The 60,538-nt window shown below is 33.3% G+C and overlaps 4 protein-coding genes, 1 long non-coding RNA gene and 1 pseudogene across 6 annotated transcripts; 2 read left to right on the top strand and 4 right to left on the bottom strand.

Moving 5' to 3' along the window:
• Window positions 1-8,328: 8,328 nt before the first annotated feature.
• Window positions 8,329-10,612, bottom strand: LOC108325356 (CRIB domain-containing protein RIC1). Its single transcript, XM_017558419.2, has 4 exons — window positions 9,738-10,612; window positions 9,318-9,415; window positions 9,159-9,219; window positions 8,329-8,873 (listed from the first exon to the last, which is right to left on the bottom strand). The coding sequence occupies exons 1-4, from the start codon at window positions 9,793-9,795 to the stop codon at window positions 8,473-8,475; spliced, it is 618 nt and encodes a 205-aa protein (XP_017413908.1). The 5' UTR covers window positions 9,796-10,612; the 3' UTR covers window positions 8,329-8,472.
• A 1,064-nt stretch (window positions 10,613-11,676) lies between these two features.
• Window positions 11,677-17,792, bottom strand: LOC108324285 (glycolipid transfer protein 1). The gene is made up of 7 exons (XM_017557195.2): window positions 17,642-17,792; window positions 16,516-16,645; window positions 15,923-15,978; window positions 15,498-15,628; window positions 13,029-13,164; window positions 12,280-12,411; window positions 11,677-11,993 (listed from the first exon to the last, which is right to left on the bottom strand). The coding sequence occupies exons 2-7, from the start codon at window positions 16,631-16,633 to the stop codon at window positions 11,958-11,960; spliced, it is 609 nt and encodes a 202-aa protein (XP_017412684.1). The 5' UTR covers window positions 16,634-16,645; window positions 17,642-17,792; the 3' UTR covers window positions 11,677-11,957.
• Window positions 17,793-19,175: 1,383 nt separating this feature from the next.
• On the top strand, window positions 19,176-23,112 carry LOC128196022 (uncharacterized). Its single transcript, XR_008248085.1, has 2 exons — window positions 19,176-19,501; window positions 22,910-23,112. It is a non-coding gene; the product is annotated as an uncharacterized LOC128196022 (long non-coding RNA).
• Window positions 23,113-28,616: 5,504 nt separating this feature from the next.
• Window positions 28,617-29,463, bottom strand: LOC108324374 (albumin-2-like; annotated as a pseudogene).
• A 2,472-nt stretch (window positions 29,464-31,935) lies between these two features.
• Window positions 31,936-32,909, bottom strand: LOC108325315 (albumin-2). Its single transcript, XM_017558373.2, has one exon. The coding sequence runs from the start codon at window positions 32,866-32,868 to the stop codon at window positions 32,179-32,181; it is 690 nt and encodes a 229-aa protein (XP_017413862.1). The 5' UTR covers window positions 32,869-32,909; the 3' UTR covers window positions 31,936-32,178.
• Window positions 32,910-51,422: 18,513 nt separating this feature from the next.
• LOC128193333 (albumin-2-like) lies at window positions 51,423-52,788 on the top strand. 2 transcript variants are annotated; one of them, XM_052875489.1, is made up of 2 exons: window positions 51,423-52,147; window positions 52,238-52,788. In XM_052875489.1, exons 1-2 carry the CDS (start codon window positions 51,874-51,876, stop codon window positions 52,561-52,563), a joined length of 600 nt encoding a protein of 199 aa, XP_052731449.1. In that variant the 5' UTR covers window positions 51,423-51,873; the 3' UTR covers window positions 52,564-52,788. The 2 variants fall into 2 exon arrangements, with proteins under 2 accessions (XP_052731449.1, XP_052731448.1); XM_052875488.1 differs by having other exon boundaries at window positions 51,425-52,788.
• Window positions 52,789-60,538: the final 7,750 nt, after the last annotated feature.

The raw sequence follows: 60,538 nt of genomic DNA, 5'->3' as shown, positions 1-60,538 counted from the left end.
TTTTTGCTATATTTATGTTGTATTTGGCAGGTGAAAAATTAAAAAAAAAAAACATGGATAACATAAGTTGGCACCTTCAGAGTAGAAGAAATTGGGTGAAAATAATTATAAAAATGGAGAAATCTAAATAATTATTCATCACTTATTTCCGTACGTCGTTGTATATTGTCCATTTTCTATTTTTCTTTAATCAAATACATTTATCTTTCATTTTATTTATTATTATTTTCTATATACTCTCGTATTTATTTAGTTTTTTTTCTATTTTCGAAAATTAATCTTCTTATATATTTTTTTTAAATGTATAGAGAAATACTTGACTTTAGCTTATTATATCATAAGTAATAATGACTTGTATCTATTAATTAATTAATTAATTCAGGTTATAATCTATTTAATATTGCTTTAAATATAGAATAAACTATATTAAAAGAATATATATATATATATATATATATATATATATATATATATATATATATATTAAGTTAAAGTGTTTTGGCCAAGATTGAAATAGTCACTTGTATCAAAAAATCATTTGTTTTTTTTTTTGTTATGATTGTTGGTCATGCAATTAAAAACATTTTAATTGATTTTGGATTTAATCACGTCTATCTTGTATGATATTTAAAATGTTTGAAAAGTATCTATTTATTTAGCTTTTAAGAAAACATTATGATTAATGTATAAAGTTAGTAGGATTGATGTTTAATTTTTATTTTTAATATGTTGATTACATTTTGTTTGAAATTAATTATAGTAGTATGTTATAGGAAGTGAAATAATTTCTTTATAACAATTTGAATATAAAGAATATTAGTTGTAAAACCCTAGAAGATGGTATTTTTAGAAGTGGTGGTAGTCTAAGTGAGACTCGATTATTTTAATATTAAACGATTTTATTATAAATAGTTTTGTTATAAATGAGTTTCGTTATTTTAAAACGTATCATCTCTCTAAAAACCACTTTTCTAGAATTCTCTACCTTCTCTCTAAAAGTTCTAACTCCCGAGTCATCTCTTTGATGATCAGGAGGTACCTAATCGACCACGACAACGAGGTCTACGTTTCTACCCGATCAATTTCTTTAATAGAGTAAGTAAGTTTCGACTCTTTTTCCCCTTCCGTTTCCAAATCTGTTTTAGAGGAATTTAATATTGTTGCATGTGTAATCACATCTCTCTTACTCATTCTTGGTTCATCTAGAGTTCTAAGGACTCTGTCCGTTTACAATTTAGTGTTTCATAGGTTCGTCTAGGTATTCTTTGCGGTTCAAGTAATCGGCTGACCGTTTTTAGAGTTGGGCAATTTCTTTGAGAGGTAAGGGAAGCTAGAACTTGTCTTAGTTGTGTTTATATTATAAATTTGGTGTCTCTATGAGTTATAGTTTATTTTCAGAAAATTGGTATGATTGGGTGTGTAAGATCCTTGAAAATATTTGTAAGTCAGATACTAGATTAAAAAAAAAAAAAGTAAAAAGTGAATAGTAAAAAAAAAATATTTTTGGAAGGGATAAGTATTCCATGTAGCTTTGAGTCATAAGAGATCAGAATTCATCAAATTGTAAATAAAAAATTATTTTTGTAATAGTAAAATGAATAAAAAAATGAATAGTTAAAATGAATAGTAAAAATGAATAGTAAATTTTTTTGCTATAAATAGCCAAGGGGGGAGGCTGAAAATTTACACCAAAAAACTTAGAAAAATTTTGAGAGAAGAGAGTTGGAAAAATTTCTAGTTGCAAAGGGGATATTCTGGAAGTTTTCAGAGAACGAGGAGATTAAGTCTGTAATAGAGGTAAGGGGAGCTAACCTTGAGTATTTCGTTTTGTATTATCTTGAGTCTTGAATATGCAATATTTTGCTCTTGTCTGATCTTCAATCTTGAATATGAAGTATCTTGTTTCTGTATGATCTTGAATTTTGAATGAGAACATGCTTCTGCGTTTAGATCCAAGTGTGATAGTTGTAAAATATGATGTTGATTATGTTATGCCATTTGTATGTTATTAGTTGTTTATTTTTGTATTTTTGGATGGATTAGAAGTTGTCTAACCGGCTCTGCCAGATTCAACTTCTTGTTTCCCCATACTTTTTATTGTTTTCCTTATTCGTTTTATTTTTAGAAGGATTAGAAGTTGTCTAACCGGCTCTGCCAGATTCAACTTCTTATTTCCCCAGACCTGTTATTGTTCTTATTATTTAATTACATTGTATTTTTGGAAGGATTAGAAGTTGTCTAACCGGTTCTGCCAGATTCAACTTCTTATTTCCCCATACTTTTTATTTCTTATTTATATTGTATTTTTGGAAGGATGAGAAGTTCTCTAACCGGCTCTGCCAGATTCAACTTCTTGTTTCCCCAGAAATTTTATTGTTTTATCCATTTTTTTATTGCTCCTTTCTGGAAGGATGAGAAGTTGTCTAACCGGCTCTGCCAGATTCAACTTCTTGTTTCCCCTGAATTTTATATTAAGATTAATTTGATGGTAAAGGGGAGCTAATTATTTTTGTATGAATTTATTTTATAAAAATATATGCATGTGAATGTTGAACTGGTGTGCTCTTGTGAAACTGTTTTATGACTTTTATTATATTGGATGTTATAACTAAAACTGTAAAATAGTACATGTTGTGATGTGATGAATTTAATCTATTTTGAATGAGTTTGTTGGCTGAAATTGATCTTGTTGGAAGGTCTGGAGTAAGGGTTCTGTAATAGCTTGTATATAGGTATTAAATAGATGTATAGATACTGTTTGAGGTTGCTGTGAGAGGAAGTGAAAATATTAAAATTTGGCATTTCAGATTTAGAGCATAAGAGAACATGGTAGATAATTTAAATAAATCAATTGTTAATTATTGAGGGCCTTTCTTTGTTGGTAGGATAGAGGAACCTTAAAAACCTGAGTTGGCACATCCCTGATCATAGAGCAGCCCTGGCCTGGTCCAGTCAGTTGTGACTAGTCATATGTGCTGGCGTCGAAGGTGAGTTTGATGCGTTCAGACATCTGGGTCCTCTCCGGTGACCAATTGGGGTAAAGAAAGATCTCTACTAGGATGAAAATAAAATAAAACAAGTTGATTGTAGATGCATAAAGTTATCATGGTAAAAACTTCATATATATTTACCGCTACATTGAGCCCAAATTTTAATATGTAGTTCCTAAGACATGTTGATGTATTTTGGCTGATCTATGACCTTTGATTGGTGAAAATATGTTGAGTTATACTTGTTAAAAAAAATGAGTTTATAATATGAAGTATGATATCTGGCAATAGGTTTACTTTATTTTGGGTATTGACATCAAAATGGGTTATTGTCAATTTATAATTAAAGAATGAACATGATTGAGTTAGGTGGATAAGAGGGTATGATTTGTTAATTTTATGAAATGTTGGATTGGATATGAGAAATCATTACTTATGAAATGATGTTTACTACTCGGAGTAGTATGTTCGGTTTATACCATGAGAGCTGGATATGAACAAAGTAACACCTGAGGTTTATGAAAGCAGGCAGAAAGTGGTCTGACCATAAGGCTTTGACATAAATATATGGTTCATAAGTTTTATAGAAGCAGGCAGAGAGAGGTCTGACCATAAGGCTTCAGAAAGTAAGACATAGTATACAGGTGAGGCTTAAGGAAATAGGCAGAGAGCGGTCTGACCATAAGGCTTCGTGAGTAAGCATGGTACACTTGTAAGGTTTATGAAAATGAGAAAGATGATTTTGATAATGATGAATTAATGACATCGGGATAATGATATTTTATCAATTGCAGAAATACATGATTGAAATATTTTTATTACAAGTTTAATGATTTTATGATATGGTTGGCTTACCCTTATTTGTTTGTACTATGATCATATAACTCATGTTATATGTGAATAGATAATGTTGCAGATGCGGTTGAAAAAGCTTAGAGATGAGAGAGATGCGGGGAAAAAAACTTTCAGGGATTTTTGTAAAAAAAAAGAGAATAAATTTGTATTGGGAAAATTATGTTGTGTAAGATTTATAAGTTGAAATTTCAAATTTATGTTAAGTGGTGAAGACTATATTGTTTAAAGTGTGTAAGTTCGGTATTGTACTTTGGAGGAATTGAAATAAAGTTTGATTGTTTATATGAGATATCAAATTAATTTAGTCTCTACTATCAGTAATACCCTTTAAAATATTTGGGTGTTACAGGGTGTATAAAATGTATGTTTGATTGGTAATTTTGATAATGTGATGTTGAATATAAGTGGTGTAGTGTGATTGTGATGATTAATACTATTATAATTGAGTATGATGATGATATTGAAATGTTTGAAATTGAATTCAAGTGGTTGTGTGAAATATTGGTCAAGTTACTTGAGTTTCAAGCTTAAAAGAGAGGTTTTGGTAAGTGAAATTGAGAATTTGGTATTGGGGTGTGACGGCAACTGGTCTAGCACTGTTATGTGGTTAATTGGGACTTGTTAGAAGAGTTAGATGGTTGAAAACAGATATGGAGCAAAGATTAGGGTCATTGTTCAAGTTTTGAAGTGTTTTAGTGGAAAAGGGACAGTTGGGAGTGTGTTATGAGACCCATTAGGACTTGTCTAGGCTGTTAAATGAGAAAAATCTGGTATAAGACAGTTGGTGTCATCTTAGGATGGGTTCTTAGAGGTTTTTGGCCCAAATTTGAGGTTTTGAATGATGAGATCTTGAAACAGAGGGACTGTGAGCAATCTAAGGTGTTGGGGTGTACTAGCAAGTGTATTTGGACCTGGTTATGCAGTTGAGAATCTGATATAGGGGTTAAAAAGTGTACATTTGAGTTTGGATAGCTTATAGGAGTGAATTTTGGTTTTCATAGGTCAATTTGGGATTTGGAGTGGTCAATTGAAGTTAGGGGTCTATTTTTAAATGTTTCTCAGTTCCTAAGAGTGTCTAGGAATCATTTAAACTTGTATAGAGGATCATCAAAGTCCAAATAGGTGGATTTTAGAACCTGGTGCAGTGCTATGAGCCATCTAAGGGGCCCTTGGGCGTTTTTGCGAGAAGAATTCGCTTAGGTGCCCCTTGAGCGCCTCTGTTCCAAGGGTCTGGCGCGCCGGGCGCCCCTTTTTGGGGCACTGAGCACAACAAAGCAGATTTTGGTTTTTTTCAGTTTTCGGGATCTCAAATTTGGTGTTCTAGTTATCAGTTTTTGACGTTCTTTAGGTCGTTTTGGACCCTTTCGGAGCTGTTGGTGAATGTTTCATAGCTGTTTTCTTTACCTAAATATGATTATCAGTATGTCATGAATAAATTGTGTTATAGGGTGATTTCTAATAACTTGTAATTGTGTTTCTATTTCTTTAATGGATGATCAATAGTCTCAAGTATTGGTGTACTATGTGAATGTGAATTAATAGCAATGGTTTCAAAGGTATGGAAGAGAGTTCCAATGAGGAACTTCTCAGTGGTAGTTTAAAGTGTTGTAAGTATGAATATGGGAAGCTTAGTCTTAGAGTTCATCCTATTCTCAAGTAGAGAGGGGTGAGGCATGTCGTGAGAATAGCAGGAAGTCTTAGCCTAGGAGCTTTACCTTGGCCTAAGGTGAGTGACAACGGACTAACCTTGTGTGGTAGCTTGCGGTGGGCCAACTGTTTCACCACAACAAGTACACGAACTATCATAGCTACATATTCATACTAATCTGAATGGTCAAGTGAAAAGGGTCGTCATGAATAACAAGTGGTTGTTTGGTTTGATGTACTAGGATTATTGCGTGAATGTTACCATCGTGTTAATATATATCATAAATTGTTGTATTCTAGCTTACCATTGCTTTTTTGTTGTCTGTCTTTGTATGTTGTTTCTCTTTTACGATGATCGCCTAATGGTGTGAGCTTAAGGATTCACCTTTTCAGTTGTTCCAACTAGAGGTGAGGGAGAAGCAGATGAGTTGTTGGATAGATCTACAGAAGTAGATCTCTTCTTTGAGGGATGTTTGTTTTACCTAATTGTTCTTTTAACATTTATGTAACGTTTCATTTTGGTAGTTTTATACTATTAAAATGGGATGTTACATTAGTCAAACATGTTAAATCATAAAATTAATAAAAAAGAAATTTTTAAAGTATTTTAGGTTTGTTAAAGAGGCATATATGTATTGAAAATTTAAATATAAACTTACATTTTATAGAAATAAGAAAGTTAAACAATGTGTAAATAATATGACTCATTGAACCATTGTTTCGATATTTTCGGTTGAATGTGGGGTTAGTCTTTTGTATGAATTTGACTTGGTCTTATTGTTGTTGAATCTTCTTATTGAATTTCCTCTTGAAATATCATTTAGCGATATTAGAATCGAAAGTTTATCTTAGTGAACAACTTAAATGAGTACACTATGATATTTGTATAAAAAGTATTTCTAACAAAAATTAAGAAAAAAAGGAATAATCATGGATTGAAATGTTTCTGCTCGAGGGGATATACCAATGTGAAGTTACTGACACTTAAAATGAGAGATTGTTAGGAGTCAAAATACGAGTCTATATGTTCTATATTGAATATAAATGAAAAAGTTTAACAATATATAATAATAAAAATCATAAATACATTGTTTTAAAATTTTGTATTAAAGGTGGTATCATCTTTTTATGTAGGTTTGTCTTAGGTTTCATTTTTGTTGAATTTCTTCTAAAACTTGAAACATATGAATATGAAAAACAAAATGTTTTAAGGAGCTTTAACATGAAAATTTGTTTATGGAAGTATATGATGTGATTCCTAATAATGAAAAATTGATGTTACAAGAAGATTAAAGGAGATTCTAGAAAATTATTCAAATGGACTTAACTTCACAAGGTTATGTTTCTTATAATGTCCAAACAAGTTGAGGCTACATGCGTTGTTGTGAGTCAAACTAGATTATCATTAAATCCAGTTTAATCACAACATGATCAATTAGAAATAGTTATGATGCAAACTAGACCAATTTTTAAATATACATGTGTTGAAAGTGTTAAAATTGTCGCATTAATAATGTAATAGATTATGTTAAGTCTAGAGAATGAACTTTAGTTTTAGAATCATATTAATCGATAGATTAAAGACATAATTGATTGATCTTGTCAGAAAACTATTTTTGTGTAAAACTCAACTTTTTTACTCATTTGAGGGAACGATTTTAGAAATAAAAAATGTAGAGAAAGAGATATTTAAGAGTTATTAGAGAGATTAGTGTGAATTTTCAAGTTTTTATCAAGATTAAAAAAGATTGAATTGACTCTAAGGTTCTCTTGCTTAACTTAGGATTGAGATGTAAAATTTGCATATCTTACTCGTTTCATATTCTTTTGTAGTTTTTTTTTCTTCATTGTGTAAGTGATAGGATAAGACAATTGTGTGTAGTATTTTATTGTGTAAAATTCTTGAAAGATATTTGAAGTTTATTATATTGTAGAATTTAGGATTATTAATGTGTATTTGTGATATTGTAAATTCTTGTTAAAAACTTAGATTGCTAGAAACTAGTGCATTTTTAAAGAATTACATCAGTATAAAATTTGGTGTCTCTTGTTCTTTCGTTCATCATCTTCTTATATCTTAACAACTGTAAAGGTTCTAAAACTAAACATTCTACATACACTTTGTTAATTGATTAAACTAATTTGTAAAATTGTTTTTCAAAACTAAAAATAATCAAATTTTTAGAAAAATAATTTATCTTCCCTTTTCGAAAATATTAATTGCATTTATTTTAATAGTATTCAAACTTAAATTTATATATTTTATACAATTAATCCCTATTTTTAAATTAGTCCCTATTAAAATTCAATTAATCCCTATTTGTTTTTTATGCGTGATATAAGTTTTTAAAGAGGTCTATGATAAGATACTTTTATTAATAAAATTGATTATTGAAATACAAGTGAATTAGCTATTATAAACATGAATTCTTGAGATTAAATTTTCAATTTAAATTGATGGAGTTCTCTTAAAGTATTATGATTATTGCTAAGTTTTATTTGTGTTAACGGATTTCGTATACGTGTTTTTGGCTATTTTATATATTGCATCCCACATCATTCATACATGGTATTTAGAGTAGAAAAATAACATGTTTTGCATACAAGATTTAGTTCCCATTCATGCTTATGTTACATATACACATTATATTCTTGCTTCAATGCTAATTTTTTTATTAAATTATTTATTTTACAACTTTAACAATTTAATTTTTCTTTTAATTCACATTAAATTGTGACAGTGACTAAATGAAACATAATACATTAATTTCAGTCATAAATTAAAAAAGAAAAGAGGAAATCATGAAAATAAAAGGAATTGAAGTTGAAATCACACTTCAATAAAAGAATTGCATAAAAACCTGAAATAATAATTTACAATTTGCAAAACAGCATATCAATCTTCTCTTTTCTCTCTCTCCCTCCCTCCCTAAACTCTTTCTTCACATATTATATTACTCTCTCTTTCACTCAGCCCAATTTAAACCCTAATGGGCTCAAGAGGCCCACTTTCAGAACCAGACCCAAAATCTGAAATCGAAATGTCACTCAGAGAGTCTCCTTTCGACGATCTTGCCGACGATTTCTTAACGGAACCGTCCTCTAAGTTCTTCGATTTCCGCCGGCTGCTTCTCGGCGGCATATCCTGGGCGGATGGCGATTCACCGCCTGGGTTTGACCCGCGCCGGTGTCTCCGGTGGCGGGAGCCGCCGGTGGAAGAGTCTTGGTTTGTGGTCTCTGAGGAGGGGTCGGAGGACCGATGGCTGCGGCGCGTGCTCTTCGGTCTAGGCGCGTTGTTCTCCGTCTCCATGGATTGGTGACGGGACTTGGGAATCAGGTGGTGGCGGGACTTCGAATTTCTCGAACTTTTCTCGCGTTCACCTGAATTTGAATGAGTAAGAAACCAAATGAATAAATTGTAGAAAAGATTTTAGGTCAAAATTAATTTTATCTAAACAGCATTATAAAGGGATTTAGTTTTTGTTTCTCTCCCTTTCTTGCACATGTAATATATCTTCTGCACTATAGATTTTAAATGCTCACATTGTTTTCATTAAAGTTATGTTTTTTATTTTCAAATATTAAGAGTGGAGAATGAAAATTTTCATTATTAGAAGAAAGTGTCGACAAACATGTAAAATACTAATTAGAGAGATATGTTCTAACCTTCTGGATTAGGGTTCATCACTGATGAGGTTTCTTTAGTTCCTCCTTTGAATTCTGTCATCTGCATAAGATTTTAAATTGCACACAGACTAATGTTTCTTAATTAAGGAAGAGTTATCACCTAAACAGAAACTGTTAAGTAGAGAAAGAGAATAGTACCCAGGTTGGTGCATTTGCTGATGGATCATCTGATCCAATATGTGCCACATGTTTTACATCAGTTGGTAATCCAATTTGAAACTGTTCTTCTTTCTCGTCTGCAAAATAGGTATCACCATAATTTGTAGTTTTAAATTTTCAAATTCTGAGCATAATTTTTCTGCTTTCTTATCATCAAGCAAAAAGATGCAACAAAACTAAACAAGTTTGAGAAAAATAAAGCATTTTTATGTGCATAAAACCCTCTAAAGAAAGCATTTCTGTTCTATAAGTTTTCTGCCTTCCCTGCTTTGGAAATGCATGTGTGTGTTCTTCTCTTTATGTATATATATTCTTAAAGAGAAATGTTTTATAAAATTCACTGAGAAAAATGTAGTTTTGATTTTAATTTCTGTGTGGGAATGGAGAACGGACACTTACCAAATATTTGGGAAATGTATTTAAATCCTTTAAGGAAGCCTTTCACCTTGGTCGACATTAATCAATGTAAATAAAGTTTGTTGATATCTCTACACCAAAAATCTTTCACTTAAAATATTGGTGCTGATTGTATTCAATATTCAGTGGAATAATAAGCTAAAACCCTTCTGAAAAGCAAAGAAAAGAAAAGAAAAAAGTGAGTCAACTGATCACATAATAAGAAACCTTCCCTCTAACCACTGATATAATTTTGATGACCATATTACTTGATGGTTGAGAAAGTTTTTTTCTCTGATGGTAAGAAAAGAAAAAGGTGTTATTATCAAGAAGACTTACCTGTCTACTTTGAGAAGAAAAGTTTACAAAAATCATATTATATATATGAGTTTAGATAAGGTGGTAATATTGTTGAAATCAGAAAAGCTGAAGCATGAAGAAGTGAGGAAGCATTGAGATAGAGACATGAATGCAGGTAAAGTTTGAAGGTAAGTGTCATGCAGAGAAAAAGATATGCATGGTTGGTTCGTGTTGGTGGTTGTGTGGGAGAAATAACCAACCATGAAGAGGGAGTCTTCAGGGTGGCATAATCTCAAAAGTGAAAACAAAAACAACATTGGTTTTTGATCAACCACCCTCTTCCTCAAATCAAAACCAGTAGCTCAACGCCTTTTTAGGTGAAAATCCAGCTATGTAGCACTGCATTTTTCAGGTGCAAAACCTATTTTTGGGACTCCTATCCTTTCTAAATCAAAGGTTCACAACTCATTCTATTAATAAGACAAATGTTTTATCCTTTTCAACTTTTTATGAATTGTTTATTTTTAGATCGATTATATTTTAACACTTTCATTTTCTTCTCAACTTACAATTTTATAAATTATTATTTTATTATGATATTTTATTTGTATTTATTATTTTTATTATTAATATAGTATTTTGTTATACAAAATAGTTATCAATAGTGGAGGTAAATAAAATATTGTATATGTATCATTCAACAAAATATGGTGTAAGTCTTGATGTAAACATTTCAAAACAAAAATAAGAAAATGGGGACCATCAGCTTTCTAACTCATAAATGGAGAATTTGTTTTCATAGTATTTCATACACATGTTTAAAATTTAAAAGTTTGATTTAAAAAAAAAAGAAAAAAAATTCCAAGTTACGAGAAATGTATGTGTAATGATTAACAATAAAATAAAATAAAATATTACATTTTCAAAGTGTAAAAATATTCATTCCCCATTCTAATTTGAATATAAAGTTGAAAAGAAATCAAGAATGATTATTGTCATTCTTTAAATGTGTAAATTTAATAATTATATATATTGGAAAACACCAATTAGTATAAGAATTGAAGTATAATTTTTTAAAACCTACACGTGATCAAGAAAATTAACATTTTATACAAAGTTGGTGACTGTATTCAATAAAGGCTACAAAGAGAAATTTTTTTAACAAGATAATTTTGAAAAAAATAACAATTTAATAAACTTTATCAATACAAAAAGTGTTAAAAATTTATTGTAAGAAAGTGCTGATTATATATCATCATATAAAAATAACAATTTAATAAACTTTATCAATACAAAAAGTGTTAAAAAATTATTGTAAGAAAGTGTTGATTATATATCATCATATAAAAATAAATTATTATTTATCATCATTATTATCAAAAAAATACATTTATAAAAAAATATGTCATCATTATATAATGGTATTAATTATTATTTTATGAGTAAATTATATTTGTATTCTTTGTTTTTTTTTATATTACACAATACTTTTATTTTTATTCATTTTGGTTAATGTTTTGCATTATAAACCCTTACAAAAGACACAGGGTCTAACGAGCTTTTGATTGGATAATAAGATATAAATGTAATAATTCAATCGAATCGTGACTCAAAGATATGTGCAAATCTCAAAAACCACAAATTATCTGTAATCTATTCTTCTTGTTACGAATAAAATAGTATTATGAATATCATTGTTTCCTTTATACTGTATTTCAGAAAACAAGTTCCTAAACAACCATTAACCTTAGCCTTAACCTTTGTAATAAACTAACTAATAGGGACCAACTTTGATGTCACAAACATACAGTGTAAGATCTTAATAGAGTACTTAGCAGTGAAGGATGAAAGTCAGTGCTTGTATATTGTGCAAGTAAAATTGATCAGAGCATGTAATCGAATTTCTGACCATGAATCTGTGGTTCATGATGCTTTCATGTCATCCAAGCCAAAACGAGCCTGTTCAAAAAGATAAGTTTGATGAGTTCATGGGTGAAAGGTTTAAAATGGCTAACATAGATCAGCACTGGGAATAAGATTGCTTCCCACCTCCAACCCTCAAAATTTTCTTCTCTAAAAATATAGCTTTTTGCATTGGTTTGAAAATTGTATACTAGCTTTCCAAATATAAATAATTTCACTTCAAACTTAATTTTATCCCAAATAAATTCTTCAGAATCAAGATAATCTAAAAGCAATGTCATTCTACATGCATAAAAATGATCTAATATATCTTATTTCTTACCAGAAACTTGTGATTTTCTTCGAGTAGAGGAGAAAAGGTTGTACAAAATTTTCCAATGTCAGCATTGATATCGCCGGTGCCTCCTATCACCTCCATGAACTTCTTCCTACTAGGAGCAAGCTTCATGACAACCTGTAGGTCAAACATTTAGTACACATCCCAAAACCGTATTCAGTTTCATACAACGTACAGTCAATTCCTAAGAAAAAAGAACAGTGGAAAAAGAAAAAAAATAAAACAACAGAAAAAACATAAGACAAGAAAACAACGACAGACACATAGATAAGGTAAAATTGCATGGTATTTAAATGCTTTAATCTAAATTACATTGACTAATGTAAAGTGCGAAGAAACTAGAAGATGCAAGCTCATTTATTGTTGGTGTAATGTTTTACATGATCACGACATCATTCGGCTCATTTACTTAGAATTAGAAACCTTAATGCTACATGTCTCAACACTGGAAATTAAGACAAATAAAGTAATAATATTAAAACTTATACTATTTCATACAACATGGAATATGAAGCACTGTTGTGATAAAGTGCAGAGGTGGTAGAAAATTGACAACACAATTATGCAAATAGTAAACTCAACAGCATTTTCTAGGAAGACTATTTCAATGCCCAGCCATTGACATTCCAGAGTTGCGAGATGATTTATAGACCTCTGATAAGTCAATAAGCTGTATTTTTTGTTCTATCAAAACATACAACATTATATCAACAAAGAATTAAAAATAAGATTACAGAGAAGCTTGAGCTAGCAAGCCAGCCATGCCACTTCTTCAGAGTCTTGTTATAGGAATCTGTACAAGCTTGGTACATTGTCCAATCTTCATGCTCGACTAAGTTTCGGAACAAAGCCACCAAGAAATCCATTGCCCTAAAGATTTTACCGGTTAGTGAAATAAATGTAGCATAAATAATACTGCAAGGATAAATATGGCAATGACAACTACAACTCATTAGCTAAGATCTCAGACAACCAAATAAAAATAATTATCACATTAGTATCTCAACAACTTGAGAAAGATAAGCAGAACTAGCCGAAGCTTCATAACAGTCTTAAGAAATAATAGATAAAATCTAATTGAACCAAATTTAAAGGATTCATCATAGTTTCATACAATGACAACACAAGTTGTCTCCTGATATGTTGGAGAAGACTAAATGACCATCCTTGTACTGTGAAAAAAAATCAAGCCTACACAACAGACATTTAGATCTAAATCCTTTTTATGGTTATCCCTACGATTACCTTTTTATTGTCCTCAACCTCTATTTATTGGACTTTTATTGGTCTTCATGTTATCAGCTCTTCTCACCGGAGCTTCTATTGGTCTATTTATCACATGGTCAAGCAATCTTAAGGAAAAATATCAAGCGTAATATGGGATGCAGACTATAATGAGTCAGGTCAAAAAACACAATTCAATTTATGTTACGTACCTGAGTACGTAAACTAGCCAAATACAACCTTTCACTCTCTCTCACACGGAATAGAACAATAAACGAATAATATTGGATGAATGAATCTCTTTTATTGATGGTAATATCTGAATTAACAAGGATAAACAATAATTGGGAGCATAACCTCCTTCAATTACTTTGAGAGCATAACCTCCCTCACAAGACAATAATGTCTGTCACAAAACTCAATAATCAAAAGCCTGTCCTTTAACCCTGGACTCTAACCTTATTTATATTAATTAATTCCCGCCCATCTCTTATTAAATATTCCTCTAGAATATTTCTGCATTTAATATAAATATCCTTATATTTAATATTTAATATAAATATCCCTATATTTAATATAAATATCTCTCCGTATATTATTCTAGCATATATCCTTAATTATAAATATCTTATATTGAATATTTCCCTAAATATATATTTATTTACTCTAATTAACTTATACTATATTTATTTACTCTAATTAACTTATACTAAATATTCTTTCTGCTCATATACTTTCCAACCCTTATTATTACCCCTATCTTAGATCGTAACAATTTATGTCTCCAAAATGGAGCATAAACCCAGTAAAAACATGAATAACTTTTTAGCTTTCTGCAGTTTTTTATTAGATCAGGGTAAAACGGGTCCACATTTACTTTTGACTTAACATAAACTCAAGCTCTACTTGTTACCAGTTTGGTTCAAAATAGTCTAGTTAGTTGACTCATTTTGTCAACTCTAAAGAATATGAAGATTGCATCTTAGAATATTTTATGTTATCTTTGAGATTAATTCTTAGGGTTATTCTATCTATTTTATTTGTTTCCATGTTTTCTAGTATCATTATTTGTTTAATATCTAGTTAGGATTACTATTAGTATAAGTAACTTTAGGATTTATGGACAACATCATCACCTTGTAAGTTTGTAAAACATCACAGTATCAAGACGTATTTTTCACTTTTCTCTATTCTTTTCCTCACTCAGTACCTTAGCTCACAAAATTTCAGTAAGCATGATAAGCTCCTTTGGTCACAATAGACCTAAAGCATTTTTTAAATTCATCCACCCACTTTAAATTTTATAATTTACATCTCCCCTTGTTTTTCTACCAGTTTGTGGAGAAAAAACTAAGGTAACTAAACCATGTAGCTTGTGGTATGAAATGACCTCCAATTTTCACCTCAAAGTTTGTTCTATTATTTGTCCTGCTGAATCACCATTCCACATGTTCAGTTTTACTTAATAAAAATCACGTGACTCCAAACCTGTGACCTACAATACTAGTTTTCCATTTATTTCAAACAGACTAGATACGAGTTATGGTTATAATCATTTAGAAGTCTTAAAAAGTAGACTTTAAGCTTAATTTAACTTTTCAAAACCAGTTTGTAAGGTGAGGTTTGTACCACTTATAAATTGTAAATTCACCTTATTTCTAGTCATGTCAGATCTCCAACCAGAAAAAAGAGACAGCAGTCTGTGCTCATCCACAACATAAGTTACATACAAGCATCAAGGCAAATTTGTGATGTTAAACATACTTGTATCTACACATGCATGTTATGGCCAGTTTCAAGTCACATTAAGATCCAAATTTTGGAAAGCATGCCTCAAGGGACTCTTGAGAGTTGAGATTTCTTCCAGAAATTTGTTTCTAAGTATAGAGGCATTTTTTTTATCTAATCTTTAACCTGTTGGCTAGTCAAACTTCCTACATGAAAACACAAGTTAAATGCAACTGCATGATGTTTATTACCTTGTCAGCCAAAGAAGCCCATTGGTGCAACTAGATGATGATTTAGCAGTTTTAGTTTCAACCTCCACCTGTACCAAACTGTAGAGGTAGTTGAATCTGGATGGATTGGAGGAATACATAGTTTCCAATCTCTGTCGAGAAAATCAGAGAGGTATAGAATTAGAACAAATCATATGATCCCAAGGCTTAGATAATGTACACACTTATAATTGATAAAAGTTCAAATGAAAAATATTTTATGTAAATTAGATAGAAACCCACAAATTAAATCAAAATGAATCACAATCAAACACTATAGGATACATGTAGCCATACCATGTTACCACAAGAAGAAGTGAAGAATAATATATTCAAAGCTGCAGCAAATCATCTGACAAAGTATACAATATCATTAGAGTCGGATAGAACAGTTCACAAAAACATACCGATACGTTGCCACCTATGTCAGATTTAACAAGGGCCAAAGCAGTTCCAAACTTATCTGTTACAAGAAAATTGTTAGCTCTTTTATCCAAGACACATGTATCCGTTTATGCTTAAACAAGCACTAAACCAGGATGCAATGGTTCACAATCTATTGGTGTTTAATATGCCGCAGTTGTAGAGTTAGTAGGACTGTAAGATAAAAATCACTTCTGCACATTAATAGTCATGGATCTAGAATATAGATACCTAAGAGACCAAGAAAACAAAATTAAAAGCAATCAAAACATTTTACACATTTGTATTGATGAGAAAAAAAAAATCTCTGGATGAATGCTAACAGAGCAGGATCAACAAAAGTACACCATGGAAAAGCTCACCTTATGCATCTTACCTGGCTCAAAGAGGTGATAATTCATTTAAATTTAGCGGATATAGTGTCATTTAATACACCACAGATTAAAAAAAAGGATAATTGGATTATCCCTAACCATTAAAAAGGACAAAATATATATGGAGGAAACACTCGCAAAATGTTAGCATCTATTATTTCTTTCTTTTAAGAGCTAATAACAAGGTAATGAACAAGACACACCTATTACTGGCAATATGTGCTTGCACACTTCCAAGAAATGCTTGCTCAAAATTTCTCCATGCTCAGACTTTACATGCTCAAGTTCTTTCAGTGCAGGACCGAAAACAGTCCCCTCCATTTTTGGGCTTTGCTGCACGTGACAAGACCAAACAAATACACTAACATCAGCTTAACAGATATAAAATCCACAAATATATAATTCAAATTCACGTATACAAATATCACCTTTCTTACGCCAAGCAGAAAAATATAAGAATACGAAGCTAACAAAGAAAGACTCAGAACATCAACGGGAAGAATGTAGATTTTTTACAGGTAGAATGTGACATTAGTCATTGTTTCAACAGTTACATAATCTATCCTTGTAGCGAAATTTCTAAACTAGGAAAGTGAACAAAATTAACATCATATTGTACGAATAGAGTTAGTCATTGGAATGTGACATTAGTCATTGGTTCAACAGATACATAATCTATCCTTGTAGCGAAGTTTCCAAACTAGGAAAGTGAATAAAAATTCAAATTAACATCATATTGTACGAATAGAATTTTTACTATATTTTGATAACTTGTAAACTAGGAAAAGAAATGGATTTCTTTAAAAGTAATACTGAAAAATATAAGAAAAAAAACATTCAAATCACTCTAAAAATGATGGTTCTGAAGAACCAAAGTTTAACTTAATTTCACTTATAACACATCAGAAGCTTAAACTTTGCTTACAACTAGTGATTCTAAAGCTTATAAGATCATCACAATTTGCTTTCCTACCACACATAGTATGCTGCCAACTGAGAATAGGAAATTTTCAATGAACTAAGAGTTTAGATCCTTGGATTTCTGGATGAGACACCCTTTGAGACGCTCAATAAAAAATAGACAACTTCACTGAAGAATTGCATGGAAAAAATAAATAACAGCAGATCTTGCTCCCGCTAAATTTCCCTAAGAGCAGAAAATAGCAGGGACTTGCCCAGAAATTGAAACTGAGTTCAGAAAAAAAGAAGAATTTGGAATACCCATTTTCTATTTTTCCAAAAGAAAGAAAATTTAGACTTCATTTGTTTCAAGAAACAATGGAACACGCATTGATCCGTGAACAATTAGAGAAGAGATGATGTGCATACACAGGAGGAATCGAAGGGACTGTGATCCAAACAGCAATTGCGTTGGAGTTAAGAGATGGGAACAAGATTCGAAGATTTTTCTCCTTCTCCCTCCTTCGATGCTTAATTTTTAAGTATATATATACGCGGAAACAAGGGAACCGCAGTCTGAAACAACGAAAAATTATTATAAAATTTAAAATGTTACAAAAAAATAATTATCGATAAGTTTTAAACGAACTGTTGAGAAAAAGAGTTCAAAATTTATTTATTTGTGGTAATAAATAAAATCTTTGTTCAGTACGAAATTTACAAATTTAATTAAAGGCTTGTTTTACATTTATTATGTGATTTTTTTTATTTTGGATTTTAAATTTAAAGAACATATAAATATAGTCTTCTTAACACAAGACATTAATATGTTTGAGTTTGATAAAAAATGTTTTAAAATAACATTTGAGTTAGGATATAAATAATTCAAAAGTCACTCTAAGAATTGAGCTAGAAAGACTATATTTTTTTTACTTTTAAATTTAAAAACTTATCAAAGTTTAACATATAAACAAATGATTTAATTATTTATTTAGTTGAGAAGTTTTAATTTAGTATTCATTTAACTTTTTTTTCAACAAAATGTCTCAATTATGTATTTTAAAAAATTACTAACGGCATAATAGTACGTGTTTATGTGTTTTTTTTATAACTTTTATTACAAAATTTAATTTTTAACAATTTAAAAAAAAGTTGTAATTTTTTTTGGTACTCAAGTGTAAGATTCTTGAGATAATAAGTGACATTATCAATGTCAATATCAAAATATCAAATGTCAATATCAAAATCAAGTGATTTCTACTGTGTTTTCTATATATATATATATATATATATATATATATATATATATATATATATATATATATATATATATATATATATATTTAATTTTAAAATGAATTAACGTTATCTTATTTTAATTGAGACCAAATATATCATTTTGTATAAATGATATACTTTTATTAAAAATAACTTTTTAACATATTAGATTCATTCTTATTTTAAATTTTAATATATTTTGATTCTTAAATTTAAAAAACAAATAATATAATATTTTTAACACGACATTAATTTTTTAACCTGTTGAACTATGTTTTAAATTAACATTTAAATCTGAATTTTGATATATTTTAGTTCTAAAACTTAAATATAACTCTTTTAACATAATAATTTTTTGAGCTTGTTAAACGATATTCTAAATGGATATTTGAGCCGAAACATATAAAACCATGATAACTACTCAAAAATCATCCTAAAAGTTGAATTAAAAATATTATATTTATTCACTCTTAAAATTTGAACTTATTAAAATTTAAAACATAAACAAATTATAATTTCACCTCAAAAGTTATAAATTAAAAACATATTTACTCTTTTATATTCCAATTAAAGCTTTTAACATATTATAATAAAAAGTCAAAAAAAAAATTAACAACATATTTCTTGTTCTCTGTAAGACCCGTATTTTTAGGAATGATGGGGACATGGTGGTTACCCACCTTTTTCATTATTAAGAAGTAATTATTGGAGGTGCATTTACGGGAGAAGCTTTGCAAAAGAGAGAGTCTCATTTTTGGCATGAGGGAGAGCTTCCAGAAGAAGGGAACCCTTCCTTCCTTCCATTTCCAGCCGTCCAAAGAGCACCCTTGGGAAGCTGTACCAACTTCTGAAGGGCTGAGAGGAGGATCTGGGTTGGGCATCTGGTGAGAGGAGAGTCCTTGCAGCAAGATCTGGGAGAGGAAGTGAAGAATTGTTGAGGTTGCAAGGAGATCTTGATCTGCACATCTGGGAGGAGATAGATCCCAAAATTTACATGGAAGTCTTCATGAGGTAAGGGGAGTTTGATTTATTTCCTTTAATTTTGAGATATTTTGTGTTTGCTGCAAATCTGGGTAAATTTTGGGAAGAAGGGGATGAAGTTAGGGGTTTCTGGGTCTTCTCTGGAATCTGCGCAATTCTGCAGAATGCGCGAACGTTCAATTTTGGTGAAAATTGGACGTTCGTCCAATTGGTGCTTGACGGTCGTCCAATTTCTGAACGTTCGGTAATTATTCTGAGCGTCCGCCCTAATCAGCCAACTTAGAACGTCCGTCCAATTGGTGCTCGACCAAATAGTGGTCGGCCAAATTATAACGTGTAGAACAAGCGTTCGCTCAACTTGTCCTCAGATGGACAATTTAACCGTTCGGTCTTGCCTCCTCCAATTACGAGCGTTACGTTCGTTCTGGGCTTGATCTGTGAGCGTCCGGTTTTGTATTCTCGTGTAACGAAGGCAGCGTTCGTCCTTATGTTAGTTAAATGTTAGACGTTCGTCAATGATATTTATCCAGAGATGTTGGACGTTCGTACTTAGTTTAGTATTCGCATTGTACAGATTATGAGCGTTCGTTATCAATTGATATTCTAGGTTTCAACTTGAGCGTTCGTCCCTAAATTGGCATCCACAAGAAGTAATCTCGGGCGTTCGGTTTTGAGTATTAGTGATTGCAGTCGTTCGTTCTTAAAAAGAGAATTTTAGGTTTGAATCCTGAACGTTCGGTTTTGAGTATAATTGAGCGTTCGGTTTTGGGTATAAGGGAGCGTTCGGCTTTTGGGCATAAGTGGGTGTTCAGTTTTGAGTATAAGTGAGCGTTCGGCTTTTGGGAATAAGTGGGCATTCGGTTTTGAGTATAAGTGAGCGTTCGGTTTTTGGGTGTAAGCGAGCGTTCTGTTTTTGGGTGAAAGTGAGCGTTCGGTTTTTGTTTGTAAGTGAGCGTTCGGTGTTTGGGTATAAATGAGCGTTCGGTTTTGGGTATAAGTTAGCGTTCGATTTTGGGTATAAGTGGGCGTTCGGTTTTTAAGTTGCTGATTCTTAAGTTTTGAATCCTGAACGAACGGCCTTGGATAATATTGACTAATGAGCGTTCGGTCGTTAGTTTCTGCTGATCGGTTAAGTTTTGATTCTAGTACCGTTCAGTTAGCTGTTGATTTATGTCGTTCGGTCAGGCTTCTTTTAATGTCGTTCGGCAAAGTGACCTAGGGGTTCGACTAAGTATCAAAACGTTCGTCCTTATCATGTCCGGATTATTGGTGTTTGAATTGAGTGTTCGGTATTGAGATATTAGTAGGTATACGCGTTCGTTCTTAACATGGAACTCTTGGATACCAATCTTGAGCGTTCGGCTTTATGTGTTCGGTTTGGATCTTGGACGTTCGACCTTGGTTTAATTGTGGTTGTGAGCGTTCGTCCTTGGAGCTCGGTTAATAAGGTTTGGTGTTCATCGGCAACGTTCGGCCTTTGATGATGATTGATTTCTAGAACGTTCGTTCAGACTCAGAGTTGGAAATATCGTTCGACAATATTGTATGAATCCGTGGGAGTATTTTGAAACAATTATTGAGAATTGTTGGTTATTTCCTTGATCCAATATTGGTTTATTTATACATATTATTGAGAATATGTATGAATTCGTGATTGAGCACGTTTATTCTGTTGGAGGTGGTACATATACTATGTTATTTACTTGTAATTTTATCTGTCTTTTGAGCATTTTTGCTAGTCTCACGCGTGAGACTGAGATTCGAGTGTCACCTTCTTCTGCGCGAGGAGGTGAATGTCTCGCCCAATGACTTCGGCTTGTGTTGAGTATAGTGCATCGTTACGCGTAGTATCGATGTTTTTACTCGTTAGTCCTTGAGGAGTCGGGGAGATAGGTCTGAAGTCGCGATGGAAGACGGCTCGGGTCGCCTGTTATTGAGAGCAGGTTATGACGATGAATTACAAGTAAACGACATTAGTTTATGAAAGACTAGTCTGCATCGTCATGTGGGTCGATTTATCATGGAAATTGTTATAGTATATGTAACGGGTTATGATGTGATACTTCTGGTTATTCATCTTGCATGTGGTGGCTGTGGTCTCCAACCGTGATGATCGTACTGGTACGGGAGAGATGGTAGTGCAGATAAAGCTGGTTTTGGAATAATTCTTCGAGAGAGAGACGGGAAGTAAAACTTGTTGGGTCTTTAGGTAGTAGCGTGCGTTGTTATTATGGACGTTCGGTCTCGGTATTATTTACTTTCGGGTAGCAGGCGTTATTATGTAACAGTTGATCTTGATGTTAGTTGTCTGAGGTAGCTAGCGTCTGATCTTAATTTGGTACCCTGTGGTTTAGTTTGATTACGTTCGATCAGTACTGAGGTGTTCAGTAGAGTACTCTAGGCGTTTAATCCTGACCCAAGCGTTCTTTATTCTAGTGTTCTGTCTCGTAGCGATGGTTCTTAGAGAATGATCTTTATTGGTGATGTTGCTCTGAGGTTGCAATCATTTATGGGGAGTGACCGGCCTTGATATTCGTTGAGGTAGCAATCGATTAATAAATAGTGATTAGTTGTGATGATGCATGATTCAGGCAGTGATCATTCATAGGTAGTGCTCGGTTTGGATGACGCTTGTCTTAGATAAGGATTGTTAACGGTTAGTGGTCGTACGTAGGGAACATCCGATCTCGATGAGGTTACCCTCAGATAGTGTTAAATCCAATAAAGTGATCAATTAAGTGTTCGTCCGAATGGTACTTAATCTGTGGTACGCGAAGTTTGATCTTTGAGCGATCGTTTGAATAGTGTTCGAAATAATGGTAATTGTTCTAGTAGAGTGCGCTGTCTCAGCGTGAAGTCTAAGTGTTTGATCTTACTTAGCATTCGGTATCTTGGTGTGCGACCTAATGGTATCCGGTCCAATAGCGTTTGGTGTCTAGTGTCGAGTTTAAGTGATCAATCTTAACGTTCGTGCAATCAGTATTCGATCTGGCGTTCGGTTTCTAGCGTTCGGCCTAGTGTTTGATTTCAGTGTTCATTATGAGAGTGTTCGGTCATTATGGTTTCCTGAGTTTAGTGTTCGGCTCAATTGTGCATGATCACCTAGCGTTCGTTTAAATGGGTTTCAGCCTAATAGTATTCATTAGATAGGGTTCGGCAGATAGCGTCCGTCCAAATAGTATCCGGTTAGAAGGTTTGGGGAATAGCTTTGTCCAGGAGCTCATCATTGTATCATCCGTTTGAGTGTCTAGTAGAAATTTGGTATGTTGGTGTATGGGAATGTCTATCCTAAATATTACATGATGTTTTTATCAAAACAATTATGCATATTTTTATAAATGATATATTGCATGATAGCTCACCCTTACTTATTTGTGCATGTATTGGAAAATCATGTTTTTGCGATGATCGTATAACGTTTTTGTTATACGGGAGCAGATGAAGAGATGTCGCGTGATCTGGCGCAAGTGCAGGAAGAGATGGAAGAGTGTAATAGAAGGATTCAATGTTATCTTTAATGTTTTGTCCGAGCTGTAAACTTTGTATAGATTTTGAGCTTGAGGTTCGGGATATTACCGTAATTGTATTATTGTAATATTTCAAGTTTTGAATTTTAAAAAAAAAATGGGACAAATTTTTTTTGGGGTGTTACATTCTCATTTTTAAATATAAATATAGTATGTTGCACATGCTTTATGCGAATTTATTAAATTATTATACATGATATGAAATTTGATTAAAAATATTTATTTAAAAGATATAAAATTAAAAACAATACTAATTAAATATTAAAGAAAACATTTATGATTATTGTCTAAATAATTAAGAATTAGGAGATGTCTATGTAACTATCACTTATATATAGAAAGTTTTTCTACAATTTAGTAGAAACTGAGTGTATTTTAAAATTTAAGTTTGATCAATATTCAATAAATTTGAGTATTTTTAATTAATTTTTATTAAAAAAATTTAATTTATTGAATATTTAAAATAAATTTTATTTTTGTTTAAATAGTTAATCTTTTTTTGTCACTATTTGTGTAATAATATGATTTTTTTAATTTTTAATTTATCGATCAATTTGATTATTATTATTTTTTAAAATTTTCTATATTTCTTCTCTCGGAGCATTCTTACACGGTGATATGTAGAAACTTTTTTATATGAATCAACCTCTAAGATTTACTCATTTTGATGGCTCTGTCTTAGAAATGCTCACCAAAGAAAGAACAAAAATTTTCATTAATCAATTATATCAATCAATAGTTAACTATTCTTACTTTCTTCAATATCTAAACTATAAATGGCATTTAAGATCATTCAACATTATCTAATTACACTAACTATTATACTTCATCTATAATGTATGTAAAGGTTAATGAACCATAAAAAAATGTCCATATTAAAGGTTTTACAAAAACTCATAAGATAAAATTTAATAAAATATTTACAATTAAAAAAGTTCAAATTTATTAGAACAAATTTCTCAATTAACAAAATAATAAGATAAGATATTATAAAATAAATAAGTGTATTTTGAAGATTCATCAAACGATCAATCTATTAAATAAAATCCAAATAACATTATCTTCTCTTCCCGCAATCCCAATAAATATTACATGACATAGTATTATATATAATATCCTGAATAAAGTTTACATCAGTAAATTTTCTTTACCAAAATCCTCCTAAAAATGATAAAAATATTAATCTAACAAGTTTCATACTCTCAAATGTAATAAATAAAATGATATAGTATCTGTTCTTAAATAATTTCATGCATTATTTTTTTCTTAAAAACAGGAAATTGGAAAAGAGATTTGAAATAAAATTAACATAAGATTGAAAATATGGGAAATGATTGAGAACTCAAAATATATCAAGAAGAAGGGCGTTCACTGGACAAAATTAAAAGATAAACTGCATGCGAGTTTGAAAAGGGAGTTGAGAGATATGTGTTAAAATTCTAATGACTAATTTCTTCAATAAAAAAGAGGTGAATTAGTTCTTTTTCAGATTTTTTTTTTCAATTTTAAAACAATTTTTTGAAGAAAAATACTTTCTTATTCAATTAACAAGATGACAGAAAGATGTATAATTAAAACGGTTAGTCAATTTACAAGAAACAAATTTAAGAATGAAAGAAAAAACACAATAAACATGGATTTTTGTTTATTATTAGTCGATTATATATGAGATAATTGATTAAAGATTAGATTTTTGAATTTTAAAAAAATAAATTTTTGGTGCTTTAATAAATTATGTTAGTGATTTAATCGATTAAAAACATCCATCTCTTAAACTCAGTAATTGAAAAAAAAGTTTAAATATAATTTTGGTTCCAACTTTTGTCTATTTTGTTCCATTTGTTCCTTATTTTATTCAGATGTCTAATAAAATTTTAATTTTCGTCAATTTGATTTTTTTATAACAACATTTAAATTGTTAATGAATAATGTGTGTCATGTGTTGTTTCTATTTTTTCAAAATTTTAAATTTTTTTTAATTTTAAAAGGTTATCTACCGTATCAAGTTAACATTGTAAAATGTAACAATAATTTTTAAAAAAATATTCTAAATAATACTAGTTGCAAAGAAGTAAAGGGAGACTTATGTTAGCAAAATGATGAAGATGAAGTTTTGATGATGTCCAAATCAAGTCAAGAGAAATCAAGATTCAAGATGTTATGAAGACTTGTATTGTGATGGAAAGCTTTTGTAATACTCTTAGAAATATGTATAGGACTTAGATTAGAAAAAGAAAAGTGTTTTGTAAAATTACTATAGTAAATCATTGCAGCAAAACACTATAGTACTATTCACATGAATAGTAACACTATTCACGTGAATAGTGACGGTTAACGGTAAGAGTATCGCACTTAACACGGACGTGGGAGAAACTAACCGTTTATGACTATTGAAGAAACTAGCCATTTATGACCGTTGGACAAACTAGCCGTTTATGACCGTTGGACAAACTAGCCGTTTATGGCCGTTGGAGAAACTAGCCGTTAAGTTTGTCTTTTAGTAAATGGAAGAGCCTTTGGATGAGTCTATAAATAGACTCTCATTTCCTCTCAAGAAGAAAAACCAGAGACACAGAAACTCTTCCCTTGTGCTCAAAATACTCAGAAATTCTTGAGACTTGTGTGTTCTTGTTCGGCTTGTGAAACTCTTGTCTGTGGAGCTGGTGAAGTGCTGCTACGGTGACAGAGGAAATAGCCGGTTCATCCTTGGTGTGTCTAAGGAGGTGTTCGGAAGAGAATCATCCTTCGTGAAGTATTCGGAGGAGGTGTTCATCCTTCGTGAAGTATTCAGAGGAGGTGTTCATCCTTTGTGAAGACTCAAAGGAGGTGTGGTTTCATCTCTTGTGGTATCAAGAGAGGTGGTTTCTAAACTCTTACAAATTGTATCTTTGTGATTGTAATTTGTAATTGTTTTGTGATTAGTGAATTGTTTATCTTGCTTTGAGATAAACGACTGGACGTAGGATTGGTAAGATCCGAACCAGGATAAAATCATCTGTGCAAATTTCTCTCAACCTTACTCTCTTTATTTGTCTTTATTAATTTCTTGGTAAGTTTAATTGAGTAGAAATTAAAAGGCACACGTTCGTATTAAAAACCCTCTTGGTTTGTTATTCCACGCTAACCATTCCGCTGCAGCCGCTCCTGACAACTTATGTACTTTCCTTTCATTAAAATTGAAAAATAATACTAGATAAATTAATTATAATAAATATTCTCACCAAATCCTATGAATATTCCTATAATAAATATAATACTATTCCATAATAAATACATCAATTAACCTAATTACCAAAGTTCATCACTAATTATACTTAAATCAAAACTAAATTAACCTTTTCTAATAGTTAGAATTATGTTAGCCTTAACTACTAATAAAAAATTAATCCAACTTACTAAATCAAACTAAAAACTAAATAACAAATACTAAATTTTAAATTTTAAATTTTAAATGGTAAAAATATCTTGTCCACAAAGGACGATTTTTTTTTTAATTGTCCTTTTGCTTAAGAGTTCATTGTCAGAAAAAGCTTCAACATACATAATAAAATTTTTGTAGTATATACTTCATGTTATCTTGACAAAAGGAAATTGTTTGTAACTATATATATTCTTATTTTCTTATACCTCTAAATATATTAAAAATTAATAAATATTACAATAAAAATTTGATATTATTAACTATCAAAATTTGACAATAAACTAAAATTATTAATGATTTATCGACAATTAAACATTTGTTAGTGAAATGGTAAATTTATTGACAAAACTTTTGTTCTGTTGGTAATTACCAATGGATTTTTCTGTCAGTAAATTCATTGATAATTATTGAGATTTTTTATTAGTGAGTTCGTTGGTAATTATCGACAAAAATAGGTAAATTTTGTTGGTAATTATCGATGAAATTCGTTGGTAAAATCTGTTGATAATTATCAACGAAATTTTTCATCAATAAATACCGCGATCTGGTTCATCTTCTTTCTTACGCTCCCTCTTCTTTCTTTTAATTTTACCAATTCAAAAGAATGAACACATTCCAAACAAAATATCTTCAATCCAATTGAATCCTTTATTACAAGCTTTGATAAAATTTTGGAAAAAAAATTATTAAAGTTCATGCCAAACAACGACATTGCACAATAGTGAAAAACTTTGGCTTTGGACGAGCTTAGAGTGGACAACAACTACGTTGCACAATGGTAACAATACTTGGAGTGTGAAAAAGGAAGAAAAGAGACATTGTCCCTCCACTGCGCGTGTTAGAAAAGAAGAAGATGAAGTGAAAGACCTCAATAACGTCGTTGTAGGCAGAGATGACCTGAGCTGGATAAAGAAGTTGAGGAATGTAGAGGCTACATCATGTTTCATTTACCGACGAATGTTTTCATCGGTAAGTGAAATATACATTATCGATGGATTTTACCAACAAATTTTTCTGCTGATAAGTAAAATATGATTTAACGATATATTTTTTGACGAAAAAATTTGTCGACAAGTGAAAAACTGAGAAGAAAAATTTTGGCTTTTTTACCTACAATTTTTTTCGTAGGTAATGCGCATCTAATTTACCGTCAAATTTTATCGACAAATGTTTTATCGATAAGTAAAATATGCATTATCAACGAATTTTATCAATAAATTTTTTTGTCGATAATAAATCCGTCGATAATTCAAATTTATTGACAGATTTATTTTCATTGATAAAATTATATCGATAATTTCAAGAATTTTGTTTGTGAAAATTAATCAAATATGAAAAAGAAAATTAATAAACTTATTTGTTCATAAGTATTGTTAAAGATAATATTTTGACCTTCTAATTGTGACTATTTTTTTAAAGTACTTCTAAAGATTTTTTAGCTATTTGATTAAAATTAGTAAATAAAATAATTTGAAGAAAAGTAGAAAGAAATATATTACGTTTTTAAAAATAAAGATATTGAGATGAAACGTTTGTAAATTTGAAATACCACTCACTCAACACCTTAATGTATCCCCTAATTTATAAAATATTGAGTCAATGGTAAAGTGAACCATAATCCTCTCGCAACTTTGTGTCATAGCTCCTCCCTTGCATATCTCTTCTTCAATCCCCTTTTCTCACAATACCGCTCCACCTCCATTAAACTCAACGCTTCATTCTCCTCATCTCAAAATATATTTCAAAATTTATTTTCAGATTTGAAATACCTTTCGACACACTATTCTAAAAATTTCTTTTATATTCTGGATCAGATGTTTCAAAATATTAGAAATATTAAAACAAGTATTCTGAAAAGTTATTCCAAATACAAAAATATCTTTCAGAGTACTCATTCCAAAAATTTCTTTCTTATATTTCGAATTAGATATTTTTTAAATTTGAGATACCTTCCAAAACATTATTTTGAAAAGTATTAAAAATAAGGAGGTGAAAGAATTTTTATCATATTTTTAACTAAGGATAATTTGGGGGAGTACCACTTTATGGACGTGTAAGAAGAAAAGTAGGGAAGTGCATGAAGAATCACCTATACACCCCAACACCACACTTTTATAATTAAGCATACAAATTACATGAAAATAGGAAAGAAACAATCACTTACAGAAGAGGAAAACGAAAATCTAGACTTGTAACATTAGGAAAAGAAAGAAGCATCCAATAATCCTAATGTTACATATTAAAGAGAAAGAAACACACTTTGGCAATGAAAACCTTATTTGCAACATATGATGTTTTCTTAAATCTGATCATACTGATGAAGGTAAGGTGATTCATGGGAGTGAATGCCTTCATTCGGTGACTAGCAAAATGTCTTTAAGGGGTGGCCAACCTTCAACGATAGGAGTCACATCACCCAGAAGTGTGTCACTAGTTGCAAGTGGGGTGAGTTTCATACGCACATAGTCTTTTCCTTTGAAAAGGTAAACTTCATTCTCAGCATGAGAAGCAAAACACGCATCAATTCCATTTTCAAAGATCGTACCTTTCAAAACAGGGAACCCTTGGGTGATGTCAAGAATGTCGATTTTACGCTTCTTGGTATCGTACGTAATGCGAGTATACTGATTTCCCTTGAATATGTAAACTTCTTTGCCTACGGTTGACCTAAATGCACCGTCCAAGCCCTCAGCAAACACCGTGTCTCTTAGGTCGGGAAACATTTCTGCAATTGTGGTAGGACCTACGAGGATCCTGTCGTTTCCTGTTTTGGGATCATAGTCTATGTAAGCACAGTTGTTGCCGGAGAACACATATGCTTCGCTGCCTTCAGTGTTGAAGGAACAATCTATTCCAGGTTCATCAAACGGCGTTCCTGCAAGTGATGGAAAACCAGTACTAACCAATTCAAGAGTAGTCAGAATTTCATCACCTTATTCTCCGGGAGTGTAATACAGCCTCACGTACTTGTCTTTCATCAAGAAATAGACTTGGAGTGGGTATGATGAAGGCAATGCGGCATTGATATAGACAGTGTCTGACATTTTTCTTAACACAAGAAGAAGGAGTAAGAGAAAAAGATATATAGATAGATTGAGTTTGCTTATTTACGTTCATCTCCAGCCACCTATTTATACTGTTATGAAATCGGATCCTCAGTCTTTTTCTTTTCTTTTCTTTACATTTTCTTCACTCTATACACACATGTAGAATAGAAAAAGATCCTGATATTTTTTTATTTAAAAAAAGGATAAAATAACGGAAAATAATAATATTTTAGTTATGTTTATATTATTTTTTGATTTAAAAGTGTAATATATATTATTATATTATTAAAAAAAAAGGGTCAAATGAATATATTTTTAAAGAGGGTGTCCAGAAACTTTTTCCTCTTGAGAACAATTATTATTGTTTAATAATTTCTTTTGTAACATTTAATTCACAAAATATATACTTTTATATTTTTTATTATTAAAATAGTCAAATCAACTTTAAGGTATCAAAATTATGATTTCTGTATGGACTTATCTATACATAAAGCACGTGACCACATGTGATATTGATAAGATCAAACAGGGAAAAAACAAATTTAATAATTGTCCTCTCTCTTGCACTGATATTGAAAGTTACCACACCGTATTTCTTCTTAAATAAATACGCCCAAAGTGTTAATTTACATATATAATTGCAGAATTCTGCATGGAAAATACGGTGAATTTGGAAATAAATCTGTGTTTCATTGTATATGAATTTATGAATGTAAAACTAAGAAAAAACTAACCATCAACGTATAATATTTTCAAGAAATTAAATAAATAATGATGTTAATCTTCTCATCGAATTGACAGACCTATATAAATCTGGCTGTATTTTCTCACGTGTTTGGGACCAGCGTTCAATTTTTCTCTTGTTGTTTCCTTTGTGATAAGATTGTAATGAAATCAAACTACGAATTCTAAAACTGAGAACATTTTTGAGGTCCAATTTCTTAGTTTTTTAAGTTAAGGTCCACTAATTCTCGTACTTTTTCAGTGGTTTAGTGTTCTTGTATATCAATGAAGGTGACAACAACACGTGAAATCATTAGCTGCCACGAATAAATAATTTCTTTACTTGGTATTAATTTAATTTTATGTTATATTTATTTTTTCTAATTTTCTAACTCTTTAATTAATTAAATAATTTATTTTAGTATCTTAACTGAATATGTGAAATAAAATATTCAAATGTATGAAAATAAATCATTATAGATTCATTCTTATCTAACTAAAAGAATATTGTATTCGATTTGGTTAAGAATATAAACGAACAATCCTTTTTTTCCCCACTTAAAACCTAAGGCCATGCCAATAAATTAAAAGGAGAATATATTGCAGATAGAACTTCGAAAGTGGTTGTGAACATATATAAATACGAATACATGCTGTGTGTGTTGATTGACTCACACAGTAGTCCTAAAGAAACATAAATGATTGGAGAATGAGGTTTATTCAATAAGTTTCTTGCTGAAAATTACCATTATATGGAAGTTAGTCTTGCCTTTACTTATCTTTGCTTGAAGAAGAATCTTGAGAACTTGGACGGAATAAGTAAAGCATTAGGTTTAACCTAACTGTGATGGGAAATGTTCATCTTCATCTCTTCTCTCTCGTATACAAATGTTCATCTTCACCTTCATCTCCGTTTTGGAGCTTCATTGAACACAGATTTATTATTCTTTTTAAAAAAATCTTAGATATTGCATCTATTTTTATTTTAACCTGTGTAATATATTGGATTTACTATATATTTCAATTCTAAGACATCAAAGTGATGTAGTATATGTTTCATCTAAGACATATTACATCAGTTTTATGTTCAATTGATATAGCGTTTTTCTTTAGTCAAAACTTATATTATATTAGTTGTAACAACTGATACTGATATAATATGTGTTTGACTTTCTACATCATTAGCATCAACAACGTATTTTTAACTGATGTTATGATGTCTATATAATTGATGTAAAATTGATTTTTTGTAGCAGAGAGAATCTTAATTATTGAAGGATGAATATTGGATACTTATTTATATATTTTTGCTGACAAAAATAAAGAGGGGCTATTGAAGGAGTATTAACATAATTTTTTTATTTAATTAACAAAGCTTATTGAAAAAAAATAGTTATTCAAGTTTAATAGGTTCTTTTAAATTGAAATTCTGAATGCGAAATTGTGTTGAATATTTAGAAAGAGAGTTTATCATTCATAACTGATGATTTTATTCCATTCAATCACAATTACCTTTCATTGCCTTTGAAAAATTTATTTACTCCTCGAAAAACTAGCTTATTTATTTTAAGCATTTAGATATCAAGAGATAATGCAGTTATAAAAGAAAATTATGGAGACTTTCCCCTTGTAGCAAAGATTAGAGTCAACTTTACCAAAAATTACTTTTTGATAAGAATTATCCATAAATTATAAAAATTATTTTTATGGATTAAATTAAATATCCATGATAATAAGTGTATAAACTAAATCAAACCAACCACTTTTATTTATTATTAAGTGACAAATTACATGGTGATAGGAAACAAACATCCACTTACAGAAAACGAAACACAAACATTCAGACATGTTACATTAGGACAGGAAACAGACATCCAATCCCGATGTTAGATTAAAGAGAAAGAAACAAACTTTGGCAATGGAAGCCTTATTCGTAGGATATTGTAACATCATTTATTCAGATGAGGCTATGGTTGATGCATGACTTGTTTAACTGACAGGAAAAATGCCTCTAAGAACGGGCCAACCATCAAGGATAGGCCTGACATCACCGATAAGAGTGTCATCATATGCACCTGGGCTGAATTTGATACGCACATACTTGTCTCCTTTGAAAAGGTAAGCTTCAGGCTGCTTATGAGAAGCAAAACACGCATCAATTCCACTTTCAAAGATGGTACCATTAAGAACAGGAAAGCCATCACCGATGTTGCGAATGTTGCCAACAAGCTGCTTCGAATCATAGGCTATGCGAACATACTTATTGCCCTTGAATAAGTAAACTTCTTTTCCTCTGGTTGATCTAAATGCAGAGTCTATGCCATCAGCAAACACCGTGTTTTTTAGGACAGGAAACATTTGAGCAATTGTTGTAGGACCTGCGAGTATCTTGTCATTTGTTGTACCTGGAGCATAGTCTATGTAGGCACAGAGGTTGCCGGAGAACACATATGCTTCACTCGCTTCAGTGTCAAAGGAACAGTCTATTCCAGGTTCTGCAAATGGAGTTCCTGCAAGTGATGGAAAACCACTACTAATCGAACGCAGATTAGTCAAAATCTTATCATCTGTTTTCCCGGGAGTGTAATGCAACCGCACATACTTGTTCTTGGCGAAGAAATACACTTCATATTCTCTTGATGAACGAAATGCAGCATTGATGTACGGAGGGCTTGACATGTTTCTTAACACAAGAAGATATGATTTAAGGATGCTTACATTCCTCTCCGAGACACCTATTTATTCTGTTGTGGAGTGGGAATTTCCTTACTTGGTATTACTTTAATTTTATATATTTTTCTAATACTTTAGTTAATTAAATAATTTATTATAATATCTTAGCTGAATATGTGAAATAAAATATTCAAACGTATAAAAATATATCATTATATATATATATATATATATATATATATATATATATATATATATATATTCTTATCTAACCAAAATAATATTGTGGTCCATTTGGTAAAGAATATAAACAAGACTTAAATTAAAGAACAAAAGTGTAGGTCTCATTTTCGTTCCCCACTTGAACCGAAAGTCATGACAAAAACTAAATGGAGAATATATTGCAGATAACTTTGAAAGTGATCGTGGACTGATGAAAACGAATGTACTCTGTGTGTCTGTTAATTCCACTCGCACAGTTGTCGTAAATGATGGAGAATGAGAATGCAACATCGTTTTCTTCATTTTTTTTTTTACTTTATTTGATGTTTCCTTAAAGCAGAAAGCGAGTTAGTTGATGACGAATTACCATCTGTTTCGACGGTGTCCGGGCGGACCCTGTAAAAACACACGAGCTTACTGTTGATGATGGACGGGCGGATGACGAATTCTGGAGACGGGCGGATGAGTGATCACGAACGTCGGAAACGGGCGGACACTTTCAGCCGGATCCCACGAACCGAAGCAAGCTTCACTGGCGGGCGGCACCAAGATGGACGATCGCTCTGTGCTCCAAACCGGGAGGACGTCCTCCAATCCGGACGCTCGCTCTCTGCACCAAGCTGGACGGTGATGAGGCCCAATTTAACTTGTTGGCCGTTGCTAGGACTCGAGTTCAATCCCCAAATCCCCGGCAACGGCGCCAAAAACTTGTTAGCTCAAAAAATACTTGTTGGGCTCGATTTCGACAAGTGCACCGAATCGTTCAAGTAATAAACCGGTAAGACCGGGTATCGTTTTCCCAAGAGACTCGTAATACTAGAGAATTGTGCGATTAACAACTCATATAGACTCAATAACATAACATCAATATACAGAACAAGTGCAGGAATGTAAATTGATACATAATTACAAGGTTGGACTTTGGTATTGAAGGCACTTGAAAATGGAAAAGACTAGAAATGGTATGAAATGACATTGCTAAGGTTAGTTTTCACCAATGCACTCTTGTGTATAACCAATTTTATCTCCTCTCTATCAATTTACTAAAGTCAATCCACTAAAACACTCTAGCCCTAATTTCTTAGGTGAAAGAGCCTAGGTTTTCCTTATCAAATCCCAATTCCTTGGCAATCTAACAAGCAAAACCCGCATTAAAGAATTGGGATCTAAGACAACATGTGAATCATCTTCCATTCCTAGAATCAATGACCCACAAGGACTCTTATTTCAGTTCAAGATTTCATCTTACGTTCCCATAATCCATAAAACCCCAAAATCAAGCCATGAACGTTCCCATTACATGCAAGCTTTAAGATTGGAAACAAGAATACTAGCAATTGATAGAAAAGGCATATATATAATCAAATCATTCAACAATTACACAAGAATTCAAAGGCTACAAATAATCCCAACAAGATGGGTTTGGTTCTCCATTTCCATGGAGAACCCTAAAGCTTACAACATGGAAGATGGAAGAAGAAGGAGAACCCAAGAGGAAGAAGGGAGTGTTCCCACGAACCCTAGCAGCCCTCCAAGCTCTCCTCTCAGTGAAATCGCGCCTCCAAATGACCAAAGACGCTTTCCCCTTCGCGTTTTAGGGTTAAATAAGCTGTCTGCCACATCAGTAAAAGTCGCGCCCGGGCGCCCTCTGTCAGTCGCGCCCGAGCGCGAAGCTCTCGCAAAAATTCAAATCTGGCGAAAAGTCGCGCCCAGGCGCCCCTCTGTTTTCGCGCCCGAGCGCGAGCCTCTCGCATTTGGACGAACGTCCTTCAATCTGGCCGAGCGTCCTCTTTCCTGGACGAGCGTCCTCCTGGCTGGGACGAGCGTTCTGGACGAGCGTCCTCTCTGCAATTTGGACGAGCGTCCTCTGCCTAGCTGGACGAGCGTCCACTTCTGCCTGGCTGGACGAGCGCCCTCTGCCTTGGACGAACGTCCTCTCCTCTGGACGAACGTCCCCCTCTCTTGGACGAGCGCCCGCTTCTGGGACGAGCGTCCTCCTGGACGAGCGTCCTCCTGGACGAGCGTCCTTCTGGACGAACGTCCGCTCTCTTGGACGAGCGGCCACCTGACTGGACGAGCGTCCTCAATCTGGGACGAACGTCCTCCAGCTCCTGGACGAGCGTCCACTCGTGCTTCCACTCTGAACGAGCGTCCGCTCTTCTGCCTTCTGGCGAGCGTCCGCTCTCCTGGGACGAGCGTTCTTGCACTGCTGATGGCATTTCTTCGTGCTAATTTCTTGGTCCAGTTCTATCGTTTGTTGGAGAGTCTTCCAAGCTCATTTTTAGCTACAAAACAAGGGATTATTGATGAAAGTACATCAAGGTAGCCAAAAACACAATTATTTAGAAAACAAGGCAAGAGAAGAGGATTAAGCAAGTTATAAGTAAGAAAGGAGTTGATTTTGCCATTGAAATGATGCTTAAAATATGGTATAATTTAGCCTTATCAAAATACCCCCAAACTTACAACTTTGCTTGTCCTCAAGCAAAAGTACTTCTCCTAGCAAACAATTCAATCACAATGGTCTAGCAACTCAAGCATAGTTTCAATCAAATAAACAAAATCAATCATGCTTGCTCAACTTATAAATCACATTCAAGAGACAATATAGTCTTAGCAAGCTAAACTTCAATCATGGTGCTCACAAATTAAAAATCACAAGATAGATGCAAATGATAGATCAACAAACATGGCAAGTTGTTTTCAATGAGTGCATGGAACCAATCCTCACCAAGGAAAGTGTTTCACTCAAGCACAATGGTGTATAAGGATGTGTGTCTAACTCTCAACTATCACAATGTTACACAAATCAACTTTGCCTTTCGTTTCAACAATTTCAAACACATTAACAAACAAGTTACATCACAAGGACTTTGATTGGCTTGTATTGTGGCTGGGCTAAGAAGAAAAATTGGTTTTTCTGGACAACAAAGCACCTTGAGATAAGAGACCAAACAATTTAATTCATGATATAGCATAGTATCTCTTTTTCTCCAAAATTGAATAAACCACTCTCAACTTATTTCCCAACTCTTTTTCATTGAATTCATTTTTTTGTTTTTCTTCTTCTTCTTTCTTCTTTTTTTTCTTTTTACTCAACTTATTGTTTTTCTCAATGCTCCCCTTTTGATAATAAGAACTCCCCCAAACTTAAACCATTCTCCTCATCCTAACATATATGATCATCTCAACTTAAGGTAAGGAGGTTAAGGATTTTTCAATAAGCTTAAGGTTTCGGGAATGAGAAAGTTTTCTTTAAGGTTCAAAGGTTTAGCATTGGCTTTTAGGCTCAAAATGTAGAAGAGGTGGAAGAACAAGATGGCCTTGATCATTTGTAACATGCAAGTAACAGTTCAAATAGAGAAACTTAGGCAAAATCAACTATGATTCCAAAGTAATAACATTCATCAATAAACTCTGAGGCACAACATCTCACAGGTTCACTCAGGGTTCCAAAATTTGATAAACATCATGCCAAGAATATTGATCACAATTAAAACTAAGCATCTATCTCAACAGATACAAGCAACCATAATCTCAGTTCAACAAGCTCAACCACATAATCTCAATCAGATTTTCAAAACAATTCTCATGGATAAAGAGCAAGCACAACAGATTTGTATTCAATTCAAGCATAACAAATGATTCACTCAAATCACCAAACCAATTGCACAAGAACTATCCACTAGGAAAGTCAAAAAAAGAAATCAAAAACACAAATACTGAAAGCAAATAAGAACTGGAAATTAAAACTGAAAAACCGAATTAAAATGGACTCTTTGCAGCTCCAGCAGTGTAGGAGACTAGCTTCACTTTCATCTGCAACATCTTCCTCCAACAGTAGCTTATACTCCGCAACTGCTCCACCTCCCCCATCAGTAGGGGCCTGGCCCCCAGGCCATGCTACACGAGCAGCAAAATCTTCATTTCATATGGTGCTCAACTCACGCATGCCTCAAAGGTTGGCCACTGGTGGTTTTAAACTCTTTAATTCCTAAGGAAGATCTTATCCTGTAACAAGAAAGCTCAAAGCAAAATTAATATCTCATAGTCAACAACTGAAGAGAAGAATCCATAAAACAAACTAAAAGAAAGATGCACAAGAAAGCAAAGAAACAAGACAAAGAAATCCAAAACAAACAAAGACAAAAGTACAAGAACAAAGAGGGAAGTCTTAGAATTAAGCTTCCCAAAGGTACAACACAAAAAGGTATAAAAACACATCAAAAGGAGTGTGTAAAAGAGTGCAAAAGAATGGGAAACTCATCATAAATCAAGAAAAACAAAAGTGCAGAACCAGAATTTTTGGTGCTGGACGCCCCTGGTGCAGCTCGCGCTCGGGCGCCCCTCAGCAGGGGGCGCTTGGGCGTCACTGGTGCATCGCGCGCTCGGGCGCCCCTCAGTAGGGGGCGCTTGGGCGCCACTCGGTCAAGTTGGTGCAGGATGGCCCTCGTGCAGCTCGCGCCCGGGCGCCCCTCAGCAGGGGGCGCTTGGGCGCCATATCAGTTTTCTGCATAATGCAGATTTCTGCGAAATTGGCCACTCACCATGTGATTTTTGGTTCTAGACCTTCATTCAATGCACTCACACACCAAACAAGCTAAAACTAACCTAATACACTTATACAAACCACAAAAACAACAACAAAACTCAAAAATCACAACAATTCAAAACTACACAAATATGCAAAACATAAGCCACTAATGCACACAACATAAAAACCACACAAACACAAGTAAAATAGGTAATAAAACTGGGTTGCCTCCCAAAAGCGCTTGTTTAACGTCATTAGCTTGACGGATTACTCAATGAAGTGCAGATTTTGATGTTGGTGTGCTCCTTCCACCAACTCTTCTTGAACCACTCTCTAGTCACCAAATCAACTCTCAAAGCTTAATTCTCTTTATCTTAGTCCTTCCACTACCTTGACATCTTTAAATACTCAATCCTCTTGATCAACTTTGGCTTGCTAGGCTTGAGTTCTTTGTCTCTCATCAAAGGGTGGTGGTGACTAGTCTTTCTCTTTTCTTCTTCCTTTCTTCATCTTTCACTTAGCACTTGGAGCATCTTCAAGGAAGGAAGAAGTTGGGGCAGCTTGTGATGCTCACATAGTTGTCTCCTTGTGTCCTATAATTCCTTCAATCTCAGGGTCTTCATGATGTCTTTGAGGCTGCAGTCCTCCTTGTGTGAACATCCCCTGCATACACTTAGACACAACTAGGCTACAGCCACAAATTAGCCCAAGTAAAATTGAAAATCTATTTACAACAAAAGAGTTAGTTCTATATACAAAATCAAGTCTACATAAGTTAGAAACCTCACAAAAGTCTAGTATTGACACGAGTCCCCGGCAACGGCGCCAAAAACTTGATGAGGCCCAATTTAACTTGTTGGCCGTTGCTAGGACTCGAGTTCAATCCCCAAATCCCCGGCAACGGCGCCAAAAACTTGTTAGCTCAAAAAATACTTGTTGGGCTCGATTTCGGCAAGTGCACCGAATCGTTCAAGTAATAAACCGGTAAGACCGGGTATCGTTTTCCCAAGAGACTCGTAATACTAGAGAATTGTGCGATTAACAACTCATATAGACTCAATAACATAACATCAATATACAGAACAAGTGCAGGAATGTAAATTGATACATAATTACAAGGTTGGACTTTGGTATTGAAGGCACTTGAAAATGGAAAAGACTAGAAATGGTATGAAATGACATTGCTAAGGTTAGTTTTCACCAATGCACTCTTGTGTATAACCAATTTTATCTCCTCTCTATCAATTTACTAAAGTCAATCCACTAAAACACTCTAGCCCTAATTCCTTAGGTGAAAGAGCCTAGGTTTTCCTTATCAAATCCCAATTCCTTGGCAATCTAACAAGCAAAACCCGCATTAAAGAATTGGGATCTAAGACAACATGTGAATCATCTTCCATTCCTAGAATCAATGACCCACAAGGACTCTTATTTCAGTTCAAGATTTCATCTTACGTTCCCATAATCCATAAAACCCCAAAATCAAGCCATGAACGTTCCCATTACATGCAAGCTTTAAGATTGGAAACAAGAATACTAGCAATTGATAGAAAAGACATATATATAATCAAATCATTCAACAATTACACAAGAATTCAAAGGCTACAAATAATCCCAACAAGATGGGTTTGGTTCTCCATTTCCATGGAGAACCCTAAAGCTTACAACATGGAAGATGGAAGAAGAAGGAGAACCCAAGGGGAAGAAGGGAGTGTTCCCACGAACCCTAGCAGCCCTCCAAGCTCTCCTCTCAGTGAAATCGCGCCTCCAAATGACCAAAGACGCTTTCCCCTTCGCGTTTTAGGGTTAAATAGCTGTCTGCCACATCAGTAAAAGTCGCGCCCGGGTGCCCTCTGTCAGTCGCGCCCGAGCGCGAAGCTCTCGCAAAAATTCAAATCTGGCGAAAAGTCGCGCCCAGGCGCCCCTCTGTTTTCGCGCCCGAGCGCGAGCCTCTCGCATTTGGACGAACGTCCTTCAATCTGGCCGAGCGTCCTCTTTCCTGGACGAGCGTCCTCCTGGCTGGGACGAGCGTTCTGGACGAGCGTCCTCTCTGCAATTTGGACGAGCGTCCTCTGCCTAGCTGGACGAGCGTCCACTTCTGCCTGGCTGGACGAGCGCCCTCTGCCTTGGACGAACGTCCTCTCCTCTGGACGAACGTCCCCCTCTCTTGGACGAGCGCCCGCTTCTGGGACGAGCGTCCTCCTGGACGAGCGTCCTCCTGGACGAGCGTCCTTCTGGACGAACGTCCGCTCTCTTGGACGAGCGACCACCTGACTGGACGAGCGTCCTCAATCTGGGACGAACGTCCTCCAGCTACTGGACGAGCGTCCGCTCGTGCTTCCACTCTGGACGAGCGTCCGCTCTTCTGCCTTCTGGCGAGCGTCCGCTCTCCTGGGACGAGCGTTCTTGCACTGCTGATGGCATTTCTTCGTGCTAATTTCTTGGTCCAGTTCTATCGTTTGTTGGAGAGTCTTCCAAGCTCATTTTTAGCTACAAAACAAGGGATTATTGATGAAAGTACATCAAGGTAGCCAAAAACACAATTATTTAGAAAACAAGGCAAGAGAAGAGGATTAAGCAAGTTATAAGTAAGAAAGGAGTTGATTTTGCCATTGAAATGATGCTTAAAATATGGTATAATTTAGCCTTATCAGACGGGCGTCCTCCCCTCCTGGCGGATGATCCTTTGCTTTCAGCTCCAAGCCGGGCGGGCGTCCTTCCTCTCCTTAGCGCTGCTCCACCCTCCCAGTGGGGAGGGGCCGGGTACCTGCTAAAGGCACTCCGACGCTCAAGTCAGTAATATGACAGGGCGTTGAATAATGCATGCATGTGTTGCGTTCTAAGCAATCTGTCTGGAAATCATACCTGAGACCTTTATTTATACTGATCGTAATGGGCTTTTACCTTTTGGGGGCCTGGAAACGGCCCAATAATACCTTAATCTTTATTAAGGACTTAATGTGTCATTAGCATTTAACCGTGTAATCAGCGAAATGCGTCGGTTGGGAATGATGGTCGGTCAGGGATGTTACCCTAGGTGGGCGTCCAGCTCTTGGGTGGACGATGCTTTGCTTGGGCGGACGTCCAATCCTTGGGCGGTCGTCCAGCTCTTGGGCGGACGTCCAGTCCTTGGGCGAACGTCCTACTTCTTGGGCGAACGTCTAGCTCTTGGGCGGAAGTTCCACATTGGGCGGACGCCCCCACATTGGGCGGACATGCCAACCTTGGGCGGACGTCCACCTCTCAGATGGTTGGCCGCTCGTTCGTTCCTGATTCCTGGGCGGACGTCCTTGGACGGCTGTCCGGTTTCTAAGGACGGACGATCCTAGATTATTTGGCGGACGTCCGGATTACTGGGCGGGCGTGTCTTATGCCGGGAGGACCTATCAGTACACCATCTTTTACCATTAGATGTACTACATAAGAAACAAGAAATACCTTATAATTTGTATTTATTTAATATTAGTTTTTAAATAGTGTTGGCATTTTTTTTTGATAAACAAGAAGAGTATTGATATTATAAAAATTAAATAAAATCATATATATTGAGACTAAAGAAGGGTGTGAGTGATGATCCTCTTGCGTAGCTCATATCTCTGCGAACTTCAAGTCGAATATATCAAAGTAGTATTCCATTTGGATTGTTCTTATTCTCACAAGTTTATCTATAATTGATACATCGTGAATTAAAAAATATGTCTAAGTTATTTTGAATATCAAAAGTGCTTTTGTTTTATTTAAAGAGAGATTATATTAATTAAGAATGATTTAAATTCATATGATTTTAATCATGTACAGAGAAATATGTAAGTTTTTTTTCTTAAAAATGTTTATAGAGAAAGATTCTAAGATAGAATAGTTCTTATAATAAATTGTTGCAAATTTTGTGATGTTTTATTTGCATATTTAGGAAATAAGCTATTATTAATGGTATCAAATTAAAGCTACTTCTTCCAAGAAACTTCATTTCTCAACTTAGTAATTAACTGACCAGAGAATTAACTCTGAGTTGTATTCTAATGAATACAAAATAGATTCAATGGATTATTATAAAATCTTATACCAAAAGTTAATAAAAACACAATACAAATAATAAAAGATAAAATTAAAAAAATATAACCTAGTGCAATTAAAATTAGTTATTCAATTATATGCAATAATATACTAAAAATATTATGTCTAAAAATATACCAAGAAAAATGCACATAAAATAATTAAAATACAAATGCTTATGATATGTTAATATAAATGTAGCTAATACTAGGAATTTTGGTAACCTCCACTCCACCGTCCACCTCCTCTCCACCATTACTTTCCAAATCTAGTCCACCATCTCTATCCAGCTCCACTCCATCATCCAGCTCCGCTCCATCATCCACTTCCTCTCCACCATTACTTTCCACCTTCTATTTCCACCTCAAACCCTAACCCCCCAAATTCAACAACAAAAACATCAAGTAAGTAGGTTATAGTTAGTAACACTTACCTCACATACATACGCTATTTAAATTTGACCTTCCAAGAATCACCATGCCATAGTGATTACAAGACCAATTTCACCAGATTGTTAAACCCAAAAATCGCGATAGCATTCCTAGATAAGGATAATTTGATTTAACCCATTTTGTTAAATCTAGCTGACATCATTATATATATATATATATATATATATATATATTTTAATTTACACATTCAAATATATCATATGTGTCACGTATTGCAAAAACTTTACACGTAATTCAGTTTTGGCCATGGAGGCAACTGCACCGTTATGTTTTTAACGCCGTAAGCCAAAAGGACCATTTTGAATATCTTTTAACGAAATATAAGGTCTAACTGAATTTTTTTAAAATGTAGACGACTTGAAACAAAAACCTCAAAACTAGGGATAAAATGATGTATTAAACTTTTTTTTTTTTACATTTTATTCACTCTATACACATATCCTGATATTTTTTATTTAAAAAGGATAAAATAACGGAAAATAATAATATATATTTTAGTTATGTTTAGATTACTTTTTTTTATTTAAAAGTGTAATATAAATTATTATATTAATAAAAAAAAAGGGTCAAATGAATATACTTTTAAGAAGGGTGTCCAAAAACTTTTTCCTCGAGTTGTTTAATAATTTTTTTATAACATCTAATTACAAAAAATATATATTTTTATATTTTTCTTTATTTAAATAGTCAAATCAACTTTAAGGTATCAAAATTATGATATCTGTATGGACGTATCTGTACATAAAGCACGTGACGAAATGTGATATTGATAAGATCAAACAGGCAAAAACAAATTTTTAATAATTAAAGCTACCACACCGTATTTCTTCTTAAAATAAATATACCCAAAGTGTTAATTTACATATATAACTGCAGAATGAAAAATACGGTTAATTGGAAATAAATTTGTATGTTTCGTTGTATGTGAATTTATGAATGTAAAACTAAGAAAAACCTAACCATCAAGGTAATAATATTTTGTATATTTTTCAAGAAATTAAATAAACATTGATGTTAATCTTCTCATGGGTGGTTGGTGATTTCATAACTTTGAGTGTTTAATAGTTATAAGATTATGTATTTGCTTTATTTGTATGATTAATTAAATTACATTAGTTTACCCTTTTTTTGTTATTCTTTTCGTTTGAAATTCTTCTTTGCAATGATCACCTTGTGGGTGTGAGTAGAGGAAGATGAGTGTTTGTTGGAGTAGGCGTTGCATGACGATGATCCTGCTGTGTAGATTAGGATCGTTCGGTACTAGAGCTAAGCATTGTTCTGTATTAACCGTTTGGTTATAATTCTAGTTTTGAAGTGACCGATTATATATCTGGTTTTGTAATAGTATAAAATTATTGTAAAGTTTAAACTTTTATTGTAAGGTTAACTATATTTCTAGTAACTGTTTTACTACATTATTATATATTAACTCCTTTTATCTATATTTTTAGAATGTTACAATTATTAAAAATAATATAAATATATAATAAAAAAATATTTAACCGTATCATTATAATTTTGTTAATGATGACAATATTTATCCTTTTGTCTATATAATATTTGTTTCTTAATCAAATAACCTATTATGGTACGAATGGAGCACTTTCCTGAGTTATATCATGACGACCACATGACAACAATAAAGTAGCTTTTTAGGTTACGCCTAATCCAACCCCTAACCTTATAGAACAGTAAATATTTATAACTGTCATAAATGATTTCTTTTTATCATTTTGGTGTAATTTTAGAATAAAATTACATCTGCAACTCTTAAAGAAAATTTAAGTTTTGACTAGTTATATTAGTGTCTTTTATAAACTCGTTTATAAAAACATGTATGAAACTATGTTATAAATATTTAAACCTTTCTTTTAATTTAGATTTGAATTTGAATTTGAGTGGAATTATTTGTATTTAGTCGATTAAATTTGAATTACATTTTCCACTACCAATTACATACACCAATGCTTGTTTTCTTTCCACCAAAATACATTATATAAAAAATATTATGTTCAGTTGAATGAATTTGGGAGAGAGTGATTGAGTGGATTTGAGAGGATTTGAAGATACATTTTTTTGTTATTTATTTTAGTGAATTTAGAGGTAAGTGAGAGTGGATTTGGAATTAAATTTTTTTAATCTGTCACATCACTCAAATCCTACACTAATTCTCATAAATGTTACTTCTAAATTCACTCAAATAAACAACAACAAAATTTAGCTTCAAATCCTCTCAAAATTCAAGTGAACAAAGAGTTAAGAAAATTGCACAACACGAAACAAACGAGATATTGGAAGGGTCATTTCCCTCTGCTGCACCAGTCAGTTTTCGATTGCGTCGGTCACTTCCGTCACTTCTCTGTCAGTTTCGAGTTTTGATAATGGAAATTGCACTTTCAAATGCTCATTTCTCTCCACCTCCACCGCTGCACTTCGAACGCCGCTGCTGCACCACTCTCCTTTTAGGCTTTGTTATTTTATAGGGATTTGGGGGAGATGATTTGATAGTGTTTGAGTGTATTTGAGGGTAATTTTTTTGTTTTTTTTTGAGTGGATTTGTGGGTAATTGAGAGTGGATTTGAAAGTAAAGTTTGTGAGAATTAGTATAGGATTTGATTGATGTGACAAATTTTAAAAATTAGTTTAATTGGTAGGAATTAAAGATTACCAAAAGGCCCCTAGTTATTAAAGTAATATAAAATGTTATTTATTAATGTTATATTTAATTGTAAAAATGTTTATAAAGAGACACAAATTATAAATAATTTTTAAAATTAATTTTTAAAAATTATAAAAGTTATAATGTAGTAAAATGAATTTATTTTTAAATGTAGTATTTGTTTGTAATATAATTTACTACCAAGTAGTATACATGTATTTATTACGGAAGTGAGATTGATTAATTTTAAACAAACAAATAATTAAACGAAGTTATAATATTACATGACCTAAAAAAAAGTGGCAACATTTAAACATACAAATATATTTGTAATAGTTCATGATGACATTGCTTCAGTAAGGTATCGTTGCAATGTATTGAAGCGATATTGTATTGGCATCCCTATTAGACGTCTTGTATGGGATGGATGCGCAGATAAAAAGTCGAAGCACTGTCTGAATAAATTATGATCTTCAATGTTCATAGTCCGTAATAAGTTTTCAATTTCTTCTGTAGTTGGATTAGATGATTGAATCCTAGCATTTACTAGGGATATTCGACGCTCCATGGCCTGTGTATGTCGTTGAAGAGCAGCACATAATCTTCTTGATTGATTAATTTGTTTTTGCAGTTCATCAATGATTGGAGAGTGCATTTAATTTGCAGATCAACAATAAATAAAAGGCTTAAATGCTTACTTCGTCCCTAGGTTTCTGTTTAATATCTGGTTTTAAAAATGAAGACATTGGATCCTAAAGTTGTAAAAATTGTTTGAATAAAGTCCTCTCCGTTAAATTTACAGTAACAACGTTAACTTTATTTGACGTGGAGCACTTTTTCCCTTCTCTCTTCTGCTTTTCTGTAACACTCAGCTTTTTCTCTCTTCTTTCTCTTTTCTCTCTTCTCTCTCCTCTCTCTCCTTATTCTGCCACCATTGAAACTTGACTAAGCTCACCATGCTGTATTTAGGCTTTAATAATTTTTCTGGATCAATTCTCCCTCTATAGGTAATTTGATGAATTTGGATGCCCTTAGTCTCCAAGCAAACAAACTCTCTGGACCAATTCCTGATATAGTTGGAAATTTGAAAAAGCGGCTTGAATGACATTACTAGCTGGAAATCCTTGTTACTAGCTCAGAATGGTTTCACCAGCCATTTACCTCCTCAAATTTGCACCAGAAAATTCACATTCCTCTGGAGAAGATTCCTCATGAGTCAAAACAATGAAGAAGGCACTAGATTGGATTGAAGGTAAAAGACGTGGATCCATTATGCACAAAGGAACAAGAAGAGTAAAACAAAATGGAGAAACACATAGAGTTCACCAAAATCATTAAACAAGGCAAAAGACAACAAAAAACACAAAACAGAAAAAGAAAAAAAAAAGAAAAAAGGTCACTGCACAATAGACGAGACCAAGATATATATATTATCTTAAAAAACTTTTTGTTTCCAAAAATTTATTGATTTGTGAATTATTGACCAAACAATATGCAACCCCTCATCTTATGTACAGACTGAATTGTATATGGCAGAAACACAATATTTCCAAACCTGCCAATTGGTGAAGCAGAAGAAAAATTGTACTGGAAGGGGTAGAAAAAAAAGAAGAAAACAGTACTGCAATTAAAGAAATTCTGTGTTGCAACTTTAGGATTCAATGTCTTCATTTTTAAAACCGGGTACTAAACAGAAATTCACCTCTTAACCTGGGGACGAAGTAAGCATTTAAGCCTAAATAAAACTAGCAAAGCTGATGTGAAAGATAATAACATTGAAAAATAGGTAATGTAATATTGCAAACACATAAGTCAATTTAAGGAAAAAAAGGTCATGTAATACATTATCGGAATAAAAATGAACTTAGTCATCTAAATGGTGAAGAATCAAGTTAACATTCTGATTGAGGTGAGCAAATTGGCGGTTCATGTCGAGGGAAAGGTTTGCCAAGTTATCTTCAATACGTTGAACCTGCACCTGTATTTGTTCCATACCCTACATTCTGTGTTGCAAGTCTTGTACCCCTTCCCACATTTGAGTCATCATATTAGGATTTGAAAGATGTGGAGGAGGTTGCACAGTGTTGTCATGATGGTCTGGTTACTCTTCTTCTTCATCATCACCGACATCGTGTTGCCAAACACCGTTGACATTAACAATATTCAACCTCTTTAAAGAATTAATTGAAAAATGATCTCGGGTCCCAATATGAGTGCTGACATCGGCATCAACATGAACTCTACAATATTGCATGATTTGTGTGATAAGGACACCGTATGGTAGGGGTGTGTCACCAGCCTTGCATTTAAGCATATGCTGCATGATGTGATGAGGCCTGTATGACCTTTGAAATTTGTTGTAATTAAGATACTAGATATTTTTGAAATAAAAAATAATTTTATGTATAAATGCTACAGTAAAATGCTACAGTAAAATACATATATGATGCATGATGTGATGAGGCCAATTGATAGCTATATTATTTTATGGACCCATATCATAAAGATATCTTCCTGCAATAACCTAGCAAAATTCCAAGGTCGTGGAGTCAACATGTGCACAATAACATAATGCAGAAGTCTATCATTAATATTCAAACAATCAACCGTTTTAACACGGTGACCCTGCATTTCTAGTATAACCATAGTAGCTAATTCCATCTCCCGGTCATATGGAAAGTCCTCTGGGATATTTGAATAACACAATTTTTGACCTTCATACTTCATATTAGCTACATTCAACCAATCAGCAGGTTTCAATCTAATTCTTCTCTTGTTTACCTCACTGAGCAAATATCCATTTCCAGAAATCTTCAGATTTGAATAAAAAACTTTGATTAAATCCGGATAGTAGGGTCCCTGCAATGTAAGAAATTCGACCACCCCTTGAAATAGAAGATGATGTTGGAAAAATAACCCTGAACCGGCAAATGATTCAAAATTCATTATCTTTGGACCAACAATATTCCTTGTGTAGAAATCAGCTGCATAGTTTTCCATCTTATGGTTGTGAGTGAAGAAACGACGTTGATCTAATTGTTCTTCTACAGATGGTCTGACATAGGCTGCATCTTCTGCCTTAGTGAGGGTTTCTTTTCCCTTACGACTTTTTCTTGGCCTTTTGGTTGATGATGAGGCCATTTGACAATTTTTTGAACAAAGCAATTAATGAAAACAATAACAAAGTAAGTTATAAGAAATTATTGAATATTAAAAATATCAACAAGCAAGGACAAACAATTAGATCCTAACCATAACTTACCTCTTGAAGACGTTCAACACGTATGCACAGTTCAAGCTGGATTGAGCAAAAAATTTCCAGAAATGACGGGCACTAGGATGTTTCGTCCAATCACATAACCAATTTGTCCTTCTGTAGATGCTACGTTCAATTCTCAATTTACAAAATCACTCTAAAACAAACCTAACCTGCAAACATAATTATATGAGTTGATTAGGTAACAACCCCATTTTTCAATGCTTGCACAAGATTGAAAATAAGTTTGAATGTTACATTCAAATGTACCACTTTGCTCCCTTGATGCACCACAGTCCCCCACTTTCACAACCAACCACACAGTCACGTCTTTTCTACCAATGCAACTGTATAAAAAGTGGTTAAGAACTCATACTTAAACTATCAAAGTCATGACAATTTGCTTTCATTTTCAACAAACAAAAAGAAAACACCAATTCCTTCCATACAATACCAAGCATACACAATGATGGTGTTGATGAACCTCCACCACCTTTCGTAGCTCACACACCGCTCCACGACGTTGCCAATCTCCACCATCTTCAAGCACGTACGTCCACCACGATCACAATACCTCCACCCAGTCAACACCTGCATCACAAACGCACTGTCAGAGCTCATGATCTTTCAGCCACCACCATCCACTCCTGTGCATGGACTACACATGTTTCACTCCTCATCCGCATTCTCTTGCTTCCTTCTCCACCTTCGTTTCTCATGAGATTGTTGCTTCCTTCTCCACTTTATTTTCTCTCAATGGCCTCCGCCACCTTCACCACGTCCTCCATAACAGCCTCCACCGAAACCTTCTCATTCCCTACGAAGAAGACCGATTCCAATGCTTATGTTCAGCACACACAACCACTCACCCCTATCATACCTCTCCACTCCGGTTATTCGCCTCCTCCACGGTGCCGTCCAAGAACAACCCTGGCCGAACGCTTCCACTAGCTGCTCCCGAGATCGTTTTGGAACCCAATACCCCTCCCCGTACCAAATACATTTTGTTGCACAAAATTTCCTAACCGTGTAACTGAATACCCCTTTGAGGGAACCGAATACACATGTGGACAAATAACTTCGTACGAGTGTAACTGAATACGTCTCTGTTATAACCGAATACGCCACCCTCTTCATACATTGTTCATCGTCTTCTTCGCCTCTCAAACACGCGGATTCATCTTCATCTTCAACCCTTTGCTTCTTCATGCCATCAACATGCGCAACGTCCTTCTTCCTCCCCGTCTACAACCCTGCAAATGAAAACCAACAATATCTGGTTGGACATACATCACACGATCTTACTAACCTCACCACTTTGTCTTCCTCGTTTCAGCAAAACAACCAACAACTCTCCCTTCGCACACAACTTTCAACACTAGCAACCAATATATTATGCTTCTGATCCCTCAATAAATAGAACGACCTACCCACTAGCAACCACATATGAAGTCCGTGTTCTGGTCAATGGCGCTTTCATATCCATACTGCACTTTCACTGTGTGTGTCTGCACGAATCTTTGCTGTTGAATGGCTGTATGAAGAAAGGTAACATCAACTGAGGAAAGCTCAGGAATCTTTCTGTAACCACGCCACCACGCCAAGCCAAGCACTCTCGTGTATGTACAGTAGTAAAAGTAAAAGCCTGACCATAGAACTGTTATCAAATTTTTTATTATACATCTTTGGTAAATATCATAAATTAATCTCATACCTCTAATTGGAATGTCATCAATTAGCTCATTTGTATCAAGTTGAAATTTTGAAACTTGATCATGAAATTTAACTACTTGTTCTTCATCACATTCATCATTTTCCATGAAATGAACATCTCTGCTTATTAAAATTTTCCTAGTGTTTGGTAGAAAAATTCTATAAGCCTTAGAGTTTGAGCTATACCCGAATAAAATCCCAGCTTCTATTTTGTTGTCTAACTTATCTCGTTTTATCTGTGGAATATAAACAAAACACAAGCAACCAAATACTTTGAGATTTTTCAGAGAGGGTTTAAAACCATACCAGGCTTCATATGGAGTTTTCTTTATGACAACTTTTGTGGGAAGCCTATTAAGAAGGAAGACTGCAATGTGTGCAACTTCAGCCTACTACTCTTTTCGCAAATGTTTCTCAAACATTAAAAATCGAGCCATCTCCATAATGGGGCGGTTCTTTCTTTCATTGATTCCATTTTTTTGTGGAGTATATGGTGTTGTGAGTTGGTGTTCAATTCCCACTTCTTCACAAAAAGAATTAAATTGATTTGAAGTGTACTCCTTGTTGTTGTCAAATCTCAATGCTTGAATTTTATAACCACTTTGTGTTTCAATCCATTGCTTGAATTTCCAAAATATACTAGCAACTTCTGACTTGTATTTAAGAAAATATATCCAACACATTCTAGAGTAGTCATTTATAAAAATCAAGAAATACCTACTGCCATTTAGAGATGGAGTGTTGTGAGGTCCTCCCACATCTGTGTGTATCAATTGCAACTTTTCTGTAGCTCTCCAAGTTGATTGTTTGAATGGAAGTCTTGATTGCTTTTCTTGTTGACAAGTTCTACAGTATGAAATTTCAGATTCAAGATAAGGGAGATCTTGAACCAATTCTGTTCTTTGCAGATTCACAACAACTGGATGATTGAAGTGTCCAAGCCTTTTGTGTCAAACTTCTTGCGCAATACTTTGCAGATAAGTCCTTAAAGAGAGTGAAACTACATATTTTAGAAAAGTTTGACCGGCTTTATATTTTAACTGATAATTATGTGTATTCTTATATTAATATTAATGTTGTTCTAATTTTAGTTTAAGATTTCAAAATTCTGTAGTGTAATTTACCTCTCATATATTGAGATAAGAGAATTAATGCATATACGTGAATTTGTGATTAAGAAAGTTTAAGTCTGTGAGTGAAGATTGTGCCTATTTTAGTTCTATTATAAACTTCTCTTTATATATATATATATATATATATATATATATATATATATATATATATATATATATATTACATTACAAGTAAATGTTCCTATTCACATATAAAAACTTAACAACATAAAAAAAAATTATCATCTGCATTAGAAGTAAATGTTCCCATGTACTCACAAACCTAAGCGATTTGATCGACGACTAATTATAAAATAATACCTAATGTTATTTCTTTCAATAGTTTGATATATAATATTGTTATGCAATAAGTGATTATATGTTATTAATTAAACTATAGTATCGTAGAAGCAAAGGAGCAAATTATCATTACCAATTAGCAGTTTTAGGTTTATTTACGTCTGTCTGTTCTATAACTTTATAACCATTCAAAGTATTTCCCAATTGACTGTAAAACACGCTTAATTTTTAATATATGTATATATATATATATATATATATATAAAATATGCAAAAGGCAAACAGCAAACGGTTTATGTAATGACAAAAAGCACGTGCACAATTTAGATAACATCTTCTTACGTTTCCAATTTAGTGGCTTTTAAGGTTAGTGTTACCGTCGCTTTAACCTTATCTCAAGTGCCATTAAAAACATCCAAAAATCTCAACATGTTTGCCATTAGATATTACAATAATAAACTTAGGTGACATTCAGCACGGATAACCTTTACTAGGATGCTTTTTTTTGACACGATGAGACACGATAGATAATATTTGTCAGGTGTGCTTTGCGTACAAATAAAGCAGTTTCCAATACTATAAGTAAAGATTCTCACTCCAACAGTATAAATAGGTGCCATGGGGACGAATGCAAGCATCCCGAAATCAAATCATATATCTCTCTTGCACTCTTTATATCTACCTTACTCCCTCTTCTTCTGTTAAGAAAAATGTCAAACCCTCCTTACATCAATGCTGCATTTCGTTCATCAATAGAATATGAAGTGTATTTCTTCGCCAAGAACATGTACGTGCGGTTGCATTACACTCCCGGAGGAACTGATGACAAGATTTTGACCAGTCTGCGTTTGATTAGTAGTGGTTTTCCATCACTTGCAGGAACGCCATTTGCAGAACCTGGAATAGACTGTTCCTTTGACACTGAAGCGAGTGAAGCATATGTGTTCTCCGGCAACCTCTGTGCCTACATAGACTACGCTCCAGGTACAACAAATGACAAGATACTCGCAGGTCCTACAACAATTGCTCAAATGTTTCCTGTCCTAAAAAACACGGTGTTTGCTGATGGCATAGACTCTGCATTTAGATCAACAGAAGGAAAAGAAGTTTACTTATTCAAGGGCAATAAGTATGTTCGAATAGCCTATGATTCGAAGCAGCTTGTTGGCAACATTCGCAACATCAGTGATGGGTTTCCTGTTCTGTATGGTACCATCTTTGAAAGTGGAATTGATGCGTGTTTTGCTTCTCACGTGGAGTCTGAAGCTTACCTTTTCAAAGGAGACAAGTATGTGCGTATCAAATTCACTCCAGGTCAAACAGATGACACTCTTGTCGGTGATGTCACGCCTATCCTTGATGGTTGGCCCGTTCTTAGAGGCATTTTGCCTGTCAGCTAAACAAGCCTTCACTCTCATGCATCAACCACCTTGGCCTCGTCACAATCAATAAGGCTTTCATTTCCAACGTTTGTTTTCTTTGTCTTTAATGTAACATTAGGATTGGAAGCATATTTCCTTTCCTAACGTAACAAGTCTGAATGTTTGTCTTTCCTTTTCTGTACAGCATGTTTGTTTCCTATCATCGTGTACTTTGTCCACTTAATAAAACTGGGTGGTTTGGTTTAATAGAATGATTGTTATAGATTTAGTTTAATCCATAAAATTACTTTTCATTACTTTATGAATAATTCTTATCAAATCGTAATTTTAGTAAAGATGCCTCTACAAAACGAAACTTTCTGTAATCATATTCTATAACCGCGTATGATCTTTAGATGTCTAGAAAGTCAGAATAAATAAACTAGTTTTGGAGGAACAAGCGATCATTTTTCAAGAACTACAATTTATGAAAGGTATTTGTGATAAAATAATCTATTATGAAAGATAAACTCTCTTTCTCAATAGGTGACACAATTTGCATTCCAAATTTCAACTTAAAATAACTTATTAAGCTTGAATACCTGTTTTATTTTCTAAGCTAGGCTAAATAAATTACGTAGATTTTTTAATATGAATTTGAATAGAAAGGATAAGTGTGATGAGATTTATAAACGAGAACCTGAATATAAAAGATGAATGTGAATAGACTCAAAAAGTTAAAAAAGAAAATTGTGTAAAAAGATTTGTGTTGATTTCAAAACCAACCACCAGTGCACTTGTTGCAGTAATAAGTGATGAATATCTTTCTTAGAATCTATAAAACTTATGCATCACAACTCTTTCTTTTATAAAGTACAAAAAAACATAAGAAATACTATTTGACATGTATAATTGTGAACGTAAAAGTGTGTTACCATTGTTCTATATGATATGATTAGACGAGCATGTAGTTCAATCCGAAGATCAGTGTGTGTCTGTATTTGCGGTGTGAGATGGAGCAGAAAAAAGAAAGTACAGTGGCAAGTCTGCAAGCTGTGAAGCGTGAGAGTGGGAAGTCATACAATCAATTAACGGAGGAGACAGGGCTTACCAATGTCTATGTTGCTCAACTTCTCCGGAGACAGGCTCAGCTCAAACCCGACACTGCCCCTCTTCTGCGGACTGCCTGACCTGACCGAATACCTTGTGCGGGAGATGATGAGATCCCCTCTGAGATCTTATGATCCCAATCTTATCCAAGACCCCACTGTTTATAGGTATTGTTTGTTATTTCAATGGGGCTATTTTCTGTGGAAAAAGGTTGGATTTTTACTTGAAATTGTGGTGGAAAAGTGTATTTGTTGTGAGGTGAAATGGGTTATTTGTAGTATAATCATGACTCAATACAAGACCCACTGTCTATAGGTGCCTCCTCCTCTCCCACCCCATTTCTCATTTATGTGATTACTAGAGCTGTGTAGTTATTGTTTGTGTAAAAGATGGGAATTTTACTTGAATTTGTAGTGGAAATGTGTATCTGTTGTGTACGGTGAATGAGTTATTGGGAGTATAATCATGAATCTATTCATTGATTACTTTTTAGGCTTAATTGCATGTTAAGTGACAGGTTATCACCATTATGCAAATTTGGTTCTTCATATTCTAATTGCGCCAATTGGGTTCTACCAAATATTTAAATATTGGATGGAATTAGGATGGTGGGCATTGATTGGGTAAGACTTGAAGGACACCCAAGTAGTGCAATTAGAACTTGTGGATCATCATCGCATGATTACGAAATTTGACGAACTAAATGATTAATTAAAGCTTGTTTTAATATTCACTCAATCTTGTCAAGTTGTTAGTTGTTAACATGTATCAAAACATAATTTGTTTGTGTAAAAAATTGTTAAAAAAAAGTTGTTAATGAGACATTTTCTTTGTATTGTGGTTGAGTAAGTGAAACAAACGTAATAATATTAATTTTATCCATTTCTATTATGTCGCCTAAGGTAAAATGTGCAATCCTCACAAAGTATTAATGAGTAAAAATCAATCAATTTTCTTGTATTCGTTTTATTTTGCAATACTATATTTTTTATTTAATAAAAACAATTATGATGATAAATAAACAAATTTTATTTAAATTTCAATACAATAAATTATTGTGAGAACCGTGAAATTCAGAGAAAGTGGGGAAGACAGGTGTGTGCATCTGAGTGGACCGATCGGTTTTTGACGGTAGTATATAAATGAATTTTTCAAAATTTCGTATCATTCTCTGCATGCACTTCTTCTCTCCAAATTTTTGAGTTTTCATTTTCTCCGCCTTCTATCTACAAATTCTCTCTAGAAATTCTCATTTTTTTCTACATCTGATCATCAATCAGAGTGTGCCTGAGCTTTCTTGGTGTCAAGAGCTTTTCTTTTCACTGATCAAGTTGTTGTTTTGGAGTTGGTAAGTTCAATTCCTTCGTCCTTTGGGGTTTCAGCATTTTCTGTTACATGCAAGCACTGTTCAGCTTGCATGTGTTCATCAACTACTCCTCTGAACCTGTTTTTCTGTCTTTGATTCTCTAGTTGGTTCCTTTTCACCGATCATAAATTGTAGGCTGCCTTAGAAGTAACTTGCGGGTTAGGCAAGACTGTGGAAGTGTATAATTGTATAGATTATTCGAGGTAAGAGAAACTAGTAATTTAATTATGTTTTTCTGTGTTTGGAATTTCTGTTTGGACGTTTGCATGTATGAATAAGTGGAAGTTTGATTGAATTGCATTTGAAACTCTGTATATGTCTGGAACCTAGGAACGGCTGAAACCTTCTGTATAGTGATCGATTTGTGTAGATTTTTCTAGTTTGGGTCAGTAAACTTGGTCAGGGAAGGGAGTATAATACAAGTTTGGGAAAAATAGAAGTTGGTAAGAATGTTGTGTTTTGGTTAAGGATAGGTGTTGAACATAACTCTGCAGTATTCTGTAGAATTATGCCGATCACTGAGAGTCATTAGTTGACTGTGCCGTTTCACTCGAGTGTTTGGTTTTAACTGCGTTTGACTTCTTATGATTCTTACCGATTAATAACCGATCGGTCATACTGTTGTATCATTCGGTCTCTTAGTAGTGATAAGTTTGATGGTTAGCATGTGTTATAAATTCTCAGAGTTGACCAAGCATTAGGTGTTTGCTCTAAGCTAAGAGTGTTCGACTTTAGATGGATACTTGTCTTGGTAGTGGTTGTACATGTATTAGTGGGGGGTCTTTCCTTGGTGGTTGGCCTTAATAGTGTTCGGCCATTTCCTCAGCCTTACCTAGTATGGACCGTTTGGTTCTGTTCTGTGGATAGTGAAAGACCGCTCGGTCTTACACTAAGTGTTAGGTTTAAGTTTTTAGTTTTCGGGCTAATCTTAGTACTTGGTCTGGAGGTAGTATTCGGTCTATCTTCTAGTGGACGATTTTAATAACGTTCGGTCTTGTCCTTTGGGAAGTAAGAAAATCTCACCTTTTCTTCTTTCGATCACCTCTCAGGCATCGTTTGAACACTCCCGGCGTCAAGAGCTTTTGTTTAAACTGATCGGTTTGTAGTTCTAAGCCGGTGAGTTTCTTTCTCTTTAGCACGTTCGTTTATTCTCACATGCAAACCTCTATTTCTGGTCGCCTAAGTGAATAATATCATTCTGAGTGTTTCTAGTTTTCTGTTTGGTTCATTATTCTTAAAACGTGACTGTCGAACGTAAAGTCTTGGGTAGTGGTGAGCTCTATTCTGCATCGTTGAGCGTTCGGTTACGTTTAGAGGTAAGAGAAGCTTATATAATTTGATTAAGATTCTTGCTTTGAACGTTTGTATGTTGCATGATACGTTGTTTGATGAGTATGAAATATGCGTGTTACTGCTTGTTTGGATGTGTGGATGGATGAGTGATAAATGGTGTGAATTGAGTTGAGATAGGTTTTGATCTTCAACGGTAGTATTATGAGTAAATATTGTAGTATGGTCGAGCGTCATTAGTGATCGTTCTTTACTTCATGGAAGTGTATGGTCTTAACTGATTTCTCAAGCTTCAGGGATATTGCCTAAGAGTCATTCTGTAATACTCTGTAGAATTAGGTAAACTGTGACCGAGAGACAATATTAGCCGTTCAGTTTTCCTTTGAGCGTCCGTCTAGACTAAATTATTCTTTTGGAGAGAATTTCGTTCATGAAGATCGTTTTATAATATTAGATATACGTAAGTGAGCGTTCGGCCTAAGTGTAGTTCTCCTTTAGGTTTCCTAAACAGTTTAGTTAATATATTCTATACTACTTAAAGTCGTAGATGTTATCGTTATTTTTCATTATAAATAAGTGTGGCGCAATTATATATATATATATATATATCTATATATATATATATATATATATATATATATATATTCATTTGTTTTATGTAAGTTTATTAGTGCTCGGTCTTGGACCAAGCGTTCAATCTCAGTAGCGTTCGTTCCTGATAAGTACTTGGTCTTGGACTAGCGCTCGTTCAATAGTGTTCGATTTCTACTGGGCTCAGTCTTAAACCAAGCGCTGGGTCTCGTTTCAGTAATATAGTATTACCGTTTTTAGAATAAGAGTCTTCAGCTAAACTTGATATCGTTCGTTACTTCATAGTTTCTCATCAGTATTAGTATTTTGGTAAACAATGTTGGTTTTTAAAAGGTGTTCGGCCTAGAGTCTTAGTACTCGGCCTAGGCTTCGTGGCGTCCAATTTGAACTCTTAGGGGTCTGCTATTGAAGTGGATAAGTAGCGCTCGGTCATGTTAGTTTCTAAGAAGTGTTATTCCAGTCGTACTTGTGCTATGATGAGAAAGTGTGATCTTATTTAAGTTGAATATATATATTGATGATAAAGTATGAGAGAATTTGAGATGTGATGTGAATGAAATAGTTTTGGTTATGAACGAGTATTCCAGGGAGGAATATCTCAGAAAGTGGTTATTGATTTGTAAAGTATGAATGTGGGCAAAGCTTAGCAGACATTTATCCTGATATTCCATGATTACTCATTCTCAAGTAGAGAGGAGTAAGTCATGTATGGGAATGGCAGGAGGTCCTAGTCCATAAGGTTAACTTGGACGGAACGGATTAACCTCGGGTGGCAGCTGTTGAGGGTATCCTAGTTACTACATCACCTAAGTGCACGAACGTTGTAGCTACACAGGATTCATACAGTCCGAACAGTCATAGTCAAGTGGTCGATCTTTTTATGCCATTACGCATGAATGATGATTTGGATGTTGTTGATTTAATTATGAACGTGGTGTGTTGTTATTGAATTAATTAAATTACATAAGCTTACCCTGTTTATCATTGTTGTCTGTGTTGTGCGTTCGGTTGTTTGTCCTGTTGCAATGATCATCCGTGTGGATGTGAGCAGAAAGAGAAGAGCTACTGGAAGAAGCATTGGAAGAGGCGGAAGTGAAGGCCGAACCTTAGGAACGTTCGGTCTGTTGTTGGTTTCATCTTTGTAAGATCGTTCGATAATAGTTTATTTTGTAAACCGTTCGGTCTAGTTGTAGCTAGCGTACGATTTTAAATTCCCCGCTATTATGTAAGGTCGTTCGGCCATAATCGTATCTTGTTAGTGTAGAACTCATCTACAGTATTGTTAATATGTGATTATTCTCGTATATGGTTTTATAGTGTATTTTTGGGATATTACAACGATCATCTTGTCAACATAATTTATTGACAAAAACATATTTCAATAGTAAAAGTTTAAATTATTAACAAATTTTACTGATAGATTTATTACTAATAAATATGTTTATTAATAATTAAAATTTATTGCAGATAATTTTTACTAATAAAGAAGACATCGTACGAAGGCCATGACAAAAACTAAATGGAGAATATATTGCAGATAACTTTGAAAGTGACAGTGGACTGATGAAAAGGAATGTACGATGTGTGTCTGTTAATTCCACTCGCACAGTTGTCGTAAAGAAACATAAATGATGGAGAATGAGGATGCAACATCGTTTCCAGGTATAAATTTTGGATTTCTTTTTCTTTATTTTTTTTTACCTTATTTGATGTTTTTTTAAAGCAGAAAGGGAGTTAGTTGATGACGAATTACTATCTTTTACCATTAGATGTACTACATCAGAAACAAGAAATACCTTATAATTTATATTTATTTAATATTACTTTTTAAATAGTGTTGGCATTTTTTTTTATAAACAAGAAGAGTATTGATATTATAAAAATTAAATAAAATTATATATATTGAGACTGAAGAGTTAAATGGTCCTCTTGCGGAGCTCATATCTCTGCGAGCTTGAAGTCGAATATATCAAAGTAGTATTCCATTTGGATTGTTCTTATTCTCACAAGTTTATCTATAATTGATACTTCGGGAATTAAAAAATATGTTTAAATTATTTTGAATATCTAAAGTGTTTTTGTTTTATTTAAAGAGAGATTATATTAATTAAGAATGATTTAAATTCATATGATTTTAATCATGTATAGAGAAATATGTAAGTTTTTCTTCTTAAAAATGTTTATAGAGAATTTAATCATATATAGAGAGAGAGTAGAAGAACTAATGTGAAAAAAAAATACTAGCATCCCGTCATTGTCATTGTCACATGAGAATTCACAATAATATGTGTTTTTCAGTTTCTAAGATAGAATAATTCTTATAATAAATTGTTGTAAATTTTGTGATGTTTTATTTGCATATTTAGGAAATAAGCTATTATTAATGGTATCAAATTAAAGCTACTTCTTCCAAGCAACTTCATATTCTCAACTTAGTAATTAACTGACTACAGAATTAACTGAGTTGTATTCTAATGAATACAAAATAGATTCAATGGATTATTATAAAATCTACCAAAAGTTAATAAAAACACAATACAAATAATAAAAGATAAAATTAAAAAATATAACCTAGTGTAATTAAAATTAGTTATTGAAGGACATGCAACAATATACTAAAAATATTATGTCTAAAAATATACCAAAAAAATGCACATAAAATAATTAAATACAAATGCTTATTGGCACCTTTACTTTCGAGTAACAGTACAAAAATAATGTGTTATAGAGTTACTTTCCTGCAGTTTTTGAGGGTAATTTCCGGCGGTCCGCAGTTACGTTTTCAACTTTTTTTTTAAAATATATTTTCGGTAATTTTGTTTTTAAACCGTCGATAAGTTTTCAATTTATTTTATTTTTCAATAAATTTTCATGTTTTTTTAAGTTACATTTCTCACGGTTTCGTAATAAAATATATAGTAATTACTAAAATAAAATTTCTCACACAAATCTTTATTATTTCCTCAGGCTTCTCTTTGTTTCTTTTTCTCCATTTTCCATTTCCCTCTCACTATCTTTACAGTTGAACATTTGCTTCTTTAACCTAGTTGTCCCGTTTCCATCTTGCTCGCATTCCCAGTTCAACACCGTCTTTTTCATTACAATTTTCGATTTCTCGACTTGCACTTCTTTTTCGAGATTCGTTAGCGAGTGTGCGATGGTATTCGTTGTTGGCCCCTCACTAATAAGTTATCTTTTTCTGCAATCCGTCATTACTTTGTCTCTCGTTTAAACTTTATTTTCCATCTCATTACACTATTTTGACAACTCTAGAAATTAGGAAAATGGGTTGAATACAAAGATTTTGTATATTAAAACTTTCACTGTTTTGAAGTTTATGAATCTTGTTCATTTGTTCTACCTTTCTCTTATTTTATATACATTTTCAATTTTTCTATTAGAGCTATGACTTGCTGTTTTGTTAATTTGGCCATTCGCATAAAGTATAATTGATTTTACTTTAATTAAATAAGTTATGAGGTGATATGCTTTTCTTAGGATTTTTTTTTGTCTTTTGCAGAATAATACGTAGTAGTGCATCACTCTTTTAGAGAGTCTGTTTCTCAATGTACTTGTTGAAAGTTTCACATCAATTAGAAATAAGGTCAAATTATAATATATAAGTGAAGTGCAAACCTCATCTTACAAGCCAGTTTT

The sequence above is a fragment of the Vigna angularis genome, chromosome 3, assembly GCF_016808095.1.
Source record: "Vigna angularis cultivar LongXiaoDou No.4 chromosome 3, ASM1680809v1, whole genome shotgun sequence".
NCBI lineage: Eukaryota > Viridiplantae > Streptophyta > Magnoliopsida > Fabales > Fabaceae > Vigna > Vigna angularis.
The sequence above is the reverse complement of the archived record's forward strand: the minus strand, read 5'-3'. Positions and strand labels throughout refer to the sequence as shown.

Bases quoted from the DNA above. Each gene is read 5' to 3' on its own strand.
- LOC108324285 (XM_017557195.2), bottom strand. From the start codon at position 16,633: ATGGAGGGGACTGTTTTCGGTCCTGCACTGAAAGAACTTGAGCATGTA. The intron at 15,979-16,515 runs GTGTGTCTTGTT...TTCTTGTAACAG, and splicing joins GCACATATTGCCAGTAATAG to ATAAGTTTGGAACTGCTTTG. The intron at 13,165-15,497 runs GTAATAAACATC...TAAAATCTTTAG, and splicing joins GGGCTTCTTTGGCTGACAAG to GGCAATGGATTTCTTGGTGG.
- LOC128193333 (XM_052875488.1), top strand. From the start codon at position 51,874: ATGTCAAACCCTCCTTACATCAATGCTGCATTTCGTTCATCAATAGAA.
- LOC108325315 (XM_017558373.2), bottom strand. From the start codon at position 32,868: ATGTCAAGCCCTCCGTACATCAATGCTGCATTTCGTTCATCAAGAGAA.
- LOC108325356 (XM_017558419.2), bottom strand. From the start codon at position 9,795: ATGTCGACCAAGGTGAAAGGCTTCCTTAAAGGATTTAAATACATTTCC. The intron at 9,416-9,737 runs GTAAGTGTCCGT...CCTATTTTGCAG, and splicing joins ATACATTTCCCAAATATTTG to ACGAGAAAGAAGAACAGTTT. The intron at 9,220-9,317 runs GTACTATTCTCT...AATCTTATGCAG, and splicing joins CAGCAAATGCACCAACCTGG to ATGACAGAATTCAAAGGAGG.